This window comes from Gasterosteus aculeatus, chromosome 4 (genome assembly GCF_964276395.1).
Source record: "Gasterosteus aculeatus chromosome 4, fGasAcu3.hap1.1, whole genome shotgun sequence".
In the NCBI taxonomy this organism is placed as follows: domain Eukaryota; kingdom Metazoa; phylum Chordata; class Actinopteri; order Perciformes; family Gasterosteidae; genus Gasterosteus; species Gasterosteus aculeatus.
Window position 1 is genome coordinate 35,643,135 of NC_135691.1, and position 60,948 is coordinate 35,704,082.

Sequence of the window (60,948 nt, forward strand, 5' to 3'; positions counted from 1 at the left end):
CGTGCACCTGGTCATTGATGAGATGATCCTGATGCTGAGCTTCACATGTACCTGGTCATTGATGAGATGATGCTGATGAGAAGCTTCACATGTACCTGGTCATTGATGAGATGATGCTGATGAGAAGCTTCACATGTACCTGGTCATTGATGAGATGATGCTGATGAGAAGCTTCACATGTACCTGGTCATTGATGAGATGATGCTGATGAGAAGCTTCACATGTACCTGGTCATTGATGAGATGATGCTGATGTGAAGCTTCACATGTACCTGGTCATTGATGAGATGATCCTGATGAGAAGCTTTACATGTACCTGGTCATTGATGAGATGATGCTGATGAGAAGCTTCACATGTACCTGGTCATTGATGAGATGATGCTGATGAGAAGCTTCACATGTACCTGGTCATTGATGAGATGATGCTGATGAGAAGCTTCACATGTACCTGGTCATTGATGAGATGATGCTGATGAGAAGCTTCACATGTACCTGGTCATTGATGAGATGATGCTGATGTGAAGCTTCACATGTACCTGGTCATTGATGAGATGATCCTGATGAGAAGCTTTACATGTACCTGGTCATTGATGAGATGATGCTGATGAGAAGCTTCACATGTACCTGGTCATTGATGAGATGATGCTGATGAGAAGCTTCACATGTACCTGGTCATTGATGAGATGATGCTGATGAGAAGCTTCACATGTACCTGGTCATTGATGAGATGATGCTGATGAGAAGCTTCACATGTACCTGGTCATTGATGAGATGATGCCGATGAGAAGCTTCACATGTACCTGGTCATTGATGAGATGATGCTGATGAGAAGCTTCACATGTACCTGGTCATTGATGAGATGATGCTGATGTGAAGCTTCACATGTACCTGGTCATTGATGAGATGATCCTGATGAGAAGCTTTACATGTACCTGGTCATTGATGAGATGATGCTGATGAGAAGCTTCACATGTACCTGGTCATTGATGAGATAATCCTGATGAGAAGCCCCCCCACCCCCCTCCAACTCCCATTCATAAACACGCAGGAACACGTAGGAACCTTACATAATGACCTCCCCTTCAGAGCTATTTATACGCCCAGCAGCATACAGGGAAAAGAGCGTTTCAAAAGCAACACATGGCGCTTGGGGGGCTGATGGAGTTATTATTAGAGTAACGTCACGGGGGAGGGGGGGTGAAGTGACAGATGGGTGGGGGGACCCGGTTCGAGTGTCACGAACGCAGTCTGTTAAATGGGTTTTTTGTCCATCAAGGTGTAAGATTCATGTTGATGTAACTGGGTAAGAAAATACATCACATTGTAGTAATAACATTAATATTCTTTATTCCACAATCTCTATTAAACACCAAAGAATGTACGATCTCTATTAAACATTTTTCCAGAGGAAAAACTAACCAACCGAGTTCATCGTCCCTAAAATCGACGCTATGGTTCAGTATATGTTTTATATCAGTACTTTTACTGCGAGTACTTCCTCCATCTCTTCTTCCTACTGATCTCTGGTGGCCGGCAGGCGGGACGGACGCAGGATGTTAGTGGGACGACGAAGAGGAGATGAAGAGACAAACGTTCAGGTGTTTGTCTGCGTGGGACATGAAGAGGAATCAAACATCACGAGGCGGAGATCTGCTCCAGTGGCGTCTTCAGCGCATTATTCAACGTCACATTCAGGGGAAGCAGAAATGAAACATGGGACTTTTAGTTTGGATCAAGCAACAACAACAACGAGAGAGACACTTGTCTTCTTATCACTTCTATACGTTTAGCATAGCTTAGCACAAAGAATGGCAACAGGGGGACACAGTTAGATTAGCTTAGCAAAGCGTCTTTAAAACTCTTTATCCCATAGAATCAGTTCATGTGTCGAAATGTAACAGATGGATTCAAAGAGAATAATTAGGGAGCAGAATTATCTTCATGTCTCCGCTTTGTGCTCCTCGTATCCGCCATTTCTTTATTTCACGTAAATGTTTAAACACTTTGCTTTGGGAAATCCCAGCATGCAGCATGTCGCTGCCATTGTTATTAACTCTGTGTGTGTGTGTGTGTGTGTGTGTGTGTGTGTGTGTGTGTGTGTGTGTGTGTGTGTGTGTGTGTGTGTGTGTGTGTGTGTGAGAGCTATTTTTAGGGAGCTCCTCTCTCTTTGAGGGGATTCTAGAGTCTATTTTCGCTGAGGACTAAACCATTGCATATCCAGATGGGTGTGTGTGTGTGTGTGTGTGCGTGTGTGTGTGTGTGCGTGTGTGTGTGTGTGTGTCCTGTAGATCTTTTCTCTGATGGTACGACCTGAAGAATGATAAAAATATAAAGAGTCCCTCCACTTTCCGTGCTGGGGGGGCGACCTTGTTTTGCCCTCCAGCCGGCAGAAATAGATCTGATATTTTAGAATCAAGTCAGTCAGTGAGATACATAATGATCCCACTGATGGTCATAATTATGGAAGAAATAAATGTATTTCATATCTTAATCTTAATATTCATGAGTGTTGAAATATGATTTCATTTTTTTAATAAAAAGAGTTCTGGGTGAAAATGTTATTAACAACTTTGAGAGAAAATAGATCATTGTAATTTTATTCATTTTAGCCAAAAACGGGGCGAAAGGATTCCCGGTGGTCATGTGACCACTTCCCGTAGTAGGCGGAGAGTCCTCGGATTACCGGCCAATCCCAGCCGAGGCGTGGGAGGTGGGAGGAGGAGCAGAGAGCAGCGTGGCAGCAGCCCCTCCCCTCCATGGATCCATCAGCCAAAAAACGACCTGAACGGTCCCCGACCCCCAAGATGCACCAGTGCTGCAGCATCGCGTGTGTTGACAGTTACAATAATGTGCGGCAGGTTTTTCCCAAAACTACACAAACAATATGAGCAACAATATGAGTAATGGCGTATGTAAACAAATACAATTACTGAGAAAAAATGGTGGATGGCGCCAATGATTTACATCTATGACTCGTATTTTCTATCGTATTATTTATATGGTGAATCAACATAAAACCGTAAAACGCATTTAACGGAAAAATATACTACCGGGGACAAGAGTCTTCGAGCAGCAGACAGACCTTTGTGTCCTTGGTTTTGATCTTCACTGACCGAACAGGCCTTTAGCATCTGGCATCGTTCTTATTACTCTTCCCAGCATCAACGACCTGGCGACAGAGATTCTATTGCATTGCACCTTCAGATGGCTCGTAGTGTCTGTTCCATCATGACCTCCAAGAGGACCATTGACAATCCACCCCAGACGTGTTCCCACAGCAAATGATCCATGTTGTTGGCTGTTAATTATCTCCGATGGTTCCATTACTTTTGGGGCGTTTGTTTCGATCAGCAGCTCCACTTTGGCATCAATGACAGGAATGTGCACATTGCGCAGGTATGCGCCTCTCTGATGATGTTATCTTTGGTCACAGGCATTTCCTTCTATGTGTACATTCCAGGTGAAACAATGAAATCAGAGTTATCCAGTCGTGAGACCTCAAGATCTGTGACGAAAGGAGACGATACACACTTCTCTTGGCCATCGTATGTAACATAATGCTCATCTTTCTGCCTTTGATTCAACTTTGACATTAACCGCTCTGTGCAGAAACCAGCAGTACTGCTGGGATCAAGGAAGCCAAACACCTTAATAATGTTATCACTTTGCTGCTTTTGATCTGGACAGGAACAATGGAAAGTGCACAGTCATTCTCACCGGCCCCAGTATGGCTACACGATTGGAGGGTGATGGGTTTACTGTGTGTGGCTCCATCTGCTGGACCTTGCTCTGGGATTCGCATCTTCTCCTTGTGGTGTATGTGTAGAACTCCTGGATGTGGTTTGTTACACATATCAGACTTTAGGCGCCTTCTGCAATCCTTGCTCATGTGTCATGTGTCTCATGTGTTTTGTGAGACATCTGGAACACATTCCAGTTGTTCTCAAAGTCTATCTTGTCTTTGTTTGACCTTTTCTTAAAGTCAAGGCCTAATGCGTGTGTGTGCTCGCCATTGCAGAATCTCCGGTGGGCTGGTTGAGCTGATGGGTCAATACTCGTGGCAAAACTTTCCAGCCGGACGAGACTGAGCTTTGAATTTATCGCTGGCTTTGACTTGATTTCCATCCTGAAGATTTCCAAAGATTGGGTCAGAGTGAATCTGAACTTCACAAGATCAACCACCCTCCCTCTGACGTTTTCCTGGTCTGTCTGATCTCCATGAGATGGAGGGTAGCCATGTGAGGGTAGGAATATCGGGACAATCAGAGGCCGAGCAGGGTCGAGTGATTCTTAACGCAGCATTGTGGACCGAATTTGCCCCCCCTCCTCACACACACCCCCCCGTCCACCCACGTCCACCCACGTCCACCCACGTCCACCCACGTCCACCCCGCCCCACCACAACCAGAGAGCCACAAAGCCAGAAGATGAAAGCTCCTCCTGGACCTCCGGCTCGGTGGATCCAGAACTGAACCCCTGCAGCCTCATGGCCGGTTGTACTGAAGCGTTACCCAATAACTCACACGTACCTTTGAGCAGTTCATTTATTTGATGAACAGGAGGTAAAAACATAAACTTTGACATACATGATGTCATACACGATGTTGGTACAGTAAAGACAAAGAAAAGGCCACCATGAATACCCAGAATGCCTCTGGTGTGCATAGTACAGGATGACCAAGTCCAGCACGATTTACATCCGGTGGCAACTAGTTCTCTTTTTTCGGTTGTTTAACTTTAAACCAGAAACACAGACACAAGAAGTTTATAAAAATAAGGTCGGTACAAGTTGAGGTTTTTCTTTTGCAGCCGAAGTGATATTTTTATCCCATTTGTTTAACTACAAAGAAATAAATAGAAATAAAACAACTGAAGCAGCAAATAGCTACTACAAGATTTGGGTAATAAATCATTTTCCTTCATCTATTAACTGAGGCTACACACGGTTAGCTTAGCATAAGAACAGCTAGCTTTGTAACTGCTGAATGATGGACTTTACAGTTAAACACCTTTAAAGATATTTTATGCTTTGCTCAGTTTGTGAAACAAAAATAGTTTTCGTTGTCCTCATTTATCTTAAATCAGTTTTAATCAAATGTTTCGTCTTAAGTAGCTTTTCACTCAGTGAACGTAGCTGCAGGGATAATAAATGAATAATAAACGTCCGGAGGACACAATCACAAATAACTCTGCATATTTCTTTATCTAACTTAAGGATCCCAAATCCGAGCTTTGATATGCAGAATACGATCCAGAAAATACTCAAGAAATATTAAAACATATTTTGATCTGAACATTTACACGTCTGCACAGTTTATTAATCTGTGTTTTTATTGAAGAGTAAAATAAACAAGAAATATGAATAACAAATCCTCAGTCTTGTTTTTTTTAATTTATTTTTTACTCTACTTACATTAATCTACGATACATATACATATATTACTATTTAAATGCAATTTAAAGACACACCATTCCTCTTCTTTAAATTAGCTGATGATTAAGGCACTCTTAACTTCTGCTGATGACGTTGTTATTACTTAATATATCACATTATTCTCTAACAACTGGTTACTTCTACAGTTAATATGCAGCTAAACTTGTGAAGCCTTCCACAGCTCAACATTCACTGACAAGTGTTAAGATTTAATAAAGAAAATGTACACGCATGTACACACATGTACACAAACGACACACACTTGTACACACATGTACACACATGTACCTACACACAGTTTTAATCCGGCTTCACAGTGGTGAAAAAAACAGAACCAACAGAAAATAAGAATTGATCTGACTGACAACTGATTAAAACTGATCGGGACAAAAGATTTGATTAGTAAAAAATAAATCACAATGGAAGATTGTCAAAACAAGCAAATGGAAACTAAAAAACAGAAACGAAAGAAAAAAGTGCTTTTTTCTTTCACATTATTGCGGTTTTCTTAGTTGAGACTTCAATGATCAATAAAGCCGACGTCCTCCGCCAGAACAACAGATCATTCCTGGTCTGTGACCTCCCACATGAGCAGAGTTGTGGGGTGTACCGTCTAGTTAGCTTAGCACAAAGACTGGAACTGTCAACGGTTATCTTCCAGTAAAATAAAGAAGAAAGACGTGTTGTGGGATGATGTGATGTGAATAAGCCGAATGTAGATGAGACGAAGCTAAAGACCGGACGACTTCTAAATGCTACCATCCAAAATGCTAACAAGTAGCTCCAAAGCTAGTGACTTCTAAAAACTACATTACAGCTTCACATATTTGTTTGTATTCACATCTAGTAATGCGTGAAACTGAATTCAGCTTTGGGGTCTGAGAAGTGGGTTTTAATTTTCTGGCTAGTTTCCCCCCACTCCCAGTGTGTTTGCTAAGCTATGCTAAAGGTATCTTGACATTGAAGAAGCAAGTTCTCGATGCCCCTGATTGGCTGGTACTCGTTGCCTCGGTCGGTGGGATTGGTCAGGATGAGGGTAGGGATATCCGGACGAGCCAATCAGAGCACCCCGTCACTTGGATAACTCGTCTTGTCTTTGGTAGGCCAAGTAGCTCAGACACTAAATAACCTGAAACCATGGAAACCAGACCACTTTGTCACATGCTAAACCAGCAGTTTCCCACTGCTCCCAGCCTTTTTGCCAAGCTAAGCTAACACATCCTGGAAATGATCCGTGTACAGAGAGCACCCACACACCACCGATCAATTTCATCAATAAATGAAAATGTGCAAAAGAAACTGTGGAGTCGGGTTCTGGATGCTTAAATAAAAGGCTGATATTGGCTTATCGCATCTTATTCATATATATTTATATACAGAGAGATATATTTATATCTGTGTGTGTGTGTGTGTGTGTGTGTGTGTGTGTGTGTGTGTGTGTGTGTGTGTGTGTGTGTGTGTGTGTGTGTGTGTGCTAGTGCTGGGCAGGTAAACGTGTTATTATTGCACTTCACACTTATTAATGCCTTTGATTTAATTCATTTTTAAAAGTGTACTTTCAAGAAATATGTAACAACTACTGGGAAAAGGGAACTCTGCTGTTAAAAAACACATATTTAAAGTGTTTTCATAAGTAAGTGCACACACAACTTTTGAATTATTAATTCAATTTTGCAATTAATCGCGACTAATGGCAAAAATCATGCGATTAAAAAATAAATAAAAAAATAATTTTAAAAATGGAATTGAACGAACCCTACACACATATCAAACCCTACTTCATGCATTTCCACTCAAGCATTTTTAGCTTCTTTTTTTTACTCAACTGGCAGTTTGAGGATCGTGTTAGATGATGCGAGCGGCAGAAGGGCGGCGATGAGGTAAACGTCATCAATAATCAGAAATAACAAGAGAGAAACAGCATTCTGGTCAAAACAGGAATCACAATCACATGGAAGCTCGAGTCAAACGTGTGCAGGCGATGACTTCTCACGTCTCCAAACTAACATTCTTTATATGTCGACGTGTAGACATATTCTTTACTTTGTTTTTTACCAAAGCAAAACAATGAAAAATAATCTAGAAAAGAATGAACCGATTCCTCGCATATAAAACATGATCCAAAAAATATAGATGAATGCTGTTTTTGTGGTTCTGTGTTTCAGACCTCTTTTGTCAACATGTCATTACAGCAGATGAGTATTGATTGATTATTGATTGTGGAAGAGGTGGAAGAGGTGGAGGAGGTGGAGGAGGTGGAGGAGAACGAGGTGGAGGAGGTGGCCGGGTTTGAGAAGCAGGGCTCCCGTTACCTCCTGCTGTGACGAGGAGCGACTCATCGTTCTGCTCCTGGAAGACATAAAAGACATAAGACATAAAACACTGTCGTTAGCTAACAAGTTGAATAAATGCTAAAAGTTGAATTTGTTCATATTCAGGTTGAAAAAAGAAAATGAAACAAAACTAAAGCAATAATTGTTATAGACTAAAGTGATGTATAGTGTGATTGATGTGATGAAGAGGAAGCTGTCCAATAAGACTTAATAGAAGATAATAACACTAATAGGTACAAAATAGAAAAATGAAATGTGTGAAAACTTCCATAAAGTTGAAAAATTGTGAAATATGTCTCAAGATGAGTCAACGTAAAATGTAGCTACGTAAAGTATTAAATATTGGTTTCAAATATGTGAAGAATTAGTTCAAAGTGTAAAAATGTCATACAGATGTCTGAAAAATATGAAAGATCAAATGGAAAATGTAATTGTAACAAATCTTGCCAGTATCTCTGGTATTTTTTTCATATCTTTTAAGATTTAACGTCCACACAAGCAACATAAACGCACAAGGCCTCAAAAGTAGAATAAAGAAATCCAGGATAAGTTAAAAATTGCGACCTGACTCAAGTTGCAAGTTTGCCGAGTCGGGACGAGAAGGAGGACGTTAACGTGGATGTTGTGAGCTGTCACCATGACGACCAGCCCTCAGCAGCTGCTGCCACACGGAGCCTCTTTCACACCGACATTAACTTCTGACGGAAAGTAAGACCTTCTAGCAGGAAGCAGAGGACGGACCCTTCTGATTGGACAGACGGACTGTCTGTCTTTTAACCCTTTTAATCCGAAGCCTTTCGCCGGGGACAAAAAGTGACACGAAGGATTCAAATGACCGTGACTCCTTAACTATTTGCACAGTCGGATTCTGAAAGCTTTCTAGAGATTATGTCAATCAATAAAATGAGGGGCGGGACTGAGAGGCTGTGATGAGGGAGGAAGTGACGCAGCAGGAAGTCACGGAGAGATGGCGAGTGTCTTAAAAGTGTCCTACTAGTGTTTCACCATCGTTTTACCGCCGTTTTGTCCTTCAATTATATTTAGGTGTTGTAAATAAAAGTAAATAAAAGGGTGATCAACATCACACCAACTGATGATATGAAAACAGCCCTCCTTTGGCCGCTGCTGCCTCCTGGAGGCCGACAGAAGAATTGCAGCTGAGGGACTTAAATAAAACCTCTGTGGATAATAAACAGAGAAGATATTAAAATAAAACAGTATATATATTATATACACAACAAATTTATGTTCAGTAATCACTAGTCTGTGTTGCTCATGTGGTTCTTATTGTGAGTAAAGGTTTGTTTGAAATCATGTGACATGTTTCATGTTCACTTTGAACTCTGTCCTCAGAGCTTAGGATCAATAAATGTCTCATGCACTTGTTCTTCTTTTACTACCTCACTATACCACACATATTAGTATTTCAGAAAAGCGGATTGTTGACACCTTCTGACTTTTAAGTTATTTATTCATTAAGGGTTATGATCAGAGTTCCGACGCTGAGTTACTATTCATAAGAAGAATGAAATACTTTAAAGGACTCAACTTGTCATCTTCATCCTTCTAAAATAATCCCTTCATCGCAGAGGTCCAATGTTACTGAGATTCAGAGCAACCAGATTATTGAGGGATATAATATTAAAATAAATGTTCCAAAGATTCTTAAAGAGTCTTTTATTGTTGTCCCTGATTGTAGTATTGGAGTACTGGAGATATTACTACTGTTTAGGAATTAAAGCAGGAACAAACACATACTTCTTCATTTTCATTGTTGATGATGTATTGTTATTGGTGTTTCTATTTGTTATCTATATTCTGTCTTGTAAGGAGAGAACATCATGTCTCTACATAAGCTCTGTGATGTTATTTATATATATATATATATATAGTATATATATATATCAAATACATATATATCAAATGTGTGCTATAGCATCAGTTAGATGTACAGCAGCTGAAGATGGAGAGAACTTTTAGCATTGGAAGTAAAACAAACAGGAGAACTGCAGAGAAATTCCTCCACATGTCAAAGCGAAGGGGGACGAGTGCATATAGACGCTTTAGGACTGATAGTGCCCGGAACATCTTGCTAGCTGCTACGCTGAGCTAGCTGCTAGGCTACTTCCATCTCAACATCTGCAGAGGACCACCACTGTGTCCCTAAAAGACAGTGTTTTGAAAATGTCCCAACTAAATGTGGGACATTGTTGGACCTTCAAACATGTCAAATGATCGAGGGTTGAGAGGAAAATGCATGAGCAGAGCAGGAGGAGTCGCTAGTTCAACATGTTTCACCTCCATCATGATCACATGTGTTGAGTTTGTTTAAAAAATACAACTAAACAACAATGTCAGAAATACACATTTTCTAGAGTGATTACTCGTTAATTTGTAACATATAGTCTTTAGAAGAAAAAAACTCTTAATCGCAATTAATCGCGATTAATGGATAAATGTGAGATGGATTAGTTAAGTTTACAAACCAGGAATGAACTCACCTGTGCAAGCGGTGCTCCGGTGTGATGAATCTTTTGGTAATCCGCGTGCCGATGGTTATTCCCCTTCATCCATCCGTCCTCTGATGATCCCACAGATTCTTGAACTCAAGTTTTATTTCATTTGTCAGTTTTGTAAACTTTGAAGAGGCGACTTGTTGCTTCTCTGAAATCGATCAAGTTCATCCGGCAGGCAGCGATCGGTTGGATCGATGAACGTGAGAGCGTTCCTCATTTAGGGAATGGGTATTTTTGAAATTTGAGTTTAAATTATTAATAATAAATGATTATTAAGTATTTATGGGGTTTTAAAATAAAGAAACGCGGCTAAAATTCTCAAGTTGAATTTGGAAAATGTCTGTAGTTAATTTGTGAAACGCTGAACAAAACAACTTAAAATAAAATATCAAATCATGTAAATGTAGATTTTCAAAATGTTACGTTTCAACCTAACAAGCGACGGCTTTGATACTAATTCAGGGAATTCTGTTACAGGTTCAAATTCAAGATATTTGACCCACAAAAAGCGGCTTAATTATTTCAGTATTTTTTATATCTTTGTAGATTTCGTTAATTAGAGATAATTCTGTTCATATAACAGTATTTTTTATTCTTATCTTATTTTATTAAATTTTCTGTTTACATTGCACCAATTCATCAAGTCCAATGGGTGACATATGTGGCGATAAATGTTTTCTGATAAATATCTCAAATCAGATAATATTAAACAGCGTCAATCAGTCAAGCTTGAATTGTTTTTTTTACTTTACACATGAACTCTGCACGTTTAGATGACGTCACTGGCCAGATTATTAAAGAAGTGTGAGATCATTTCCTGGATCTCATTCTGTTTCTCAGGGCAGACGATACGGGGAGAAAGGGCTGGAGGGTTGCTATAGGAACTGCCTCCACGTGGGGGCGGGGCTTCTCCTCCTCCACGCGGGGGCGGGGCTTCTCCTCCTCCACGCGGGGGCGGGGCTTCTCCTCCTCCACGCGGGGGCGGTCGTGGTTTGGGGAAAAACAATAAACAAAAGCTGCACCTGATTCACAAACTGAGGATTAAAAATCATCTGTGCAGAGTCGAGCGCGCGCGCGTGTGCGTGTGTGTTTGTGTGTGTGTGTGTGTGTGTGTGTGTGTGTGTGTGTGTGTGACCCTCTTCAGTCTGCATATTTGGGTTTATTTGGTCTTATATTGTCTCCGCCTCAGAAAAAAACGAATGTAAACGTTAAACCTGCATTATTATTATTACAATAAATTACTAAGAGAATCATTAATCATAATATTAAAGTGCTACAAATCATTTCTAAGCCTTTGCCTCCCTGACTCGTGCGTGATGGAAGACGTGGTGCGTGTGGCGGGTGCGGGTTCCTCTGATGATCCAGGAGCGCGCCGCCTCCTGGCGGGGGGTCACACGTCGGTGAGCCTCCCGCTGCGGGCTCTCTGCGGGCTGCAGTTGGTGCGCATCACGGGGTCTGGGTCGTCCCGGTCCCGGTGGTCCAGCTTGGACAGGGACGACCCGCTGTCGCTGCGCTCGAGCTCCCCGAACTGCTGCTGGCCGCAGGTCACGTGCGTGTACCGGAACTGCTCCTCGCCCTCCGTCTCCCTGTGGTAGAAGTAGTTGAAGTTGGACACGATGACCGGCACCGGCAGCGCGATGGTCAGCACGCCGGCGATGGCGCACAGCGAGCCCACGATCTTCCCCCCGATGGTCACCGGGCACATGTCCCCGTAGCCCACCGTCGTCATGGAGACCACGGCCCACCAGAAGGCGTCGGGGATGCTGGTGAAGCCCGAGTCCGGGTCGTCCGTTTCGGCGAAGTACACGGCGCTGGAGAAGAGGATGACGCCGATGAAGAGGAAGAAGATGAGCAGGCCCAGCTCCCGCATGCTGGCCTTCAGGGTCTGCCCCAGGATCTGGAGCCCCTTGGAGTGGCGGGACAGCTTGAAGATGCGGAAGACCCTCACCAGGCGGATGACCCGCAGGATGGCCAGGGACATGGCCTGCTGCCCGTTCCCCTGGTGCTCCGCGAGTTGGAGCCCCAGCGTGATGAAGTAGGGCATGATGGCCACGATGTCGATGGAGTTCATCATGTTCTTGAAGAACGCAGGCTTGCTCGGGCACGCGAGGAACCGCACCAGCAGCTCGAAGGAGAACCAGATGATGCAGAGCGTCTCCACGATGAAGAACGGGTCCGTGAACGGGTTGGGCTTCTTGGCGCGCGCGGTTCCGTTTCCCGCCGGCAGCTCCCCAAACGCGCGCGGCTCCTCTCTGAACTCCGGTAAAGTCTCCAGGCAGAAGATGACGATGGAGATGAGGATCACGAGCACGGACACGATGGCGATGCCGCGCGCGGGCCCCGAGCTCTCCGGGTGCTCGAAGAGGAGCCAGACCTGCTTCTGGAACTCCTTCTCCGGCAGGGGCCGCTCCTCCTCCCGGATGAAGCCCTCGTCCTCCTTAAAGTTCTCGATCACCCCTTCCCCGAGCTCGTAGAACTTGAGCTCCTCCATGAAGATGTCCACGGGCACGTGCACGGGTCTCCGGAGCCGGCCCCCGGACTGGTAGTAGTACAGGATGGCGTCGAAGCTGGGCCGGTTCCGGTCGAAGAAGTACTCGTTCCTCAGCGGGTCGAAGTAGCGCATTCTCCTGCGCGGGTCCCCGAGGAGCGTGCGTGGGAACCGGGCCAGCGTCCTCAGCTGCGTCTCGAAGCGCAGCCCCGAGATGTTGACCACCACGCGCTCGCAGCAGTCGTGGTTCTCGGCGCGCTCAGGGTCGTGCACATCCTGGAGTGCCACAGTCTCATCCAGGTTCTCTCCGGTCACCACGGTCATGTCCCCTCCCCCCTCCCCCCTCTCCCCCTCTTCCACGCACTCACACACAGCGCATCCCCCCCCCCCCCCTCTCTTTGGGTGCACGGTTTGTGCGCGTCACGCTGGTTCCGCTGGCTTCACCTGCTCCCGTCCACGTGTCACCGTCCGCTGTCCCGCCGCATCTTCCCCGAGGTGACGTGTGTTTGTGCACGCGCTCTCACTGAGGAAGGAGAGGGGCGCACGCGCACGCACACGTATGCTGACAATGAATCAGAGGCAGCTAATTGCCACGAACGTGCGCCAAGTGTCCTCTGGCTTCGGGGGGGGTCCGGATTGTGGAGACTCGGCGTGCACACGGACTCGTGCGTAATGAAGCGGTTGTCTCCGGCGCGCGCGGGTTCAAGGTTATCACCTGAGCGGCGGCTTCTGGGGAAGCGGGAGGAGAAATAACGCAAATGAGAACGAGCACAGTCCGGATGCGCGAGAGCGCAAAGAGCGCGAGGGGTGTCGCGCGCAAACATGCGATTTTCATTCAAAGAAATTGGAATTGCGTCCGTGCACGTTGGTCCAGTGAAGGAGAACTTGTGGATCGGGTTCTTCTTGCGCGCGCTCACCCTCTCATCCGCGCATGACGCGCGCACGGGAGGGGCCGCGGCGGTTGTGCACGACTCTCCGGACGTGTCACGCCCGCGATGCAACACGTCTCCGCGGGGACGGTGAACGCTGCCGCGCGCGCAACAAGTCAAGAGAGGGAGAAAATAAGTGAATAATAAAAAGAAGGAGCTGGAAGATGGAGAAGAGACGCGGCTGCAGCTCGAGGCGGTCACGTGTTTCCCTAAAATAGAAGGAAAAGTTTCCCATGAAAGACCCGAGGGAGCTTCAGGGAAATACAACTAAAACACGAGAGAAAGAGAGAAGAAACAGAACACGATGAGCACGTTTATATGAAAACACACATTAAAATACTAATTAAATACACTGTAAAGGACGTGTTCAAAGGTTTCTCCTTACAACAAATAAATATGTACAAAAAGACAATGGACCAATCTCACACACACCTTTTTTAGTATATAATTCACAAGCAGAAATTAAAAAGATATTTTATAAAATAAAACAGCTGTTAAAAGCAGGAGATGTGAATGAATAAATACACCAAAGAGAGAAGAAGCTGATGATAAACATCTGGATGGAAAATAAACGTCCTTCTGTCGTCAAACAGGAAGTCATCATCACTGGTTCCTTCCTCGGACAGCCAATCAGATTGTTCTGCTAGATTCTGGATCAGTGCGATAAATAAAGGTTTGTTTAATTGATGAATTAATACAATGAACAAGTTAACAAATAAATAAATATACTGAATATACACCGTGTGTTTGATACCCAAACGTTTAACGCTGTGTCCTCTTGGACGTCTCGTCCAAAACTCGTGGCGTTGTCGTTTGTTGACGTCTATGGGAGCAGAGGAGTCGCCCCCTGCTGGTCACTACAGAGAAGTAGAGTCATTTCCTCATAGACGTCTATGGGAGCAGAGGAGTCGCCCCCTGCTGGTCACTACAGAGAAGTAGAGTCATTTCCTCATAGACGTCTATGGGAGCAGAGGAGTCGCCCCCTGCTGGTCACTACAGAGAAGTAGAGTCATTTCCTCATAGACGTCTATGGGAGCAGAGGAGTCGCCCCCTGCTGGTCACTACAGAGAAGTAGAGTCATTTCCTCATAGACGTCTATGGGAGCAGAGGAGTCGCCCCCTGCTGGTCACTACAGAGAATGCAGCTTTGAGGCATGAAGCTCTGACTCCATACTGGAGGTTGCTGACTGCAGACACAACAGAAGCTCTGGTCAAGCTGATCTAATCTAGTGCCCCCCCCCCGCTGTCCTCTGGGTGATCTGACTGATGGGGGCAGACTTCTGGTTCCGGACCAAAGCAAACAACCAGCGTCCTGGAGACCCTGCTGGTATTTTTAGGGCCGGACTGCGCTGACGTCAGCGGTCGCAGTGAGAATAGCTCCGTCCATCAGCGGCCCGGCGCTCTGGGAACGCTGGCATCGGGGAACCACGAGGCAGAGACCACGCCCCCCTCGACCCCTCCCTTCCAAACCACGAGTACTTTCTACACGCAGTACTCAGCCTTCAGACCTACTACCTAAGTTCTGTCTGTTTAGTCCTTTGAGTTTGAGTTCAAACTCGGTGGCCAAAAAAACATGAAAGACTCAACTTCAATTGAAGTGAACACTTCTCATGATGTTCTCCCCTCTGAGACAGAACTTTCTGAGGCTGTTATCGTCCACCGATGTGCGAGCGTGAGGCTCCGACCACTCGACCAATAGCTCGCTGTGTAAAGAGGAAAGGAACCGAGGAAAGGAACAGAGGAAAGAAACAGAGGAAAGGAACCGAGGAAAGAAACAGAGGAAAGGAACCGAGGAAAGGAACAGAGGAAAGGTGGTCGATCAGATGAAATAACACACAAGGTCACCTTCAGCGTCTCCACCTGCATACTGAACAGCTGGAGGATCACGTGTCCCACAGGCTCCGCCCACACCGAATGACCTTAATGTGACATCACGTTTGGTTCCAGTCCGCTGCAGCAGACTCAAAGACACAGGAGATGTTAAGCTCCGCCCTCACGGGACCACTTCCTGTTATGCTAATTGCCTCAGCGACAATTCAATTAGTCTAAAAGAATAAAAGTGAAACGAGGTCAAGTGATTTTAAAGTTATTAACTCATCAAACTTAAACGTCGCCTCCCTTCTTTAACTTCTAACAGAAAACATTTTGAATATTTCATTCTGTCTCATGAATAGTTTATTTAGGATTTTAATAAATGTATAGTTTTTTTACGATTAGTTTTTATGAGGACTCTTTCTAATCCTGTGATTCGGCTTAATGTTAAAAATGAAAGAGTTGCGTTTCCCCTGAAAGTAAACGCGTCTCCTTCCTCTTCCTCTTCCTCTTCCTCTTCCTCTTCGTAGGGTACCACTGAGGAACACCTCGGCCTGCAGGTCAAACATTCAACGTGAATAAAAAGTGTCGTCACCGCACGTGAGGCGCCATAAAACCCATCGATCTCCCTTTGGAAGGATTCTATTACGGAGTCCTCAGTGTCCTCCGCTGATGGACCATCGACCTCTGACCCCGTCTGCACCCCATCCATCTCAGCCTCAATTACCCATCAGCCACCGGGCCCATCGGGGACGAGGGAGACCCAGAAGAAACTTGTTTCCTTTAAAAATGAATTTAAAAAATCAAGCAAGCTGAACCTCATCGAAAAATAAACCTTTTCTTAAAGAAGTAAAATTAAATGATTATTATCTGCCACCATATTTATTGAGTTTAATCCAATTTTAGGAACAAACAAGCTTTTAGCTGCTTTTATCACTTACAATAATCAGTTTTCATCTTCCACCTTGTTGACGTTGTGCAGAAACAATGAAGGAAGAATATGATGAAGAAGAGTTGAGTGAATGTTCATGGTCCTCAGAGGAGGAACATCATGGAAAATAGAGCATCTCACTCGGAGGACGATAACGTTTTTGTATTTCTTAGAGTAGCTGCGGGTGATTGACAGCTGACCAAGCCCCCCCCCCCCCCCCCCCCCTGTGGTCCAGTGGGCGGGAGCTGACGGATGTGACGGATGTGATCGATGGTTCGTAAACTATTTGCCCACAAACACGACAGATTTCATTACAACAAAAGCCAAAGTGAAACCGGAGGAGACGGCTGCTGATGTATGTGAAGGAGGGGAGGAGTGGAGGGGAGGAGGGGAGGATGGGTTGAGGGGGGGAGGGGAGTTTACCTCCTCCTGCAGCATTCCTGGATCTCCTCTCAACAATAACGCGATGCTAAAAGTACAGACGTCTGTATTTCCTTCATTTAACGATTCATCTCAATAAATACGCTGTAGTTGTTTGTAGTTCTGGTTTGTTCAGGTGTCCCTCACGGCTCTGTTGTGGATCCTCTACTTTCAGAGAGGATCTTTTACCACTCTTCGTGAGGCGGAGGTTCTTTGTCCTGTGATTTGTTGATTGATTGTCCATCAAGCTTCTATTTAACGTGAAGGCCCGCCTCCCTTCCCATGAAGGAATGAAGAAGGAGTCTATTTATCATTACCTCACATTTAGTGAGATGATTTATGGCCGTTTAGACTGGATGTGCCCCCCCCCCCCCCCGTTTATGCGTGTATGTATGTATGTGTTTATGCGTGTATGTATGCATGTGTTAATGCGTGTATGTATGCATGTGTTTATGCGTGTATGTATGCATGTGTTTATACGTGTATGTATGCATGTGTTTATGCGTGTATGTATGCATGTGTTTATGCGTGTATGTATGCATGTGTTTATACGTGTATGTATGCATGTGTTTATGCGTGTATGTATGCATGTGTTTATGCGTGTATGTATGCATGTGTTTATACGTGTATGTATGCATGTGTTTATGCGTGTATGTATGCATGTGTTTATACGTGTTGTATGCATGTGTTTATACGTGTATGTATGCATGTGTTTATGCGTGTATGTATGCATGTGTTTATGCGTGTTGTATGCATGTGTTTATACGTGTTGTATGCATGTGTTTATGCGTGTATGTATGCATGTGTTTATGCGTGTTGTATGCATGTGTTTATGCGTGTTGTATGCATGTGTTTATGCGTGTTGTATGCATGTGTTAATGCGTGTATGTATCCATGTGTTTATGCGTGTATGTATGCATGTGTTTATGCGTGTATGTATGCATGTGTTTATGCGTGTATGTATGCATGTGTTAATGCGTGTATGTATGCATGTGTTTATGCGTGTATGTCGGCATGTGTTTATGCGTGTTGTATGCATGTGTTTATGCGTGTTGTATGCATGTGTTTATACATGTATGTATGCATGTGTTTATGCGTGTTGTATGCATGTGTTTATGCGTGTATGTATGCATGTGTTTATACGTGTATGTATGCATGTGTTTATGCGTGTTGTATGCATGTGTTTATGCGTGTATGTAGGCATGTGTTTATGCGTGTATGTATGCATGTGTTAATGCGTGTTGTATGCATGTGTTTATGCGTGTATGTCGGCATGTGTTTATGCGTGTTGTATGCATGTGTTTATGCGTGTATGTATGCATGTGTTTATGCGTGTATGTATGCATGTGTTTATGCGTGTATGTATGCATGTGTTTATGCGTGTTGTATGCATGTGTTTATGCGTGTATGTCGGCATGTGTTTATGCGTGTATGTCGGCATGTGTTTATGCGTGTTGTATGCATGTGTTTATGTGTGTATGTATGCATGTGTTTATGCGTGTTGTATGCATGTGTTTATGCGTGTATGTATGCATGTGTTTATGCGTGTATGTATGCATGTGTTTATGCGTGTTGTATGCATGTGTTTATGCGTGTATGTCGGCATGTGTTTATGCGTGTTGTATGCATGTGTTTATGCGTGTATGTATGCATGTGTGTATGCGTGTTGTATGCATGTGTTTATGCGTGTATGTATGCATGTGTCTACGCGTGTATGTATGCATGTGTCTACGCGTGTATGTATGCATGTGTTTATGCGTGTATGTATGCATGTGTTTATGCGTGTATGTATGCATGTGTCTATGCGTGTATGTATGCATGTGTTTATGCGTGTATGTATCCATGTGTTTATGCGTGTATGTATGCATGTGTTTATGCGTGTATGTATGCATGTGTTTATGCGTGTATGTATGCATGTGTTTATGCGTGTATGTATGCATGTGTTTATGCGTGTATGTATGCATGTGTTTATGCGTGTATGTATGCATGTGTTTATGCGTGTATGTATGCATGTGTTTATGCGTGTATGTATGCATGTGTTTATGCGTGTATGTATCCATGTGTTTATGCGTGTATGTATGCATGCATTGGTCTATAATGACTTATTATAATAACATTTTGTAATAACATTAGTAGAAGTAGATCAGCTGGATCCGCATGACTTGACCCTTGTAATTGTTTTATTGTTTCTCTCTAGAAAAACAAAAAACTAAATTCATTACTTATTTTGCAAATATTATAAATAAATAAAAAGTATAACACCTCCATTCAAAGAAATGCTGAACAATACACAGTGAAAAAACAATTAGAGATATTATGAATCTTTTTATTTTTTTATTTTTTTTATTTTTTGACATAACGTTATTGCAGAAACACATCAGCAGGTTTCATTCCTAGTTATTCCTTATTGCCCTGTTTCCTTTTTGTAACTGTAAATTAACAGGACTAATAAAGTTTATCTCCTGCTGGCGGATATGGAGACGACCTCGGCAGTAATAGACGTCTTTGTTTCAGCAGCGATTGTATCCTGCAGGACATTGAGAGGAATGTGAAAGACAAACAGCGAGCAGGAAGTGGTTCCTGGTGCTTCTGATAACCCGTCAATGATCCACTCGCCTATCGGCCTCCTGACACACAACTAGATCATAAACGGTCTTCATCGTGCTTCTTCAAGGTCGCATCGAGAGGGTTAAAAGTAAGAGCCGTCCCAATGAGCCGTCATCAAAAGACAAAGTTAGGAAGAAGCTTCTCCTGCTGTTGATGATAATGTTGCCTGGCAACAAACACTCACAAGCTGGAGGAACAGGTGCCGAGGACCTCTGCTGACACGGTGCTATTTTTACCAAAGAGACAAGCTTGTTGTCCCCCGCTGAGCGTGAGAATGTGACCATTAAAGCACAGCAGAAAGAAAGTGAAGGTATGTGGGGTGCTGATCAGGTGTGGGGGGGGGGGGGGGGGGGCTACAGAGGGCGCATAACTAAAAGAAAATATAATATAACCTTAAATCTCAAGTTCAGAGCTTCACGAGTTAAAGCTGCATTCTCTGTAGTGACCAGCAGGGGGCGACTCCTCTGCTCCCATAGACGTCTATGAGGAAATGACTCTACTTCTCTGTAGTGACCAGCAGGGGGCGACTCCTCTGCTCCCATAGACGTCTATGAGGAAATGACTCTACTTCTCTGTAGTGACCAGCAGGGGGCGACTCCTCTGCTCCCATAGACGTCTATGAGGAAATGACTCTACTTCTCTGTAGTGACCAGCAGGGGGCGACTCCTCTGCTCCCATAGACGTCTATGAGGACATGACTCTACTTCTCTGTAGTGACCAGCAGGGGGCGACTCCTCTGCTCCCATAGACGTCTATGAGGAAATGACTCTACTTCTCTCTTGATTTATTCCCTCAGTAAACATTGTAAACATGAGTTTATGGTCTCAGTCTCTAGTTTCAAGTCTTCTTCAACACAGCGTGATGTTCATTTAGTGACTTATGGTCCATTTAGAGTCAAACAGACCATGAAGTCAGTTGCTTGGTTAGAATCAAGTGATCGGCGGGGCAACACACTGATTGACTGTATAGAACCGGAGGTTGCAATCTGAGAAGCATAAACACAAGTTCAGGTGGATTCACGGGTTAAAGAGGGAAATCTGCTCAGGTGGTCTCCTGGAAACGAGTCCGTCCTGCAGGAGGACAGATGGACGACACGCAAAGCCAAAACCTCCCGCACGGCCTTTGATTACAGAGAGAGCTGTTCAACGCCGGAGGACAACGGGTCCGGACAGACGGAGCGGCCAGCAGGTTACTGATCCACCTACAAGGACTGATGCATCATGGGTAAATGTGTCTCCCTGGTGGTCATTAAGGAGAATGCAGCTTTAACTCGTGTCTGAGATGAAGGTTGCTGCTTGTTTGTATTTGATCGCCTGTTAAACGTCTGCTATTAAAATCTTTAGATGGTTTTTGTTGATCTTTAGTGTTCTTTGCTAACTTGATATGTCTCTTCCTGTGTGTGTGTGTGTGTGTGTGTGTGTGTGTGTGTGTGTGTGTGTGTGTGTGTGTGTGTGTGTGTGTGTGTGTGTGTGTGTGTGTGTGTGTGTGTGTCACTGTCTGCTGCAGTTTACAGATGGTGTCTCCCAAGGGTCACATCTCCAGGGTGGAGGACGTGTCTCCAGCTCACAGAGGAGGTGAAGGGGACAACGAGGGGAGGAGTTACGGACCTCTGATTGTGTATCATCTTCCTGTCCAGCCTGATCTCCAAAACCTGTTGGTAAAAATGTGTACGAAAATCTTGAAGATACAAATTCGTAGTGATACATACGAAATAAATACGGACTGCAGCTGATGACGTCACCGTGTTCACAGTGAACGGGGACCTGCGCCCCGTAAACACACGTCGTGAAGTCTAACATGTCAAATAAACGTGTTATGATTGATTTTTAACGAGAAATCAATGTTAACTTGTAAGAATAGAATACTGACCCTAACCCCCTCAAAACATGGTTTTGGAGATCAGGTCGTCCTGTCAGCATCCGGCCCTCATCAGAGCCACCATGGGACCTTCTGCTCCTTCCACGTCAGAGGAGAAAGCCTCCGTGGGTCTGATGTCCTCTGGGGACCATTAACGTCTCTTGAACCTGCTGCATGCAGACTCATGTTGTATCACATCCCTTCCTGTTTGATCACATTTATCTAACTCTTTATCTTTAGTATCAAATATCCAACGTGAAGAGGAAGCCTGAAAGTCCCGCGGATCCGACCTCTAAGGTCAAACCACCTTTTCACTCCTCAGTGGAACCTTTTGAAATGAGTTTGTTTTCGCCACAAACAGTCTGTTATTGTTGTCATAAATATCTGACATAATCCATGACAATGTGGATGTGTGGTGATGAAACCTTTTTCCCTCCCAGGTGACGAACAGCAGACTTGTTTTCACGTTCTGCAGATAATTACTCAACTATCAGGCATCTTGTGTGTAGGTGATGATTGGATGTTTCATTGGTGTTTCATGATGAATCTGGAAGGTTCCTGTGAAGATGTGATTGCACAACTTTGGAAAGCCGCTGTTACAAGTCAAGACCTGTGAGTTTTGAAAAATGACATTAATGTTCTGAAGTATCAGTAATACCTGTAGTCGTATTTCATTTTCATTTACAGTAATATCACATTTGATTCTTATAATCATTTTTAGTCCAACGAGGCTCTTTTGATGCAGAATATCTGCGTCGGCACTTGTGATAAAAACACATTCACATCGTGAGAAGTTACAAATGTTTTGCTGGTTTTTAGAATTTCGATCGAATTAAATTCATATTTTATACACACAGATTTACAGAAGTGCAAAACAACCGTAAGAAGGTTAAAAGACAGACAGTCCGACTGTCCAATCAGAAGAGTCCGTCCTCTGCTTCCTGCTATAAGGCCCTCCCCTCGTGACAATAATAAAACCAACCAATGAGAGAAGAGAAACCAGCTGCTCAGACTCTTCATGTCCAACCACAGAAATATGTCCTCGTCTTATCTGCAACTCACACACGGCCATTGGAAACCCAGAGGGATTCTGGGAAAATGTTCCCCATAAATCACAGTGATGCCTTTCAATGAGCGACATTATCTCCATGACAACAACTGGAGAGTTTCTCTTTCTTCTTCAGCTCCGGGGCCCTGAAGGGATGATAGACCAGAGTGTGTGTGAGTGTGGATGTGTGTGTGTGTATCAATGTGTTGATTTTTATAAAAATATAAATAAACATCTTCAAGAGCCACAATATTTAAAAAAATATATATTTTCAAATGTTGAGTGTTTTATTCTCACTTTTAAATGAACGTCTTTTGCTTTTTTGGACTAAACGTGTCTCGACCTTGAGCTCACCTCTGAAAATCAATCCGGGTGTAAAGCGGCTGATTGTCCCCCAGCAGAGGCCACGGGACCCCCGTCCCACCCGGACGCCCCCGTCAAGCATCTCTCTACTGACTGATTACATCACATCACGTTAGTCCATTTCATGCAGGAGGACGAAAAGACAAAAATATTAATACAAACATTCCCCCTTATCTTACTTTACTTATTTATTTTTGTACATAACAGTATATAATACTATTACTTCTTTCAACAGAATGTCTAATGAAGTGTAAATTTGAGATATTAAACATCCAGATAGGATACTATAAGTATATATATATATATATATATATATATATATATATATATATATATATATATATATATATATAACGTAGTAACTGTTGAATCCATCAGAATATTCTGACGGATTCATTAGATTAAATTAGTGAACATTGTTTATTGTATTTATCTTAATCAATGATTTCTAGCCCTTTTTTATCAAAACAATTCCTCTCTCCTCATTCCTCTCTCCTCATTCCTCCTCCCTTATTCCTCTCTCCTCATTCCTCTCTCCTCATTCCTCCTCCCTTATTCCTCTCTCCTCATTCCTCCTCCCTTATTCCTCCTCCCTTATTCCTCTCTCCTCACTCCTCCTCCCTTATTCCTCTCTCCTCATTCCTCCTCCCTTATTCCTCTCTCCTCATTCCTCTCTCCTCATTCCTCCTCCCTTATTCCTCTCTCCTCATTCCTCCTCCCTTATTCCTCCTCCCTTATTCCTCTCTCCTCACTCCTCCTCCCTTATTCCTCTCTCCTCATTCCTCCTCCCTTATTCCTCTCTCCTCATTCGTCTCTCCTCATTCCTCCTCCCTTATTCCTCTCTCCTCATTCCTCCTCCCTTATTCCTCCTCCCTTATTCCTCTCTCCTCATTCCTCCTCCCTTATTCCTCTCTCCTCATTCCTCCTCCCTTATTCCTCCTCCCTTATTCCTCTCTCCTCATTCCTCCTCCCTTATTCCTCTCTCCTCATTCCTCCTCCCTTATTCCTCCTCCCTTATTCCTCTCTCCTCATTCGTCTCTCCTCATTCCTCCTCCCTTATTCCTCTCTCCTCATTCCTCCTCCCTTATTCCTCCTCCCTTATTCCTCTCTCCTCATTCCCCCCCCCTCATTCCTTCCTCCTCGTTCCTCCCCCCTCGTTGCTCTGCCCTCCCTCTCTTCTGTATTAATACACTGTGGCGAAAACTCATCATTACATGATCATGAGGGTGAATCGTGAGGGTGAATCGTGAGGGTGAATCGTGAGGTGAATCATGAGGGTGAATCATGAGGGTGAATCGTGAGGGTGAATCATGAGGGTGAATCATGAGGGTGAATTATGAGGGTGAATCATGAGGGTGAATCGTGAGGTGAATCGTGAGGGTGAATCGTGAGGGTGAATCATGAGGGTGAATCGTGAGGTGAATCATGAGGGTGAATCATGAGGGTGAATCGTGAGGTGAATCATGAGGTGAATCGTGAGGTGAATTGTGAGGGTGAATCATGAGGGTGAATCGTGAGGTGAATCGTGAGGTGAATCATGAGGGTGAATCATGAGGGTGAATCGTGAGGTGAATCGTGAGGTGAATTGTGAGGGTGAATCATGAGGGTGAATCGTGAGGTGAATCATGAGGGTGAATCATGAGGGTGAATCGTGAGGTGAATCGTGAGGTGAATTGTGAGGTGAATCGTGAGGTGAATCATGAGGGTGAATCATGAGGGTGAATCGTGAGGTGAATCATGAGGGTGAATCATGAGGGTGAATCGTGAGGTGAATCGTGAGGTGAATTGTGAGGTGAATCGTGAGGTGAATTGTGAGGTGAATCGTGAGGGTGAATCATGAGGGTGAATCGTGAGGGTGAATCATGAGGGTGAATCATGAGGGTGAATCGTGAGGTGAATCATGAGGTGAATCGTGAGGTGAATCGTGAGGGTGAATCATGAGGGTGAATCGTGAGGTGAATCATGAGGGTGAATCATGAGGGTGAATCATGAGGTGAATCATGAGGGTGAATCATGAGGGTGAATCGTGAGGTGAATTGTGAGGTGAATCGTGAGGTGAATCGTGAGGGTTAATCATGAGGGTGAATCGTGAGGTGAATCATGAGGGTGAATCGTGAGGTGAATCATGAGGGTGAATCATGAGGGTGAATCGTGAGGTGAATCGTGAGGTGAATCGTGAGGGTGAATCGTGAGGGTGAATCATGAGGGTGAATCGTGAGGGTGAATCATGAGGGTGAATCGTGAGGGTGAATCATGAGGGTGAATCGTGAGGGTGAATCATGAGGTGAATCGTGAGGTGAATCATGAGGGTGAATCGTGAGGGTGAATCGTGAGGGTGAATCATGAGGTGAATCGTGAGGTGAATCATGAGGGTGAATCGTGAGGGTGAATCATGAGGGTGAATCATGAGGTGAATCATGAGGGTGAATCATGAGGGTGAATCGTGAGGTGAATCGTGAGGTGAATCGTGAGGGTGAATCGTGAGGTGAATCATGAGGGTGAATCGTGAGGGTGAATCATGAGGGTGAATCGTGAGGTGAATCGTGAGGTGAATCGTGAGGTGAATCGTGAGGGTGAATCATGAGGGTGAATCGTGAGGGTGAATCATGAGGGTGAATCGTGAGGTGTATCATGAGGTGAATCGTGAGGGTGAATCATGAGGTGAATCGTGAGGTGAATCATGAGGGTGAATCGTGAGGGTGAATTATGAGGGTGAATCGTGAGGGTGAATCGTGAGGTGAATCATGAGGTGAATCGTGAGGTGAATCATGAGGGTGAATTATGAGGGTGAATCGTGAGGGTGAATCATGAGGTGAATCGTGAGGGTGAATCGTGAGGGTGAATCATGAGGGTGAATCATGAGGTGAATCGTGAGGGTGAATCATGAGGGTGAATCATGAGGTGAATCGTGAGGTGAATCATGAGGGTGAATTATGAGGGTGAATCGTGAGGGTGAATCATGAGGTGAATCGTGAGGGTGAATCGTGAGGGTGAATCATGAGGGTGAATCATGAGGTGAATCGTGAGGGTGAATCATGAGGGTGAATCATGAGGTGAATCGTGAGGGTGAATCGTGAGGGTGAATCATGAGGGTGAATCATGAGGTGAATCGTGAGGGTGAATCATGAGGTGAATCATGAGGTGAATCGTGAGGGTGAATCATGAGGGTGAATCATGAGGGTGAATCCACATACCCGTCGTTCTCCACATGCTGAAGTTGTAACGTTTAATAAATCTTTCCCTGCACACGGGTATGACTTTCTTATCCGTGTCTTCCTGCACATGCAGTTACATATTAAATTATAAAAAATGTAATTAAAATTAAAAATTAAATGATGTGTATATATATCAATGTATCTATATATATGTACATATATGTATATATATAATTGATTATTATTAATAAAGCGAGATAATCCAAGTTTAGGATCCCATTGCCCTCCTTCCTCCTCCAGCAGGTGTCAGCGTTTTACAACTTTCCGCCTGAGGATCTCCTGGTGGAAGCTCACAGCGAGTAAGTTCATAATAAAATACACTGGTGGTCTCCAGTGGTCCCGCTGGTCCTGAGGTTTTGTTGGTCCCAGTGGTGCTGGTGGTTTCTGTTGTAGTACGTAGTCCTGTTCAGTGGTCCAAAGCCCACTCATGGAGGAACAGAGAAAGGACTGGATGAGGGTGGAGGAGACCAGGACCAGCAGCTCCTGAGCTCTAACCTCTGCTGGTCCTTCCTCCTGATGGTGTCCATGTTTTCTGCATTAAGAGTACTTTTACCTGAATCCTGACTGCAGTACTTACTAGTAACCGAGTACTTGTACACTGTAGTACTGCTTCTCTTCCTACTGTAACTCTCTCCTGCAGGTCTCCTGCTACCACCATTCCACCTCTGCAGCTCATCCAGAATGCAGCAGCTCCACTGGTCTTTAACCTTCCTAAGTTCTCCCTCACTCCTCCACTCCTCCGCTCTCTTCACTGGTACCGGTGGCTCATCCAGTTCTAAACATGGTGCTAAGGTACCGTGCTGTGAATGGATGGGGTCCAGCTTACATCCAGGACCTGGTCCAACCCGACATCCCGACCTCTGACCTCTCCGCTCTGCACGTGATAAACTGCTTGTTCCTCCTCACTGAGAGCAAAACACTCGACTAGATCTCCACTCTTTGCTGTCCTGCTCCTAAATGGTGGAAGGAGGTCTGTGAAGACATCAGGACCACAGAGAGCCTTCACATCTTCAGACTAAAGACACACCTCTTCAGACTCTACCTCCACTAACACACTAACTAACTGGAGCAGTTAAACTTCTTGTTTCTTGTTCTTCTGAGTTTGTTTCTTATGGTTAAATGTTCTTATTGTAAGTCGCTTTGGATAAAAGCGTCAGATAAGTGACGTGTGATGTGATGGAATGTAATCACGTGTCCGTTCTTCTTCTTCTCTCTTTCTGGAGTCCCGCATGAGGACACACTGCGCATGCGCAGCCAGCGGCCGGTTGGAGGAAGTTTTGTACCAACTTTCTTACCTGTTGGACGCGTGTGAGCGTCTCGCGCCGCAGGTGAGTGTTTGACCGCCTCGTGCCGCTTCCCGCGTCCTCGTGAGCCTCGTCCCACGTGATGTGAGGAGTCCGTGGGCCGACAAAGATCAAAGATTTGATTTATCCGCTGATTGAAGCTAGGACGCTAATTGTAGCTTATTTTTAGCTGCTAGCTGTCACTCACCTGTGCGCGTGCGCGTGTGTAAAGTACATATCTAACAAAATCTACTTCAGTACCACAGAGTAGAAATACATACCGAGTACCTCCTCTAAAGTAGTAATCAAGGTACTACACCTCAGAGGTAACTAGTGTACTTTTTACTACAAAGGTTTCTCATTTTTGTTCAGATCCTTTAATGGAATACGAGTACTAGTATTTACTGATGTATTGTGGGTAGAATTTGTGTTTGTTTGATTTATTTCCATCAGAATGACGTCAGCTTCACATCTGGAGCAGCTGGCAGAAATACGTGAGTTTAAAAAGTTTTCTTTATTTAACGAGTAAACTGCACACGTTGTGTAATTTCACAGATATCTGCAGTTATTGATCAAATCAGACTGATTTCATTCACATTGGTGTCAAGTCCTTCATTAAAGTCGTGGATATCATTAAAACAACAATAAAACGATAGTGAAGATGAAAAAAGTTGTTTGAACTATTTGGTTAAATCACTGCGGGTGGACAAAATAATAGAAACACCTGCAGCCTCCGTAATGAATCAATAACTATAGATTACTGAGGAATCATTGATTACCAGCTGTTCCTAACTAGAAAAGAAATAGGATTTGAAGGGTTGGGGTTACGGCCCCAGTGACCCCCAACCCCTAAACCCTGACCCGCTCACTGGTTCTCCTGTTTAACGGTGCAATGACTTGTGGGTAATTCCTCAGGAAAGGGTTCATAAAGGACTCAAACCCTCCGCGCTGTGACGGAACCTGTGACGGGGGTCCCGCCCTTTGTCCAGCGCATCATTTCCTGTGGGGGGGTCTGGCTAATCAGTATTTTCAGGAAGACCAGACGGAGCAGATAAGGGTCTTTTCCAGAAAGGAGGGTGGGGTAGATTTGTGATTGAGCTTCTGACTTCCTGTGTTTACTTCTCATAGTCGGGGGGGTGGGGGCTCTACAGGGGGATTTATTCCCTCTTGATTGTGACAGAGCTTCAGGAGGAAGAGGAGGAGGAGGAAGAGGAGGAGGAGGGTCAGAGGTGCTTCACAGACCCTCCGTCGGTTCCTCCCATCAGCGGATCCAGTCCGGATCCTTCTCACCCGTTCTATGACGTCGCTCGACACGGCATCGTACAGGTCTCAGGTCAGTGTGTACTACCTGCTCAGGTACTCTGGGTACTACCTGCTCAGGTACTCTGTGTTCTACCTGCTCGGGTACTCAGGGTACTACCTGCTCAGGTACTCTGGGTACTACCTGCTCAGGTACTCTGGGTACTACCTGCTCAGGTACTCTGTGTTCTACCTGCTCGGGTACTCAGGGTACTACCTGCTCAGGTACTCTGGGTACTACCTGCTCAGGTACTCTGGGTACTACCTGCTCAGGTACTCTGGGTACTACCTGCTCAGGTACTCTGGGTACTACCTGCTCGGGTACTCTGTGTTCTACCTGCTCGGGTACTCAGGGTACTACCTGCTCAGGTACTCTGGGTACTACCTGCTCAGGTACTCTGGGTACTACCTGCTCAGGTACTCCGTGTACTACCTGCTCAGGTACTCCGTGTACTACCTGCTCAGGTGCTTATGGAGCATGTTTCCTCTGCAGGTGACGACAGGTACGGCAGGAAGTTGATCACCTTCAGCAGCTGCTGTTTGCCTCCGTCACACCAGCTGAACCACCTCCGCCTGCTGGAGTAAGTCCAGCCCCCCTCACACACACACACACACACACACACACCTGCAGTCAGACTCATGACGGAAGCCCCGCCCCCTGCAGGTACCTGAAGTTCACGCTGGACCAGTACGTGGAGATGGACTACATCCTGGTGTACTTCCATCACGGCCTGAGGAGCAGCAACAAGCCGTCACTCAAGTGGCTCCGAGAAGCTTACGGCGAGTTTGACAGGAAGTGAGTCAGAACTTATCACATTAATATCATCATGTTATTATGTTATTATCCCATAATCATCACATTTTTATAACTTCCAGTTTAATTGAATTTGAACTTTATATTTAATGGAATTAATTAAAATGAAGGATTTTGTTATAGGATTTCTTTTTGTATTTTTTTTCTAGGAGATTAAAAATATTACAATCGTAAACGTTAGTAGACCCTTTAAGTGAAAATAAAGAGTTGTACTAACGTTTTATTTTATTTTGACAGAGAATCTGAAGAAAATATAATTTTTCCTAATTAGCATTAAAATGAATCGGATAACAAACAGGTACAAGAAGAACATGAAGACGCTTTACGTCGTCCATCCGACCAACTTCATCCGCCTCGTCTGGAACCTTTTCAAGCCTCTGATCAGGTGAGGACGCCGCTCGCTGGGCGAAGGTCAAAGGTCGAGCCGCCTCAAACGCTGACCTCCCGCCTGTGTTCTTCAGTCACAAGTTTGGTAAGAAGCTGACGTACGTGAACCACCTGAGCGACCTGTGGGAGCACCTGAACTACCAGCAGCTCCTCGTGCCCCCGGAGGTGCTCAGGTAATCTGAACTATTCATTTATGTATTAGTCATAATAAATACATATAAATATATATATGTACGTACGTTTCAGACACGATGAAAAGCTCCGAGCTGCTCAGAGAGGACGACCCCCCCCCGCGGTGAGGACCCCCCCGCCCCGCCCCCCCCTGCCCAGCCAGCAGTTTGGAGTCAGTCTGCAGTAGTGAGTGTTTCCTGAGGCAGCAGGGGGGTCTTTGCCCCCCCAGGTCGTGATGTTGGTCTGTTTGATCCCTTTGAATCAGCTTGAGGGAGAAGAACGCAGAGATGATCCCACCTGTGATGTCGCAGACTGTGACCTACCTGAAGCAGAAAGGTGAGCTGCACCTGATGATGTCATCGTGAGCTGAAGCAACATCTCGTTCGGTTTTGTATCTTTTTATTCGTTTCGCTTTTTTGTCATTTTAAAACACAAAGTTGTGCTGTTAAGCTGAGCTTCTACCTCCTCACTCCGCTTCCAGGTCTGAGGACCGAGGGCATCTTCAGACGCTCGGCTCGAGTCCAGCTCATCAAGGACGTCCAGAGGCTCTACAACCTGGGTGAGCGGGGTCTCCCCCCCCGAGGGGCAGGGGCTGACAGGAAGTGCAGGTCGTGTGTAGCTCAGAGGGCTTCACCCCTCGGCGGTGTCGTGTTCCTGCTGAGGTGTGTTAATAAAGCTCATTTGAATCTCGTGACCTCGACAGGTAAACCGGTGAACTTTGACCTGTACGAGAACGTTCACGTCCCTGCTGTCATCCTGAAGACGTTCCTCAGAGAGATGCCCGAACCACTGCTGACCTTCGGGCTCTACAGCCAGGTGCAGGACCTCCTCAGTGAGTGGGGGGGGGGGTCACCCGTCCCAGGTGTTTGTTTGTTTATTGATTTTGTGCTTGTCGTCTTTCTCAGACGTGGAGAGCAGTCTGAGGGTCAGCAGGTGTCAGCAGATGATGGAAAGTCTTCCTGAACATAATTTCATTGTAGCAAAATACCTGCTGGGCTTCCTGCACATGGTGACGACCGTCCACACAATAATATACAACATATGAATATATATACACACATATTTATATATATACACATATTTATATATATACACATATTTATATATCCACAAATGAGGCGTGTCTTTCCTCTATTACTCAACCTTCACCCCCCGTTGATCTCCAGGTGTCCCAGCAGAGCATCGTGAACAAGATGAGCTCCTCTAACCTGGCCTGCGTGTTCGGGGTCAACCTGCTGTGGCCTGGCCACGCCCCCCTGTCCCTCGCCGCCCTCACGCCCATCAACATGTGCACCGAGATCCTGGTGGAGCATTTCCCCAGCGTGTTTGGCTCCCGCAACCCGCCGTCCCAGCGGGACCCCTAAGACCTAAACCCACAATAAATACTAAAGATGCTGGTTTGCTTACAGATCTTCTCTTCTGCCCTCTTGGACTCTTCATCCATTACAGACTGATAAATGATAATAAGTAAATTCCATAAAGAGGTTTTCATCCCACAAAAACGGACTTTGTGTTTCACCTGAAAGTGTTTAAACACACAGAACATGTGAAGGATTCATTCAAATGTTTAAACACTTAAATCAGAATTGATCAACATTTGATGAGTAGACATAATTATTTGATGACTGGGGGGTCGATGGAGTAGACGATGTGCTGGGAACCGCAAGGTTGGCGGTTTGAGTCCCGGCTGCTTCGTGTCCCGTGTCCCTGAGAGACACCAAACCCGATTGTTCCCCGAGCAGAATGTGAAAGAGTTAAAAATGTAACGTAACCTTCACCTCAGCGTTCGTATTACAGCTCTTAAAATATGAAAGATGATGATGTGATGATGATGATGATGTGGTGATGATGATGACGTGATATTTCTCTACAGATGTAAACAAAAACGTCGGGCCTTTTTGTTCTTGAATTTTGTTTATTAATGATTCCATTTTTTAGTAAGAACTTGATACAAAAAAAGTGAGACTACTCTTTACTCATTGACCAACTTCCACCAATGAACCTTTGAATGCATCATAAAGAGAAAACTACATTGGCATATTTAAGACAAACACTTTCCTATACACACTATTGTGGACCGTCCCCGAGACACAGAACAACCTCTACTTCCACAGACACGCCATCTAAACAAAGCGCTCCTTGATAAAAGAATATAAAAGTGTTCTAACCTCTTTTTTCCATTTGTTCAAATGATGTGTCGTGTATTAAAATATATTTGTTTAAGCACAGTTTCTCCCGGAGAAGATTAGTAGAAACGGGCGAGTGGATGTTGTCTTGTGATATGGTTTCGTTTCCCTCTCGGTTTGCATCACATGCGCATTCTTCTCCCCACTGATTATGATTCTGTTCGTTGAAAAGGCAAATCGGGACAGAACGGAGGCTGCGGCCCGCTGAGGACTTATTTATTTTACTGGTGGAAATTAACTTTGCATCATTTAGAGTGTAACAGTTTTTAAACGCGGTTAAATGATGACATGTGGGTTTATTTCAGAATGGAGGCGTCCTGCTGCACCACACGGCTCTAAACAACACAAAAGGAACGTTGCATTCGGCTCACAGACTGTTTTAATCCCCCAAATACTACAAGTATCAATTTACAACCAAATGAAATAAAGTCTCTGCGTTTGTTAATATTTTCATTTCATGTTTTTGTAAATAGACAGAATGTGAATATCGTACCGGAGTTCATTTAACCGACTTAATGCAGCGGAACAAGTAGAACCACATGGAAATAATTAAGTGTTTGTGTTCTCAACATTTACATTTCATGACTTATTAATTCTGCACTTTGATGCTGATGAACGTCTCATGTCTTTACGATGTGAGCGAGTCGGTCGGTGTTTGGAGGGAAGGAGTCGCACACGTGCGTCAGGAAACACGTGTTCATACATGAATGTGTGTGTTGTGTTTTGAAACGTAACGTGTGCGTTTGGCTCAGAGTGAACAGAAATTAACGCACTTTTATCGTTTCTCACTTCATGCAGAGAAAAAAACATCGATTTGATCGCTGAAAACACAAAATATGTCAAAGATGAACTTAAGATGAAGGTGTTTCACGTGTGTGAATCTTATATCTCATATATTTATATTTCTTTATTTTGGGTGATTAATCGATAATCAAATAACCAATAACTATATTTTAATCTGATCTTAACCTGAAATACTGTGCAGCTTGTTTGGCCTCATCGTGAACTTTCTGCTCTTTCATCCCACAATGCATCACTTTGACTCTCTTACACTTCAACAAGAAGAAGCTTCTTTAGCGTCTCGGATACTTCAAACTCAGGCGATATGAAACGATTTATTAATAAAAGCAGAACAGCGTTTCCTCCCTCTGAATTATGGGAAACGTTTGTTCATGTTTGTGCACATCGAACTCTACGAAAACTGAACCTCTGGACCAGCAGGAAGCCAGACGGACGTCTACTGGGGGACGACGGGCCGTCCAACGGGTTCTAATGCCGTCTGTCCTCTGAAGACAGCGTCCATCAGGAGACGCGTCACTACCCTCCACTTTGTCTTCTAGTGTCTCTATTATTTTGTCCGTGAGGCAGTGTTCGTCCGTCGGGTCGACGCTCAATAAACACGAGTAAAAAAACAGGATTATAAAAGACGACAAACCGAAAGCACAAGAGACGTTATTGATGGTCCCAGTACAAAAACAAAGAAAAGGGTTTTTGGCATATTTTCTATACTGGTTTGGGGGGGGGGGGGGGGGGGGGGGCATGACGTCACTCTGCTTCTGTTTCTCTTTGATCTCTGCGACGCAAAACAAGCAACAACATGAATTATTGTTTCTAGTGAGACGAAGAATCGATCAGCAAACATCTTCATCGCGGTTTGGAGACAAAGTGGACAAACTAATTAACAGATTAACAGAAATATTTTACTCAACAGAAAGTCTATCGGGAAAATTTGCTGAGGATTTTATTGATATTTTCAGTAATAACAAAAAAATGACTTGTCACGAACAACTTTTAATAAATTCTATTCCAAAATGTTCAATGGATTAATATTAAATACAACTATTTTTAGTTTGTTAATCTCAACAAATTTCTCTGAGAAAAATAATAAATGAAGTAATATTTTGCAAAATGAAAACGGACCCAAATGCGTCTCAGGCTCCGCCCCCCGACCCTTGACCTGAAGTCACGTTGTTGTTTGTGATGCGAGCGACAGGAAGCAAAGAGACTCGCTGGTCACGTGATCACATGACGATGAGACTCACACAACAGTCAGCAGGAAAATAGGAAAACGCTCATTTCTGTAGTTTATCTTAAATACTTTTTTCTTTGACTTTAACTCTATTAATACTGAAAAAAAGTTACTCTGTTTTTGTTTGAAGGCTCGTATGCGTTTACATACACGATGGAAACATTTTCCTGAATCATTATGGCAAAAAGCTTCATGGAGGATGAAAGAAACATCTACTGAGATATATGTACAGTCCTCGCGGCGGCTAACTAGCGCTAGCTCCGCCCCCTCGCTACGCTGCCTACAGAAGGAAACATCAGCACGGTCTTCTAACTCCTTGTAATAAATACATTAAGGCCAAGAACATTAATAAATACAAAATAACATAAAAAAAGAAATCTCGTAAGCACTGTAGGTGTTGGGTCTTAAAAAATACTTGAATGGAGGGAAGAGGCTCTTTCTCAGCTCCTCAGAGACAAACGATATTATTCAACAAGAAGGAATCATCACCGCCTTCAAAGGTCGCCGCTACTTGACGTCCTCCTGGCTGTGGGCGTGGCTCTTCTGCTGCAGGGGCGCGGCCGAGGGGCTCGGTGGGCCGGCGCTGGTGGGTTTGATCCAGGACTGGGAGAGCAGGGAGGCGGCGGCGATGGTGGCGGTGGTCGTCATGGTGACCTGGATGAGCTGGTCGCGTTGGATCAACCTGATGAGAGCTTTGAGGCGCTCCAGTGACGCCTGAGTGTCTCTCTGTTGTCCCAGCAGCCGCTCCCTCAGGTCCATGCACTGCTGCACGACAACAAGTCACACGCGTTACCCCGGCAACCGCATCACCACCAAACTGAGCTCTGACTGCATGCTAAGCTAACTAGCCACGCCGCCCACACCCGCCAAGTCAGAGACGTTACCAGGGCAACCGCATCATGTACCAAACTGAGCTCTGACTGCATGCTAAGCTAACTAGCCACGCCGCCCACACCCGCCAAGTCAGAGACGTTACCAGGGCAACCGCATCATGTACCAAACTGAGCTCTGACTGCATGCTAAGCTAACTAGCCACGCCGCCCCAACCAGTCAAGTCACAAACAAGATGGCGGCATGTTTACTTTCAGCGTGTCGCTCAGCTTCTCGTCTTCTTCCTCCAGGTGAGAAAACTCCTTCTTCAGCTCAGAGCTTCGTCTCAGGAGACGCCGCTTCTCCTCCTGCCGCACTGCACACACACACACACACACACGCCGTCAGTACACACACACACTCACACACACACACCGTCAGTACACACACACACACCGTCAGTACACACACACACTCCGTCAGTACACACACACACACACTCCGTCAGTACACACACACACACACACCGTCAGTACACACACACACACCGTCAGTACACACACACACTCCGTCAGTACACACACACACACACTCCGTCAGTACACACACACACACACACCGTCAGTACACACACACACTCCGTCAGTACACACACACACACACCATCAGTACACACACACTCACACACACACTCCGTCAGTACACACACACTCACTCTTACCGGTCTTGTGTGTGACGTACGACTGGACGAAGTTGTGCGGCCACGACATGTTTTCCTTGTTCAGGACCTGAAGATGAAGATGAAGATGAAGATGAGACTCGTTGATGGATTGATACTAACAGAGATAAACAACAACAACACGCGTGTTCAGCCAAGGACCTCTGACCTTCTTCTGGCACTTGGGGCAGTACCAGGGCCCCCTGGGGGGGGTCTTGAGGGGCGGGTGGAGGCAGTCGGGGTGGAAGGCCCGGGGGCAGTTGTGGCAGGGCTGCAGCTCTCCGTCCTCCTTGCAGACGGCGCAGAGGTCGTCATGCTCCACGTCCTCCTTCTCAACATAAAGGACAACGTCTCCATTATTCTCCTATTGGGTTCTTCTCTTATTGAGTTAACCGGACTGATTTCATTATTCATACTTCAATTGGATCAGTGCACAGTATTCATTATTATTTTATTTGTTTTTATGCTTTTTTATATCATACAGTGATGTCACACACACACACAGGGAACCGAGGCGTGACATCAGCGGTCATGTGACCTACCTTCCAGCTGAAATCCTCAGTGTCTTGCATGTGAATAGAAGCAAAGCAGAGGTTAGTGGCAGAGACACACACAGGTGAGAGGGGAAGCCATGCAGCAGTTAGCTTAGCTTAGCATAAAGACTGGATGCAGAGGGAAACTGAATCACCACACCACCTGCACGGTGTTGTGGTGATGCATATACAGGATTTATGGCGAGGCTCCTTTCTGAGAGCAGCGAGGACATAATGCACATATAATATGAAAAGCATAAAGCAGGTGAAGCGTCTGAGTTTGAGGGAGTTGCAGCGACGCTCGCAGGGTTTTTACCTCGTGCCGACAGGAAGAGCGAGCTGTTCAAGTAATGTGACGCCAGACGTTTACGCTGCAGAGGAACAGGGAAGCAAACAGAACCTGATATAAGACAACATGCTTTGAGGATATGATACACGTCATGTTATCTGATATCTGACACGTGACGCGTGAGCACGGACCGACCTCGGGCTCAAACAGGCCGCTGTAGGCCGGGTTGGCGGTGCTCCGCCTCTTCCTCTCTTGTCTCTTTGTCTGGATCTCTGAGAAAAAAATTCAACAATTAAATATTCCCCATTATTTATTTTCCTCTTTCACAGTTACATTTTTTAATTGAATTTGTCTCTGATGATAATGACAAAATACATACATTCATATTAAATAATGACACACATGTGAAGTATTTCCTGAATAGTTAATACAATGAATATTCTGAACACTATTATATAACTTTACAATCCTATTGTAAGTGGCTTTGGATAAAAGCAGCTAAATGACGTGTAATGTAATGTAAGGCAGTGATGCCCCCAGTGGACAACAGGAGAACTACATGTAACGGCTACAGATGTCAACATGGGATCAAACGTCCTGGTTTTAATGTTTTTAATGGAAACAGAAAACATGTGAATGTTTCCTCACACTGTGGTCCCGTCATTGAAAGAGGCAAACTGCTCTCAGGTCAACTCACCTTCCAGGTGCTCCGTGGTGACCAGGCCGAGAGCCACCATGAAGGCCACCTTCTAGAAACAGAGCAGAAGAAGAAGACCTCGTCACCCCGCTCAAAGCCTGATTAGAAGATAAGAGCCACGTGTGATGGTCATCTCACCTTGGGGTCCTCGTCCTTCTTCTGGGAGGGGCATGTGGGGGCCGGCGGGGCTTCCTGTGACGGGGGGTCAGCCGGGGCCCCCGGAGGCCCCTCAGGGCTGCTGGGGGCCTGCGGCTGGATTATTATCACCTGGTAGCAGACAAATATAAAGTAATCAACTACTTTACTTTATTTTTTCAGAAGAAAACAAAAATCTTTTAACATTTTTTAGAGACAGAAAAGTAAAACCAAAAACAACCCAAAAAATTCCAAAAACAAAAAAGTTTTTGTAAAAATATTTTTAAAACGATGTTAAAAACATGAATAAGAAAAAAGGGAAACTTAATCTTAAAATTCTTTCTAACTGAATCTTTAAACGTGTTTTTTAAGACTAAGCTACAGAATAAGTGAGCATATGATTAATCACAGAGCCGCCGCTGCACCTTGACGGCCTCGCTGACGGCAGACGACCCGTTGCTGGTGGCAGGCGAGGAGGCGATGATGGCGTACGCCACACCGGGGCCCGCCAAGGCCTGCTGCACGGGTCCGACGGGGTCGGGGCCCCCCGAAGGGCCGTCACTCTGTGTGTTGGGCTGGTGGTCGGGGCTGAAGGTGCTGTTGGCGGTGGGCAGGGTGGGGCCCTGGCTGCGGGGGCTGGCGGCGGCGGGGCCCTGGCTGCGGGGGCTGGCGGCGGCGGGGCCCTGGCTGCGGGGGCTGACCACAGCGACGGCCCTCTGCAGGCTCACAGGCTGCAGCTGGTGGGCGGGGCCCTGAGGGAGGCTGTCGGGGATCTGCGTCTTTGGCCTAACCTGCAGCAGGACGGTCAGATGACATGAAAATACGGTTTGCTCATTTACTGCAAATCTCTGACCACAATATACAACATTTATTATCACTTTTACTTTTCTATTTTTTTTAATACCATTTCTCTGAAATTATTATTCATGAAAAATAGATAACTTTACACTTGAGTGCTGCCACCTGGTGGAGGTCTGAAGTAGCTCATGTACCCGTACAGGTGGACTCTTACCTGAGGTAGCATAGTGGCTGCTTGTCCTGCCAGCCGGTGCAGGGAGCTGACTTGAGGCACCTTGATGGGCACAGCAGTGAGAGTTCCCAGCATCTGGAAGGCACACAAATGCAACACTTTGATAAATCATTTACACACATTCAACTTTGATGAAACAACTATTGTCTTTATTAATAAAACAGAAACAAGACGGCGTCCTCTAATTACTTCACTCCCTTTCCTGTAATGAGACACAATTAAAGCCACCGAATTGAAGCGTTAGTAAACTGTTTAATTTTGTTACTATGTGTCTTTCCCGCTTTAGCCTACAGAGATGTATTTTCTGCATTGCATTGTGGGACAATTGGGTCCCAGACATCTCCAACCAGTCAAAAAGAACCACTACAATTAAGAAATAATAAGTTATCTTATGGCGCATTTGACTGATTTCAGACGTTGGTGTAGTAATGACCCATGACCACTGGGGGAGCCCCCGACATACCCGAAGTGAACACTGCTGCATGCTGGGAAATGCACTTAAATGCACTTCATCGGAGAGGGAAACGAAGGCTGTGACATGATAAACAAACTTTCGAGTTGGTCTTTAAAGACGAGTTTCGTTCCTCCGTGTTTGGAGCGTCACATCTCATCTCACCTTTTATCACATATCTTTAATCACAACATCTTTAATCTCATCTCAGATTTAATCACATCTGTAATCACATCTCATATCACTTTTAATCACATATCTTTAATCACACCTCATCTTTAATAACATATTTAATCTCATCTCGCCTTTAATCACATCTTTAATCCAATCTCATCTCGCCTTTAATCACATCTTGAATCTAATCTCATCTCTAATCTCATCTCACCTTTACTCACATATTTAATCTAATCTCACCTTTAATCACATCTCACCTTTTATCTTTAATCTAATTACATCTTTAATCTGATCTCACCTTTAATCACATCTTTAGTCTAATTACATCTTTAATTTCCTCTCACCTTTATTCACATCACATCTTGAATCAAATCTCATCTTTAATCACATCTCATCACATCTTTAATCTCATCTCACTTTTTATCTTTAATCTTAAAGACTTCACATGTTACCACTTCAACAGGACCTTATTTTTATATCTGTGCGCATCTTGTAAAATAGAAAAACACTTAAATGAAACACATTTAGACTTTCTTATATAAATAATGTGGGCAGGAGCTCTATTTTTACATCAGTCTGCTGCCGTCTGTATTTGCTAAATAAACATTAAAACTTTGATTAAAGCATTGAAAACATAAATAATAATCTTAAGATCAAAACATCAACAGTTAATACATGTAACATCTAAGAGGAACATGTTGAAGGTACTTTGAGTAGTATTTGTGTACTACGGTGGAGCGTAGGACAAACTACATGAGAAAGACTTGACGGGAAACATGAGTTTGTTTAGCAGGTGAAGCAGTGAGGAAATCTACATGACATCCGTTTGTTTATTAATTCTACGCGTTGTTTGCGTTTTGTTTGGCGTTGTTTGCGTTTCATATTACTTTATCTTATGTACATTGGAATAAACCGGAGTCTGTGATTGGCCGACAGCACAGCCAATCTCCACCGGTGAAACCAGTAAACGAACCACAGAAGATTAAAATCTGCCGTTTCTGCTCAGCTGCTCCACAGAAAAGGAAAATCAGTAAAAGTCCCCCCGCCCCCCCCCCTTTCTTCTTCTGTGAAAATCCCTTTCGTTCCATTGTGTTGTGCTGCAGAGCTGCTCGGAAACGAGGAGGAGGAGGAGGCCCGTTCCCATGGCAACTGCAGAGAGGAAAATTCTTGCAGTGAAAAGGCTTTCATTTTCATAATTGCTTCCTCTTTCCTTCAAACCTGAGCTCCTTCTCTTTAGGGGGCCTCCTCCTCCCCTCCAGTGTGAGGACCGAACACAACCATGGACCACAGATTCTACTTCTGAATTATTTCTCTTCCAAATACTAAGTGGAAACAGTCGCTTAGAGAGATGACAGCTCCTTCATCGGATGATTGGATAATAGAATGTGGATCCAAAGACAATGAGGACTCTATAAAGTCCCTTTAATGTCCCTTTATTTACACTTTCTGACCCAACAATACCTACATATAAATAGTCTCCGCTTATTGTTTTTAGTTACTGAGACAAATGAGCCTTTCAGGAACTAAACACCAGGGGCCTCCTCTGGTCCTCCTCTGGTCCTCCTCTGGTCCTCCTCTGGTCTACTGAGGGACAACAGGAGACCACCTGGTTCTCTGTGCCGACCACCACTTCCTCCTCCCTCGTCCTTGCGCCTGCCTGTGTCCTCCCTCTTCTGTCCTCCCTCCTCTGTCCTTCCCCAGTCCTTCATTTCCCCTCTTCTGTCCTCCTCTCTGCCTCTGTCCTCCCTCCGTCCTTCCACCTTATTCCATCCTCGTCTTCCTTCCTGTCCTCCTCAGACGGAGAGACGACCTTGGTTCAGGATAAAGACGTCTTCTTCAGATGGAGCGCCATGAAAATAACCGTCCAACAATAAACTACAGGACGTCGGGTGTTTTGATTCATTATTACAGTTTAAATAAATATTCATATCTGTGTGAATATTGTTTTATATCATTAAGGCATCACAAACTCTTTGGAACACGATTAGTGGCTCAAAAATGTCAATAATTAATAAATTAACAGAAACAAATCACTTCCAAATCAGCCGCCAAGAGGAACAACAGACGGGAAGTTCAAAGTGTGTGTCTGTGTGTGTGTGTGTGTCTGTGAGTGTCTCTGTGAGTGTGTGTGTGTGTGTCTGTGTGTGTGTGTGTGTGTGTCTCTGTGTGTCTCTGTGAGTGTGTGTGTGTGTGTGTGTCTCTGTGTATGTGTCTCTGTGAGTGTGTGAGTGTGTGTGTGTCTCTGTGAGTGTGTGTGTGTGTGTGTGTGTGTGTCTGTGTGTGTGTCTCAGACTCCACTGAAGTGTTGAAACAATGCAGCACTGATGTTCACACTCATGCAGAGCAACAATCCCACTGCACCTCATTATTGTTGATTATTAGTGGCCAGGTGGCCGAGGGACCGCCCCTCTCAGCCAGCCCGGCCTCTGATTGGCTGAGCCTGACTCTGGACTGATAAAAGGAAGGAGAGTGTGGAGGCCCGCAGGAGAGGTGTGTTTCTTTTTAAGGCCTGGTGCAAAGTGATGGAGACCCACCCACCTCTCTAGGGGGGGGGGGGGGGGGGTCACATTGATGAAACATAATCACCCAGCAGTCAACCAATCGGAGGCCTCCGAGGGGCCTCAGGTCCCCATGTGACTCCACAGAACTTCTGAGGCATTGAGCAGCGATGCTCCATGACAAGGCCCACAGACTCCGCCCCTTCTCTCTGTCTAAAACAAAGATGGCGACACCATTGTAGTCCTTAAACTGGCCGGTACCTGAGAGGGAGGCAGCTCTCCGGCTCTCCTGCTGCTGAACACGTGCACGCCGGTGGACGCCACCCTGACGCCCGTCTGGAGGTTGATGGGGGACGTCTGCAGCGGGTCCGAGCTCGCCGCCTTCTGTCCGTTGATGTGTGCGGTCACCATGGAAACGGGGGCCTTGGCCGGCACCACGGAGATGGCGATGCTCTGGCTGGGAGGCTTGATGAGAGTCAGAGGCTTGGTGGAGCCGACGGGACAACTTCTGACTGGCAGCTTCTGAGGGGAAGGAGGGAGTATTTATGCACACGGCACTGCTTCCTGCCATCGCAGGTACTCACAGTACTGATGGTTACTAGCAGAACTAACTCAGTATTACCAGTCCTCAAGTACTCACAGTACTAATACCAGATATATTGCAGTTTGTTTTGCAAACCTGCTCCTCTTCATCAACCCCCCAAACATAAGTCCCTCTCTCTGCTCCCCTCCACAGAAGGAGCTCTGTAAATGTTTCATATATTATTATATATCTCTGAGCCTCTGGAGCACTACAGGGGGGGGGGGGCTATAATAAAGACACCAGCTGGTTCGTGAGATGCTTCTGGTATTTTTTATTCAACCTCATTGTCCTCAGAGGAACATTTAGGTCCACGAGGAGCCGACCCGGCTCCCCGCTGAGCCCCTGATGTCTCAAAGGCCGTCTGCTGTACTCAGTTAAACAATCTGCAGAAATACACCGTTCATCCGCCAGAAAAAAGTAACTTCTGTCAGATTGTTATTATTATTTTAACAAAACCCGTATAAATAAGAAAAACCTCTGCCCTCAGAGATCCACGATCAGTTGGCTGCTGTTATAATATAAATATCTATTTTTAAAGGACATTTTGAAGATGGTGGAGAAGACTTGAAGCGGCATTAAGGGAATTCATCCTCAAACACACACTGAGGGGTGGAGCTGCTCACTGGACACGGACATTCAGCTCCACCCAGAGGATCGCAGGCAGGAAGGAACCCGCTGGGAGATACGTAGTTATAGATATAGATATATATAGATGTATACATATAGTCTTCGAGAGGTTTGAGTATATAAGAAAAGTTGAGTGGAGCAAAAAAAAAAAGGGGGCGGAGCAGAGCGGCGGTTGAGTTAAGAGCATCGCAGAGACCCGTGACGCTGCACAACAGTGAGGAGTCAGACAGAATCCTAAACAGGTGCTTTTACTAGCTCTCCTGCATCCACCGTGACGTATAATAATAATATCTAGAACTGGTCTTTGAATCATAGCAACAAAAGAAGAGAAGAAACTCTTTAATGTCCACAGGTCTGTTAGTCAGCGATATTTAAATTAGATCTGCAACACAAACAGGAAGCAGAAACATTGTGGAACCACAAACTGCTCCAGCATCTCAGTAAATGCCTCCCAGCAGTGGGACAGCTCATCACCAGGGCCACACTACAGTCTGGCCCCCCGCCCACAGTCTGGCAATGGGCATCAGGGACCAAGACCCCCCCTCAGATGTGGAGGATCAGGCAGCGACCGCCTGGAAACACAGCGTCTGTTCCAATAGAGGTTCTGTTACCAGGAACACCTGCAGTCATCCCTCCATCTACTCACCCATCCATCCCTCCATCTACTCACCCATCCATCCCTCCATCTACTCACCCATCCATCCCTCCATCTACTCACCCATCCATCCCTCCATCTACTCATCCCTCCATCTACTCACCCATCCATCCCTCCATCTACTCATCCCTCCATCTACTCACCCATCCATCCCTCCATCTACTCATCCCTCCATCTACTCACCCATCCATCCCTCCATCTACTCATCCCTCCATCTACTCACCCATCCATCCCTCCATCTACTCACCCATCCATCCCTCCATCTACTCACCCATCCATCCCTCCATCTACTCACCCATCCATCCCTCCATCTACTCACCCATCCATCCCTCCATCTACTCATCCCTCCATCTACTCACCCATCCATCCCTCCATCTACTCACCCATCCATCCCTCCATCTACTCACCCATCCATCCCTCCATCTACTCACCCATCCCCCCCGCATTCCTTGGTCAATACAAATACTGCTCTATGCTAAATACACCCGTTCCCCTCACATTCCTCTTAATGTGTTTCTTCAAAGCCCCCAGAATTCACTTAAAGTCACCAAGTAACTTTGTTAATATGAAATTACACTTAACGTATTAAAGTGTGTAAAAACAAGCAGTTAAAGTTTAGTTTCCAGAATAAATCAAATAAGAACACGTTGACTCTTTAACTGGCTGATTCTTTCTGCTGCAGGAGATTAAGACATTGGAGAACTTCCTGCGGGGGCCCAGGGGGATCAGAGGGGACAAAGGGAGGGCCTTTGTCCTCACTACCCTCCCCCATCTCTCTGCCCCGAGACCGGGAGGAGACATCCCAAACTCTCCTCTGTGGGGGGGAGGGGCCATGTGATGTCACGTGACACAGAAGCAGGCAAAGCAGCTGAAGGCTCAGCGGGGAACCAGGTGGGAGGAGCCTCCAAGCGACAGGTAACATGAGCATCCTTGTAGCCTGCAGCCTTCAGCAGCCTTCTGGTCTACTTGGGCTGGTCCTCCAACTACCACACAGGCTGAACTAAGCGGCCTCTCGAATGGGACGGTCTGTCCTACGGGGGGACTTCCTGCTTGCCTCATCAGGTTTACCTCCACTGCTCCTGTTGCCTAGCAACCTGCTGCGCTGGACAGTAAAAGCCTTAAAAGCCAAACAAATGACAAAGTAACAGAAAAAAAGAATCTTATTTCATTTAATTTAGGAAGAAAAGCTTCTCCTCCGGAGCAGAGTACATTTCAGGCTGAGAGAAGAACACAACTAAATGTAAAGTTAGTTCATAATCACGCGACAAAAGGAGCAAAGTTCAGTTTCTTTGTGTATTTATTCTGTAACGTCACTGACTTAAAGTGATATTTCAGGTTCATAACTTTAATAAGTACAGACGAGCTGCCGGTAACGTGAGCTGCTCGTTGTGCGTTTGTTATAAATGTGTGTAGCACATTGATGTTCAGAGGAACAGTACATGGACCTGGGGGGGTCCGGGTGGCTCAGGGGCTGTACGGGGGGATAACGGAGTTAACGTCACGTGACTTCATTAACGAAGATGTGATGTTCTATATTATAACATTTCTATCTGTAGATATTCAAGTGAATTCTTTTACTTAACGTTACATTTAAAAGTAACTCTTCCGCTTGGTCGGCCCGCACTGCATGCTGGGATATGCTGGGACGCAAAGGACAGCTCAGATGTGTCCTCCAAACCGGCTCCTGGAGGACTGCGCCCCTGGGCCAGACGAGTCGCAGCGGAAGTGACGTATGCGCTCGACCAATGCGTCCTCAAGGATGCAGCCTAGCGACGGAGACACAGCCATGGACCCAGCGACAGAGGACGTTGTGACATCACTTCCTGTCTCTACCAAGGACAGCAGACGGATTCATGCTCTCAGGTGAGTCGTCACAAAGTGACCCTGACTTTTGCACAAACTAGTCCCTCTCAGACTCAATGACGCGCTGCGTCCAGACACCGGTAACAAGCAACCACGGGTCCGTTTAATCGGTGTAGTCTGCGACATGCTGGACCTTCACGCACCCAGATCAAAAGCACTTTGATTAGAAGTCACGTGACTGATCAGCTGATCTTCCTGGATATATCTGGTGGTCAGTACTGACACGGAGTCTCAAGCCGCCGTGTTGCCACGGTAACGCTACAACATTCACTTGCTGTGGTTGAGTGCGACAGGAAGCAGCTCATAAAAGGACTTTAGACTAACGAGATCAATCAAAGCAACGCTTCCTTCTAACCTGCAGTCTTTCTATTATGAGCTGGAATTTGAGAGGAAGTTAATGGAGAGGAAGTAAATGGTGGAAGGAGGTCTCTGAAGACATCAGGACCACAGAGAGCCTTCACATCTTCAGACTAAAGACACACCTCTTCAGACTCTACCTCCACTAACACACTAACTAACTTCTGAGTCCTTATGGTTGAATGAACTTATTGTAAGTCGCTTTGGATAAAAGCGTCATAAATGACATGTGATGTAATAATGTAAAAGGAAGTTACTCGACACAAAGTCAATGTGATGAGACATGAAGTTTGTATACTGTTATTACTGATTGATCATTCCACTGGTGAATCATTCAACACCAGATATCAAGCAGGAAGTACGTTTTAAAGTAAGTAAGTAAAAGACGGCCCGGCTACAGAAAAACATGGTGGTACTTTCTACAATGTTGTAGTACATGTTAAATATGAAATATTTCCTCACCTGTCCGTTCTGAAGTTCATTGAGTCCTTTACACAACGTCTGATTCTGAAAAAGGAGAAACAGGAAACTGTTCAGATTGAAGCTGAAACATCGGAAGGACTGAGACATGTTTCATAGAATAAAACTCCCATCTTATTTTGAAATGCTGTTCTTGTCTTTTATCAGAACTTCCTGTTTAACTGCAGAAAAGAGTCAGATAACCGGAGGAGGATTCATTCCACTCACGAGGGAAATCTAGGAGAGATTAGTGGGACGACTGAACGTTCTCCCCCTCCAGTCACCAGCAGAGGAGAACCTCCGGATGTTTGGAACAATACTCACTGGAATCATTTCAAGAGGGTTCTACCAACAGCGTAATGGTTCCCATCCAAAACCATCTTTTCCCATTCCAAGGGTGCTTACAAGAACCGTCCTAAGGGTTCTACGGAGAACCCTTGAACGATCCATGCGGTTAGGGTTAATTTAGAACCCACCCAAGGAGCTCTACCCAGGACCCTTTTTCGTTCCAGGTTTCATCTAGAACTCCACAGAGGTTCTTAATGGCACTCTTTAAAAACAGAAAGATGTTCCATACCAGCAAATGGTTCTGGTAGAACCCTTTGGAACCCGTATTTATAAGAGCCCAGACGACTCAGGATTTATTGTTTGTTCTTCAGCACATCCAGCGACGTATTTATTTATTTATTTGTTTATTTGTCACGTTTAAAAAGTCGCAGAAACCATCAATAAATACAGAAATAGTGAAGTTACAATACGACGAAACAGCAAGGTTTATCCTCTGAGGACACTGAATGTACAGCTTCTTTAGGTCACAGGATATCTTGTGTGATTTGTGTCCGATGGGAAAGAGTTTAGGACTCGAGCCGCCGGGTTGGAGAAGCCAATCACATGGCTCAGGAGGAGGTGTGAGGGGGAGGAGCCCCAGGGGGCGTCTGTCTGCCAGCAGTTGATGGCGGCGTGAGGCCCAAACATGCTCCGACATGGTGGAGTTCAGTTAAAAGGTGTAGCTCTCTCGCTGCTCCTCTCAGCGTGAGGATTCTGTTGCTACATGTTAAGTAAAAGAAGCTCCGCTCACAGCGGTTCGTCTAATGAGAAAAGTGACATTGTTTCCAGCAGAGTGGGTTTTCAAACTGAGCGAGTTCTCCACCAACAGCTGCTCTGACTTCTGCTACCAAGACACCATTTACGGCTTTATTGATGTATTATGGATGATAACTGATTACTTATTGTACACACAGTAAAATGTGTGCTAAGTAATAAAATCTGCAGCATCGGCCTTGGGTGATCAATACTACGATCTTTGATTATTTAGCCTGAATGAGGTCAAAACAACCCTCTTCTCAGTAAGATATTTGTGAGGGAAAACACTAAAGTGACCAAAGTGAAGTCACGAGTTAAAGCTGCATCCTCCGTAGTGACCAGCAGGGGGCGACTCCTCTGCTCCCATAGACGTCTATGAGGAAATGACTCTACTTCTCTGCAGTGACCAGCAGGGGGCGACTCCTCTGCTCCCATAGACGTCTATGAGGAAATGACTCTACTTCTCTGTAGTGACCAGCAGGGGGCGACTCCTCTGCTCCCATAGACGTCTATGAGGAAATGACTCTACTTCTCTGTAGTGACCAGCAGGGGGCGACTCCTCTGCTCCCATAGACGTCTATGAGGAAATGACTCTACTTCTCTGTAGTGACCAGCAGGGGGCGACTCCTCTGCTCCCATAGACGTCTATGAGGAAATGACTACTTCTCTGTAGTGACCAGCAGGGGGCGACTCCTCTGCTCCCATAGACGTCTATGAGGAAATGACTCTACTTCTCTGTAGTGACCAGCAGGGGGCGACTCCTCTGCTCCCATAGACGTCTATGAGGAAATGACTCTACTTCTCTGTAGTGACCAGCAGGGGGCGACTCCTCTGCTCCCATAGACGTCTATGAGGAAATGACTCTACTTCTCTGTAGTGACCAGCAGGGGGCGACTCCTCTGCTCCCATAGACGTCTATGAGGAAATGACTCTACTTCTCTGTAGTGACCAGCAGGGGGCGACTCCTCTGCTCCCATAGACGTCTATGAGGAAATGACTCTACTTCTCTTGATTTATTCCCTCAGTAAACATTGTAAACATGAGTTTATGGTCTCAGTCTCTAGTTTAAAGTCTTCTTCAACACAACATGATGTTCATTTAGTACATTATGGTCTATTTGGAGTCAAACAGACCATAAAGAGGGGATGTTTTAGGGCTACATGCTGATTGACAGGTCACTAGTAAGCGAGCTGTTCAATTGATTCATTTTTGTGAAAATACATTAAGTACTTTATTTAGCTAATACCATTCTTGAGAAGTTTACCTAGCAGGAAGGCTCTAACCAAGAGACGCTATCAAGCTGCATCATGGGAAATGTTGGCTTAACTACTAACCAAGAACAGCTTCATGGACGACCAATATATGCAACCGGTTTCTGTGTGAGATTAAACGTCCAGCTGCTGGCTCTGCTTTGTTCCCATTGGCTAAGGTCACCGTGGAAACCAGCCATAATAAAAATGGCCATGTGTCGGTGAGGAGAGTTCACCCTCATGCCAGCAGATCGTTATATTTGGCACGTTGCTACGGAAACCAGTCATGAATTGTTCTATTTTGTTTGTTGTTGTTCTTATTCCTCCGAGGGGCAGAACACACTGTGCCCAGGAATTTAATGCTACGGAGCACCAACGAAGAAGAACAAACGTCATTAGTTTTCATTAAGCACAGTGATCACTTCTGACGGAGGATTGAGAGCCAGAGTCCGAGGCTTCACTTGGACCAGCACCACAGACACGTGGGACCATCACCACAGACACCAAGACAACAGACACGTGGACCGTCACCACAGACACGTGGACCACGTGGACCAGCACCACAGACACGTGGGCCATCACAACAGTTAAAATGTTTGTGTTCCACACTGACATTAACATGTTGCGAGGACCCCCCCCGAAGCTTCAGCTGCTCATTTGTCTCCCCTCTCATTTGTCAACATTAAAGTGGTCCAGGACCATGTGACTATCAGCAGAGAACTGGCTCCTCCCCCTAAGGAGACTTTTATACCACTTCGACACACTAACATTATTCTCTCAAGCAGATTCCTTCCATTAAATATGGTTTCAGATTTTAGTCAATAACTTAAAGAAACAGATGGCAACAGAAGCATGAACTCCATCACACGTCACGCTCCCGATGCCCCTTCAGGGACCCAGTAAACTCAAAAACAAACCTCCCGCACAGAAAGGCGGAGCATGAAGCAGTCGCGCTGGGTTCAAGGACTAAAGCACCTGAGTGGGAATATTCAAAGAGAGGCACTGTTGGTTACCATGGAGACCATGGGGCGAGTTCTGTTTTTTTTCTTTCCCTTGTGAGAGGAACCGGAGGACGGAGGCGCGAAACGTGAATATACACACGCATGTTAAAAGGAGGAGCAGGAAGCAGCCATTGTTTGGGGGAAGGTGGACGTCCCGGTCTGACCACCTGGTACTTTGTCTCTCTAACGAGACGCCGGAGAGGAGGAGCCTCCTTCATGTGATCTGCTTGATTTCAAATAAAGGAACACGACTGACATAGATGCAACTATTCTAACAACCACACGGTTGAGTGTAAACATCTGTTCCCTGTTGTATGTGATGAAAGTTAAAGACGTCACCTTGTTTATCAGCTTCATCATGTGAGGAGATATTTAGTGGAATAGGAGAACTTGAAGGTGTATTAAAAGAGATCAGAAGTCAGTTTGCCTCCTTCAAAGACGCTTTGAAGTAGACGAAAGTTGGCGGTCTGGCGGTGTTTCTATTAAACATCTTGTTTTTGCTTTTAGATTGACCTGCTAATAGAATCTTTAAATGTTACTAACTTCTCTTTGAGGAACATCATCGTCTTTAAATTCTTTCCACATTCAGACCTTTAACGTATTCATGTAGATGTGAGTGGATCAAACATTCCTCCGAGCATCAACCTTCATCGTCTGTTATTTGTCTCACCACGGTCACTGACATTTACCATCAGCGGTGTAACGACCTGTATGACCCCCACGACCTTCCACAGAGGTCACGGGGCGATGCTAGTCGAACTGGTAGCACCTGAAGACCCAATATAATTATTGGATGTGAATATTCTGTATTGTCAGGGATCATATAAAGGAATCTGTTAATAATATACTCATAAAACAACACGGAGACTCTAGTCAGAATCAACACTTTTTACTCCTTTAAACCAAAAGCAGCACGATCCCTTTCTCAATAAAAACTGTCGCCAGATTCGCACGAGTAGCAATCATGAGAGCAGAAGGTTTGTTTGACGTTAATGATCGCTCTGAAATATTATTATTGTGTTGTAAGTTTTCTCTGGTTGAAAAACATGGAGCTACAAACCAACTGACACCTTTTTCAAAGAGCTCTCTGAAGTCTGAGGCCTCTTCCTTCTTTAAGGAACCCTCAATAATGCATTCAAAAAAAGAAAACAGGGCATTGTGGGATGTTGGCCTAGAAGAAGTATGCAAATGAGGGCCAGAAACAGAGGCCCCTCCCACACACCGCTCTCATTTGAATGAAGCGCCTTGAAGCTCCGACGGGACACGGCGTTCTGTTCTGACCACGTGAAGCCGGGTCAACGAGGAAAAAGGAAGAAAATGCTGCAGCGTTTCACGTGTTTGAGTGTCAGCGTCCAATCAGAGGCTGGCGTTGGACAGCAGGAGACCAATCAGAGCGGCCCTGAGAGGGCTCGCACTCTTTGTTGACCTCTTTCTGCTGCTGTGTGTAGAGCTGGCTGAGTCCATTGTTAGCGCCTTACACACACACACACACACACACACACACACACACAGCTCTGAGGAGTCACCGGTACGTCTCAGCCTGAACAAAACTCAGTGACCAAACACTCAAGAGACTAAATCCATCGCCATGGAAACATTTTTTTTAATTATTTGCTGTATTATATTGTTCAGTTGCAGATTTTATATTTTCAGTTTTAAATCTGTTCGACTTTCATAGCTTTTTTCTTTTCCACATCCAAACTTTTGACCCGGATGTTGCGTGGGGGGCGGGGCATCAAATGAGAGGGGCGGGGCATCATGAGCAACAGGAAAGAGGAGGAGGACCTGAGAGAGAAACCTGGGAAGTGTTCTGATGTTCAGGAGGTCAACACAGGGACAGGAAGTGTGTGGTTGGGTTCATATGCGACCTCCTCACGTCTATTTGTAACCACTAATCCTTGACCTCTGTAGAAAACGCCACAGGGTCAAGGGAAGGTGGTTGGGACGGTTGAGTTAGGAAAAGACAACGCGGTGTTCAGGGAATGGACTCCTCTTCCACTGAGCTGCGTAGTCGTGACGGACGGAGACGCATGTTGGTGACGTCAGTCTGCAGCGGCTACAAAGAAGCATCTCAGATGCCTTCATGTGTTACCAGGTCCAAAGAAAAGCTTTATTAATATAAATGAGTGATGCTAACGGTTACTCACATGATCTGCGTGTCCACATCATGATCATTATTTATTGTGGACGAACCGATGATACGTCACTATTTAAGTATTGGAGCTCCTTTCCTTAGCGTCAGGTAGGAAGCTTGCTAAGCAAATTGGACAATTCAAATCCAGCCTGAGACGCACAGCGGCTCCTCCACTGAACGCCAGCACACTTTAGCTTCTCCTTGAGTAGCCGTTCAGCAGAGGTGTCGGCCAATCAGAGCGCAGCATTCTGGGGAGGAGCTGTCCAGCATCACTGGAGGACATCTTCTCCCTGACTTCCTGTTTAGTCACCACTCAGTTGAACCAAACAACAACAACAGGACCAAACCCACGGCTGCTTTCTCCTTCGTTATATGGATTCTTCTCAATGATACTCAGCAAACAGAGTTTCATGAACAACAACGTGAAGAAGGCCACTCAGTAAAAGGGAGACGTGGAGATCCAGGCAGGGCTCAGCAGGTACCATACCAGGTACAAATACACAGCCCCGTGTACACTGTACTACCATGACCAGGGTAGGAATTCAGCCCCCAATGACTGAAAACCAAGGTCATTTCATAAGAAATTGGGGACATAGTTTGAAAATTGTGAAATAACATTTAACCTTTGTTAAAAATAATAGATATACTTAATTTGGCTTAGTGTGTATGCATTCGTCATCAAATAGCAGCAATAAGACCATTAAGGCAGTAATCTACGGATTCAAAGTGTTTGACTTTTTTGAAACTGAAAGCTAACCGCAAACAACAACGGAGGACGTGCAGCCGATCCTGTTCCTGCTTCTCCACATGTGGCTGTTTGTCACAAGGAGACGACCATCTTTGTTTGAGCAAAGGCTGCAAGGAAAAACACAGCGCAAATGACGACACTCTTTCAACCAATCAACGCTCTGCAGTGAGTCTAGCTCCGCCCCTTAGTACCAAACAGCTGTGCCAGGTGCCCCAACGGAAGGGAACCCAAAAGGTGGTACGGTTCGGATTGTACCATTGGTACCATTCTCAAATTTTGGGAGTGGAGACACAAATAAAAGGGTACCGACCCGACCCGCACCGCTCGGTGGAACCGCGCCATAACAGCCACATTAAACTCCTTTTCTTCCCTTCTCAGGCCCAGGGACCCCCTGTGTTGTGTCTACAACTGCCTAATAGTCCAGCTTGCAGTACTTGGTTGTCCATTAGATGTCCCTCCTTATGGTTTCCACTGTGAAGTTGCTCGTCCCAACAAAAGAGACCCCTTAACGTCCTACAATCGTTGCAATACATTATTTCACACGCGTCTGTTGCTTAGTAACGAACGAACGAGACAGTTTAACAGTCTTGAACAGGCGGGAACTATAGTTGAAATTCGTGAGGCTTCAGAACCTGCAATGAGTTTATTACGTTAGACGCGTTTGTGACGGAGCGTCTCATCCAGCGAGGAAACGCTGCCTGCCGTCGCCAGAGAACAGAGCAGAAAGGTCCCACAGTCTTTAAACGGGTCTTCATGTTTCTGTGAAGCAGCGCGGCTTCAGCCTGCTAACAGGCAGCTAACAGGCAGCTAACAGTCAGCTAACCCGAGCCAGCTGAGCTAAACTAACGAAGCCACGTTCAAACTCGCCGAAGCGTAAAATAGTCGTCGCGGTCCGTAGTCGGTGCACAAGAACCACCAACATGTTAGTTGTTGTTAGTTGTTGTGTTCAGTCAGTTTCTCTGACTTCTGGTCACATGACGGTTGATCTCATATGAATAAATGATGCACTTTCACAAAGTTTGGACTGTAATGTTTTTAACAGAATCTGACTTACGCATGATGTGTTCAAGGACCATTGGTCAGGGGAACTCTGACTGCTGTGGCTGAAGTGAGCGCTGTAGTTTTGGGCTCACGGGGCCACCTGGAGGCTCTGGTGTTGGTGGAGCATCTTGTGGAGGTGAATGTGAGACGTCTCTCGCTGCCTCACCCTCTATGAACTCCCTCACATTTCCTCACCCTCGTATCCTAGCAACACGTTCTAACAACCCTGTTCGACCGCCATAATAAAAGCATCTACACATGTTGATTTGAATTTATGGAAAATATCTTTTCAATTTACCTTTAAAATAGTTTACTTTCAGAGAATATCTGAGCTTTTCTCTTGTAAATTAACTTAAATTTGTAATTTGTCCTCATTCTTGCTCTTTTATTGCAAATGGTCCATGATTGTTTTCTTTAAACTCGCTACTTTAATCTGAGAGAAAATAACCGTGTATTCTAGTAAATAGCATTTCATTTGGAAAGCATACGAAACGTAATTGAAGTAAACGGAGCATTTTAATCTCAGACAATATCCCTTTCTTCCCGTTGACCTGCCACTTGAATGAGACTTTTCTCAGACAGCGTCTCCATGGTGATTGTTTGGAACCTCTGGTTGCCGTGGTAATGACAGCTGCTTGGACCGAAGAGTGTTTCACATTCGTCGTCTCGGGGTCACAAACCGCACTCTCTACAAATACTACTATACTTGTATCTACTAGTACAACTACTGCATTTAAACTAAATACCAGTACAAAAGAGTAACAAGTATTATAATACATACTATGTTCATCGATCCCGTCATGCTCATATAATCCATAATATTACGTCATCCAGTTAAAAATACTTAATTTGGCTCAAATGTAAACTCAAGTACCGTTTGGAAGTATTTGTATTTGTACCATTGTAGCCTTTTGGACCCGGTCCAGTTGCCGTAGAAATGTTTTGATTCTCTCCTTGAAGAATGTTGCGTGTGCAGGAAGAATCAAATGTTCTTTTAAAGAAAAGTAGTTCTTCTTAATCAGACCTGTGAGTGCGCGGAGAGCAAATTCAGCCTCCGTCACGCCAGCGTTCATTTCGTCGACGAAAAATGTTGCTTAATGACCTTTTTCCTTGACTAAGACGAGACGAACATGTTGGTGGTTGACGAAGTCACAATACTTTTTCCCCCCTAAATTCGCACGCAGCTGACAGACAACAGACAGACAAAGTACGGCGGTTATTAACGCGTCATGATGACGTCATCCACCAACCCAGAACGCTCGTATCGGTGCAGCGGTGCACCAACTACGGACCGCGACGACTATTTTATAGTTTGAACGTGGCTTCGTTAGTTTAGCTCGGCTGTCTCTGGTTAGCTGACTGTTAGCTGACTGTTAGCTGACTGTTAGCAGGCTGAAGCCGCGCTGCTTCACAGAAACATGAAGACGCGTTTAAAGACTGTGGGACCTTTCTGCTCTGTTCTCTGGTGACGGCAGGCAGCGTTTCCTCGCTGGATGAGACGCTCCGTCACAAACGCGTCTAACGTAATAAACTCATTGCAGGTTCTGAAGCCAAGAACATAATGTATTGCAGCGATTGTAGGACGTTAAGGTCTCTTTTGTTGGGACAGTGGAAACAATAAAGGAGCATGAAGTGTCAAAAGCATTCAAGTAAACAGACAAAGACAACAAAGTGTTGCGTTTAGGTCCCTGGTCCTCATGAAGTTGTTACACCTTTGACAATTTGTTAAATTGACTTGCAAATAAATGCTTTGCTATTTGTTAAAATCCAAATCCTTTCATGTGATGATGTTTCACACGTCATTTATATTCGCTCACACAAACACTTCAACCATTTGTTCTTCCTCCGTCACATTTTACAACCCACTGTGACCGCGAGTCAAAACGTTTGCCGACCTGCTATAGGCCTGTCCTATAGGAGGGACATCTATAGGCCTGTCCTATAGGAGGGACATCTATAGACCTGTCCTAGGAGGGACATCTATAGACCTGTCCTATTAGACCTGTCCTATAGGAGGGACATCTATAGACCTGTCCTAGGAGGGACATCTATAGACCTGTCCTATAGGAGGGACATCTATAGACCTGTCCTATAGGAGGGACATCTATAGACCTGTCCTAGGAGGGACATCTATAGACCTGTCCTATTAGACCTGTCCTATAGGAGGGACATCTATAGACCTGTCCTAGGAGGGACATCTATAGACCTGTCCTAGGAGGGACATCTAATGGACAACCAAGTACTGCAAGCTGGACTATTATGCAGCTGTAGACACAACACAGGGTCTCTGGGCCTGAGAAGGGAAGAGTTTAATATGGCTGTTAAATGTGACTAAAACTAGAATAAAACTAATTACATTTTAGTCTAGTTTCCGTTGACTAAAACTAAGAAGGATTAAAATGACTAAATGTGACTAAAACTAATATGCATTTTTCGTCTAAAGACTAAATCAAAAATAGCTGCCAAAAAAAATTGATGTACAGACGTTTGTCCCACAATGCAACACTAAGAAACAAGGCAGTAGTGTGTTTTCCAGTAACCTAATCCTATGAAACATCTACTAAATGAAGTTCTCTCTCTCTCAGGAGGAGGCTAAAGGAGAGACCTCCACACTGAACATGAGCCCCCCCCATTGATTCCTCCAATCTCCATCCCTCTACTCCTCCTCTGGTGATAAACTGTGGGCTGGTGTTATGAGACCACTTGTTCTCCTTCACAACATGCACCCATGTGAGAGCTGAACCTCACATGAAGCCCGTGACCATGAGATGACCTCCAGGCCTCCACCCGCTCTCCACGCCGCTAGTAACCACATCCAAACATTCCAGTTTATTATTCCGTTGCGGACGAGGAGGATTCGGGTTCATGTGTGCGTGCAGAAGGAAAAAGTAATAAAAGGTCACGTTTGGCAGCTAGAAGAGAAGAATTAATCAGCGTGGTGATTAAAAACCTGGCTGTGTGCAGCGGTGCTGACTGGGCTTTCTGTGTCTCTCTTTTCACTGCCGACCCCCCCACATCCAAAAACAGCATCAAAGCAATCAAAATGGTAATGTTCGGCATGAATGGGGCCCATCCCCCCTCCTCCTCCTCCTGCACAAAACTCTGCAGACTTTTCCCCTCTCTGGTGTGAGGGGGGGGGGATACACCCCCTTTTCTCTCTCAAAATGGAAGCTTCCACTACCAAACAGAAGGAGAAGTCACAGCACACACACGCTTCAGAGGGAGCAGCAGAAGCTGGGTGAACTGGGCGGTGCTGGAGTCCCACTATGTGCCAAGTTTAACGGCGATCGGGACTAATTAAAGCCGCTGGATGAGGCGGTTAGGTGCCCTTTAATTTAAAAAAAAACATAGCCCACTTTAGTTTGCTTAACTTAGTCCACACAGGTGAGATAACCGCCGAAGTGAAGCGCGTTTCTCGTGGAGTCACACAAAGACACGCGCTGTGATTCCCGTCACGGCTCAGACCGAAACGGTCACATTTAGCGATGTGTTAACGGGGTCTGGGAAGCCGCAGTGCCGCCGCTCACGGAACTCCAACTCCAGAGTGCGTGTTTTGGGAGCAGCGGGGCTTCGGAGCGGCGGGCTTTCATTCTAACGACGACGCACCGTTTTAATAAGAGTACGCAGACATTTTACGAACTATCGGCGTTGCTGTTTTAACGGGCCTGCGGACCCAGCCGGCAGTCCCCCGCTCTCAAGGCTGGGACCGACCGGCGGGGCGGTGCGAGGCAGCAGCAGCAGCGAGCCACCGGGAGAGGGGGGGGGAGCTGTCCGCGGTGCTGAACTCCGCTACCCGGCTTCTCCATCAGCACCTGCCGCCGTGTGGCACCGCCACCGCGGCATCAAAAGTTAAGCCCAGCTTAAAGCTATTAAAAAGACAGCAACGGGAAGAAAAGTGAAAGCAGGCGAATCGAGTGCACCATCTGCGGTCACGTGACCCCCCCACCGCCCCCCCCTGCGCGAGGAGAAAAAACACCACCGGACTAAAAGTATAAAGTAACAAATAATCCGCCATTTAACAGGCCCTAAAAGCACCTCCGGCCCGGTGGAGACGGTCTTAACGTCTTAAACTTCCGCCGTAGCGGCTCCCCGCCACAAGTCCGAGCCGGAGAGTTAAAGGCTAAAGCTAGCTCCTTTATTAGCTCCTTTTTACTCTCCAGAAACATGAACTCAAAATGGACGCGAACAGTTTTTTTAACATAACTTTGAGATGCCGAGAGACAGGAAGTCCAAACACACACACACACAGACGGACTCACACAGACACACACACACACACACAGCGGGCGTGAACGGCGTTCACTTTCCCATCTTTTCTCTTTTTGAGTCCCCATCCACCATGTTTATTATGAGGCCAGAAGACTTACTTGCTTGTCGCTCAGGGCTGATATCCGCCGGTCGTGTAGCTGTCTCTTAAGCTCTCCATCCTGCGGGAAAACACAAGGGGACAATCACCACCTGCCACACGGACATCCACCTAAACACACGGCATCCACATGCACGCTAAGCCGCCACGGAGCAGCATTAGGCCGATAAAGTTTCCCTCGCACAGCCGCCTCGGCGTTAGCTTGAGGAGCTAGCCGTGTAATACATGTACTTTAAATACCTGTGGGTCCTGCTTCATCTGGGCAACTAGTTCAGTAACTGCGGCCTTATTACGCTAAAACAAAAGTCCCCTCAAGTTTTGTTAGTGTGAGGAAGGGAGGAACAAAGCGGAGGAGGTGGAGGAGGAGGAGGAGGTGGAGGCGACTCTTTGGCTCCTCATAAATATTCAGGTCGCGTCCGGATCGCCGCCACACCACCGCATTATTAGCCCGAGAAGAAAAGAGGGCTTCTTGTTGCACCGCGAACAACAACAACAAACAAACAAACAAACAAAGCCGTAGAGATTCAGAGCACAAGTGGCGCGTGCTCGACGTTATTAAGCGACATCTTGTTTCTGCGGCTGCTTCTTTACGACCACCGGAGAACAACGACGGCTGGTTACCTGGTGACATTGGATCTCTACTTTCAGCGCCTCTTGCAGGCCTCGTACTTCCATGTTTCCGGCCCGGCCACACAAAAAAAACTCACTTTTCTGACACTTTTTTCCGACGCCACCGACGCGAAGTTTTTTTTCCTTTTTTAATCAGAATATATATTTTTTCTTATTTCCAAAGCGACGATAACAATTGGAAGAACGAACTACTCGAGCTGACGGCAAAAAAAGCAAGTTCTCGCTTTTTTTTTTCGCAGGCTCGGGACTCATCACCCCCACTTTCCGCCCGTCTGCGAAAAGTGCTCCAAACCCGGCGGAAAGAGCTCAGGCCCCGGCGGCTCTTCTCCAGATTCGCGGCCAAACGTCGAGTGGTCCGACGGGGGAGCGGGGCTGCTTTCCCGTCGGTTATTTTAAGTTGAAACACGGGGACTATATTCTGTCCGAGTCCGCGGCTTGATTTCACTTTGCCTGGGGAAAAGTTGCGCTTCGGCTGTCAATGGTAATTCTGAGAGTTCCCGGATGGAGCAGCGAGGGCATGCGCAGTAGGGAGAAGCTACAACTACTTCAAGGAGCATTTTATAAATGTAAATAAATAATGCGTGTATTCATGCTGCATGTTCAAAATATAGTGATCCATAACACAATAAGATACGACGATCAAGACATTCATTTTCTTTACATATTATTTCCATCTTAACTCGTATGGTGTTTATTTAATCGACTTTCTGAATTTCTTTTCCTGTTTTAACCAGATTGCACATTGTGCGTTTATTTTGAAATGTGCTGTATAAATTAAGTTTATTATTATTGTTATTATCGTCAAGACATCACACAACATAACAAACATACATTTACACGCAACTATATATATATATATATATATATATATATATATATATATATATATATATATATATATATATATATATATAACCTAAAGATGGTTTGAAACACATCATCAACAAGAAGAACAAACATGGCAGCAGCTTCCACATCCCAACTAATTGAGACAGACGTGGACAAAGTGAGGAAGATTAAATATGTCCAAACAAATGAAGCTTCAGTTCAACGTCTCTGAACACAAAGAGGCCAAATGTGGCCGTTTTCTTCCCAGATATCCAGCCTCTTTCGCCCTGTCTGTCACTCTGACCCCCGCCTCCTCCTCCCGCCCCTTTACCCACAGGCGTGCCGCTATTGGTCCCAGCCGAGCCAATCAAGAGCTGCGATGATTGAGGGGCAGCGCGGGGAACCAACGGGAGCCCGGCGTCGGGAGGAGGGGGAGGAGGATGTGATCGGAAAGTTGATGAGCGAGCAGAGATGGCAGCTGGTGATTGAATGTGTCGTCAACTCTAACAACTTCTCCTCACTTTTACCGCACAAATTACTACAACGTGAACAAAATGGCGGCAATGTGTGTGTGTGTTCTTTGTTGTGAGCGAAGACACAAGTCGACATTGTGCCGGGCGGATCAGAGGGTAGTAACGGTAGCACCATGGACAGAGGCGGAGGGGTGGGGGCGCATTACGGTTCTTTGAACGTCGCCATGGAGCTCTTTATTCACGTCTCCCACTTTAGCATTAAGCTAGTCCTCCATTTTGTTTACTTCAACCGACACTTTGCTGACGGCAGCGCCCGGACACCCACAACTCGCTGGGAACTTGTAGTTTGCAGTCAGCTGGCAGCGGAGGCAGAAAGTAGTTCCTCCCTTTCTCCCTCTGTGTCTCCATCTCTCCCCCTGCCTCCATCTCTCCCCTGCCTCCATCTCTCCCCCTCCACCTCTCCCCTCCATCTCTCCCCCTGCCTCCATCTCTCCCCTCCATCTCTCCCCCTGCCTCCATCTCTCCCCTCCATCTCTCCCCCTGCCTCCATCTCTCCCCTCCATCTCTCCCCCTGCCTCCATCTCTCCCCCATCAGCTGCTCCTCTTCATTTCACGTTCAGTGGTGAAACTCTGACTTCTCTATATTACTTAGTTATTATCAACAAACAACCTGTAATTATCAGGGTTATATTTAGGTAAAGTTATTTAACAATTAAAGCCGTTTTTCTCATTAAATGTATATTTAAATAACAAGTGTCTAAGAATAAACTACTGCCAAATGAAATAAGAGAGCAATTTTTAATTTAATAATGAATTCAAAAGCAGTGTATTGCACACTTTTATTTATGCAAACACTAAAATAAAGTGCTTTTTAACAGCAGTAACAGTTCAACATCTAATTCAATTTAATATAAAACCAAAGATATTGGTGGTTTGTTATAGCAGAACAACTTGAATATAACAGTCTGTGAAACAGACCTGAGGTCAGTCAAGACACAGACCTGCTAAGTTAGCTTCTCTAAGGCTAACAGAGGCTTAGCCTCGTGCTAACACAAAGCTAGAGTGCGTCTTTCAGGAGCAGCGGGGCTTCATTCTAAAGACGATGGACCGTTTTAATAAAACACCATACGAGCAGCTAGCTTAGCATAGCCATGCTAGCTGCTTTCCAAACACATAAAACACCACACGAGCAGCTAGCTTAGCATAGCCACGCTAGCTGCTTTCCAAACACATAAAACACGCGTCAGGCTCAGTACAAGTACAACAAGTACCTCACAACTGCAAATACATATTTCTGTGCATGTGAGAATAAAAATTAGTAGTACTGCTTGGTGAGGGAGTAGTACTTCGATATTTACGTATAGTACTTGTGACTTTCACAACAACACAACCTCT

The 60,948-nt window shown here is 45.4% G+C and overlaps 3 protein-coding genes and 2 long non-coding RNA genes across 17 annotated transcripts in view; 3 read left to right on the forward strand and 2 right to left on the reverse strand.

The window, feature by feature from the left end:
- LOC144406139 (uncharacterized) overlaps window positions 1-5,369 on the forward strand; it is an 8,290-nt gene extending 2,921 nt beyond the window's left edge. Inside the window, exons 2-4 of one of the 2 annotated variants that reach the window (XR_013467342.1) lie at window positions 3,460-3,544; window positions 3,687-3,815; window positions 4,018-5,369. This is a non-coding gene — a long non-coding RNA (uncharacterized LOC144406139). Of the gene's footprint in view, window positions 3,545-3,686; window positions 3,816-4,017 lie in introns of both variants that reach the window. The other variant, XR_013467341.1, reaches the window with a different exon arrangement.
- A 252-nt stretch (window positions 5,370-5,621) lies between these two features.
- Window positions 5,622-14,105, reverse strand: LOC120813384 (shaker-related potassium channel tsha2). The gene is made up of 2 exons (XM_040169345.2): window positions 10,268-14,105; window positions 5,622-7,782 (listed from the first exon to the last, which is right to left on the reverse strand). Exon 1 carries the CDS (start codon window positions 13,092-13,094, stop codon window positions 11,673-11,675), a length of 1,422 nt encoding a protein of 473 aa, XP_040025279.2. The 5' UTR covers window positions 13,095-14,105; the 3' UTR covers window positions 5,622-7,782; window positions 10,268-11,672.
- A 13,059-nt stretch (window positions 14,106-27,164) lies between these two features.
- On the forward strand, window positions 27,165-32,133 carry LOC120818372 (rho GTPase-activating protein 8). Of its 3 annotated transcripts, none has more exons than XM_078100849.1 (13): window positions 27,165-27,279; window positions 27,688-27,728; window positions 28,415-28,567; window positions 29,027-29,114; window positions 29,198-29,329; window positions 29,646-29,732; window positions 29,809-29,907; window positions 29,981-30,091; window positions 30,171-30,241; window positions 30,387-30,464; window positions 30,609-30,737; window positions 30,811-30,914; window positions 31,072-32,133. In XM_078100849.1, exons 2-13 carry the CDS (start codon window positions 27,689-27,691, stop codon window positions 31,267-31,269), a joined length of 1,290 nt encoding a protein of 429 aa, XP_077956975.1. In that variant the 5' UTR covers window positions 27,165-27,279; window position 27,688; the 3' UTR covers window positions 31,270-32,133. The 3 variants fall into 3 exon arrangements, with proteins under 3 accessions (XP_077956975.1, XP_077956976.1, XP_077956977.1); XM_078100850.1 differs by having other exon boundaries at window positions 27,233-27,279; window positions 27,657-27,728; XM_078100851.1 differs by lacking the exon at window positions 27,165-27,279 and adding an exon at window positions 27,448-27,560.
- phf21b (PHD finger protein 21B) lies at window positions 31,801-58,695 on the reverse strand. 10 transcript variants are annotated; one of them, XM_078100842.1, is made up of 15 exons: window positions 58,244-58,695; window positions 57,624-57,683; window positions 46,003-46,047; window positions 41,717-41,974; window positions 38,315-38,407; window positions 37,728-38,093; window positions 37,306-37,434; window positions 37,168-37,219; window positions 36,666-36,742; window positions 36,498-36,552; window positions 36,191-36,213; window positions 35,818-35,979; window positions 35,652-35,718; window positions 35,203-35,306; window positions 31,801-34,885 (listed from the first exon to the last, which is right to left on the reverse strand). In XM_078100842.1, exons 1-15 carry the CDS (start codon window positions 58,295-58,297, stop codon window positions 34,628-34,630), a joined length of 1,803 nt encoding a protein of 600 aa, XP_077956968.1. In that variant the 5' UTR covers window positions 58,298-58,695; the 3' UTR covers window positions 31,801-34,627. The 10 variants fall into 10 exon arrangements, with proteins under 10 accessions (XP_077956968.1, XP_077956969.1, XP_077956966.1 ...); XM_078100843.1 differs by having other exon boundaries at window positions 31,801-34,882; window positions 35,818-35,976; window positions 41,717-41,977; XM_078100840.1 differs by having other exon boundaries at window positions 35,818-35,976; window positions 41,717-41,977.
- On the forward strand, window positions 57,946-60,337 carry LOC144406140 (uncharacterized). The gene is made up of 2 exons (XR_013467343.1): window positions 57,946-58,733; window positions 59,418-60,337. It is a non-coding gene; the product is annotated as an uncharacterized LOC144406140 (long non-coding RNA).
- The last annotated feature ends 611 nt before the right edge of the window (window positions 60,338-60,948 follow it).

Coding starts and splice junctions, on each gene's coding strand:
- phf21b (XM_078100839.1), bottom strand. CDS start 58,297: ATGGAAGTACGAGGCCTGCAAGAGGCGCTGAAAGTAGAGATCCAATGT. Junction 57,684..58,243: donor TAGAGATCCAATGTCACCAG/GTAACCAGCCGT, acceptor GTTTTCCCGCAG/GATGGAGAGCTTAAGAGACA. Junction 35,719..35,817: donor GCCCCAAGTGCCAGAAGAAG/GTCAGAGGTCCT, acceptor CTTCATCTTCAG/GTCCTGAACAAGGAAAACAT.
- LOC120818372 (XM_078100849.1), top strand. CDS start 27,689: ATGACGTCAGCTTCACATCTGGAGCAGCTGGCAGAAATAC. Junction 29,115..29,197: donor AACCACCTCCGCCTGCTGGA/GTAAGTCCAGCC, acceptor CGCCCCCTGCAG/GTACCTGAAGTTCACGCTGG. Junction 29,908..29,980: donor GTGCCCCCGGAGGTGCTCAG/GTAATCTGAACT, acceptor CGTACGTTTCAG/ACACGATGAAAAGCTCCGAG.
- LOC120813384 (XM_040169345.2), bottom strand. CDS start 13,094: ATGACCGTGGTGACCGGAGAGAACCTGGATGAGACTGTGGCACTCCAG.